This window comes from Oncorhynchus mykiss, chromosome 1 (genome assembly GCF_057628025.1).
Source record: "Oncorhynchus mykiss isolate SJ-2025 chromosome 1, ASM5762802v1, whole genome shotgun sequence".
Lineage (NCBI taxonomy): Eukaryota > Metazoa > Chordata > Actinopteri > Salmoniformes > Salmonidae > Oncorhynchus > Oncorhynchus mykiss.
This window is the reverse complement of record NC_143022.1, coordinates 8,468,046-8,534,013: the sequence shown is the minus strand read 5'-3', so window position 1 is coordinate 8,534,013 and position 65,968 is coordinate 8,468,046. Positions and strand designations below refer to the sequence as shown.

The 65,968-nt window shown below is 41.4% G+C and overlaps 4 protein-coding genes across 5 annotated transcripts; all 4 read right to left on the bottom strand.

The window, feature by feature from the left end:
- Positions 1-7,704: 7,704 nt before the first annotated feature.
- LOC110529566 (uncharacterized) lies at positions 7,705-25,178 on the bottom strand. The gene is made up of 17 exons (XM_090182498.1): positions 24,866-25,178; positions 24,632-24,676; positions 24,239-24,345; positions 21,415-21,584; positions 20,959-21,131; positions 20,512-20,722; positions 20,136-20,329; positions 19,567-19,823; positions 12,766-12,776; positions 12,031-12,200; positions 11,797-11,841; positions 11,392-11,498; positions 9,610-9,779; positions 9,136-9,308; positions 8,690-8,900; positions 8,305-8,508; positions 7,705-8,019 (listed from the first exon to the last, which is right to left on the bottom strand). Exons 1-17 carry the CDS (start codon positions 25,055-25,057, stop codon positions 7,727-7,729), a joined length of 2,733 nt encoding a protein of 910 aa, XP_090038624.1. The 5' UTR covers positions 25,058-25,178; the 3' UTR covers positions 7,705-7,726.
- A 2,496-nt stretch (positions 25,179-27,674) lies between these two features.
- LOC110529481 (receptor-transporting protein 2) lies at positions 27,675-31,075 on the bottom strand. The gene is made up of 2 exons (XM_021611716.3): positions 30,734-31,075; positions 27,675-29,546 (listed from the first exon to the last, which is right to left on the bottom strand). The coding sequence occupies exons 1-2, from the start codon at positions 30,886-30,888 to the stop codon at positions 29,198-29,200; spliced, it is 504 nt and encodes a 167-aa protein (XP_021467391.3). The 5' UTR covers positions 30,889-31,075; the 3' UTR covers positions 27,675-29,197.
- Positions 31,076-34,969: 3,894 nt separating this feature from the next.
- On the bottom strand, positions 34,970-36,919 carry LOC100135997 (VHSV-induced protein-5). Of its 2 annotated transcripts, NM_001124334.1 has the most exon segments (3): positions 34,970-35,616; positions 35,618-35,960; positions 36,421-36,647. In NM_001124334.1, coding segments are annotated over 3 exon segments (537 nt in total). In that variant the 5' UTR covers positions 36,570-36,647; the 3' UTR covers positions 34,970-35,571.
- Positions 36,920-55,678: 18,759 nt separating this feature from the next.
- LOC110529397 (uncharacterized) lies at positions 55,679-65,701 on the bottom strand. The gene is made up of 5 exons (XM_021611590.3): positions 65,444-65,701; positions 61,651-61,986; positions 61,130-61,294; positions 56,630-56,667; positions 55,679-56,411 (listed from the first exon to the last, which is right to left on the bottom strand). Exons 1-5 carry the CDS (start codon positions 65,502-65,504, stop codon positions 56,214-56,216), a joined length of 798 nt encoding a protein of 265 aa, XP_021467265.3. The 5' UTR covers positions 65,505-65,701; the 3' UTR covers positions 55,679-56,213.
- Between the last annotated feature and the right edge of the window lie 267 nt (positions 65,702-65,968).

The window sequence follows — 65,968 nt, the reverse complement described above, 5'->3', positions numbered from 1 at the left end:
GAATCCGCTGGTACCTCACCATCTATTGTCATCGATTTCTCCAGAGTCCTGGAAATAAGGCCTCATACACAGGGAATTAGACAACAGCCCCTTAAAACTAAAACAGTCACACAGGTGAATGTAGCCCATAATACAGTGATCATAGTATGTTTGGAAAATGGAAAAATATTATCAAACCAATTAGTCAGAGAAGTATCCACCCCAGAGTTTTCTGCCAAACCGTGAGCCAGGGTGGTCAAACCAGCTGAGGCTTCGGGCACTGATTCGTCCGGAGCTGTGTTATTTGGGATGTAAGCACAAACATTGTCCCGATAATCACGCATACTTCTCCCTTTTCAGCCAATAACACATCTAATGCAATTCTCTTCTGCATAGCCATCAGGCTGGTTGCTTCAGTATGTTCTGCAAAACCTTTAATAGCATCTCTGGTATAATTGTTAAAGCGCTGTTGATTATAATAAATATAATTCATCCAGTCCACATTCTTATTGAGAGTAGACCACCTGGAAATGCTTAACTCTAATCCTGCTAGGATTCTGATCTCTTGCTTTGAACTCATCTGGCACCCCCCATGGAACCCCAATGTTATCAATGTATACTTTGTCATCAAAAGACCCAGATGGAGTAGTTATTTTCTCCCGTTTGGCTAAAACTTCATGTCTTGGTGTTGAATGAGTGTGAAAGGCATTCCCAAATGTACAAGGGAGCATAATCCTGCCCAATCTGCCGGTAAAACCTCGCCCTGACATCATTTCCCAAGAGTACTGTACCGGGCCAAACGGTAATAATCTCCTCCGGTCACTGTAAAGGGAGGAACCTGTGGATATAAATCGTGCAAATCAATGCAACTGTCATTATCTGGCATTCCTGCTTTCGTGAACAGCTTTACCATACTGGCCTAACCTCCTCTACCCGGAACCGTACTAGGGTGTCGACCAAGAACTGGTCATATCCATCATACCACAACCCTAGATCCTCCTTCATTACTGTTTAAAGGGTTAGGCGTATCTTTATGCAATACATCCCACTCTCCGGATTACAATCAAAAACTCTCACCTTCACTATACTCCACCTCCTTCCATACTGGGTGAGTGGATTCATATAGCCCTCTCTCTCCAAATGAGCTATGACCTGTGTCCACGATCAATATGGGAACCTGCACCGATATATACCATAATGGCTCAGAGTCCTAGACTGCCATGTAGTTAGAGACCCCATTTGGTCTACATAAAACTCCATTGAGAGATCCTTCCCAACCTCTACTCTAACTTCCTGTCTGCCCAGATCTAGGGATCTCTTATGCTTGTTTTGGAACAAAATCCTCATCGTCTAAACCATGGGTCAAATTACCACTCTCCGCATACTCAAGTAGGACGTGCTGTATCAGAAATATGGCACCCACGATAAGACAGCTCAGACGAACAGCTTCCATGTGAAGCCCCACCCTCTCCCCGAGAACACATCACTTAGCAAGAGCCAGACACACCTTCACTTCTATGAACAAAAACAGGGGTGATAAGACAGGAAGGATTTACTTCATTCGAGAGATGGCCCACGGAATTCTGTTAATTCCAGTTCTCCTCTCGAACACTGTTTATTATTCGACAGTGTCATAGTGTCTTACCCTCCCGCCATGTGATATGAATCCGGGTAGCTCTTTCAGCTAGCTGTCACCAGGAGTCCTTGGTATGGTCCCCCCAACAAGCCTCGGGGACTGGATTGAGTGACTTCACCTGTAGTTCACCTGTAATGCATAAAATCCTGGACCTACAGGCTTGGTTAAAAAATTAACAAACAGTTTCTCATATGTTTTATCTGATTATATCTTTAACTTCTATGCCTATTTGTTAGCTACATTTTTTAAAGTTTTATTATTAGTTTATTATCCAATAGGCCACTAACTTACACCCCCCCCTTTTGATACCTGGCTCTGCCCAGGTAACAATCTTATATACCCTAAATAATGACTTAGGTAGGATTAGTAAATTATCCTTATTTTCTGACATAATCATGTATGTCCAATTCTCCCTTGGGCATCCATTCATCTCAATCCTGTATAAATTCTCTGTCAAGTGTCTTATCTAGTTTAAGAAGTCTCTGTGCTATTTATATATGTTCTTAAATATATATATTTACCGATTTAAACAGTAAGTCCTTTCTCTCCTATCTCTCAAAATGCCACTAAGCGTCTCACTGTTTGACTATCTAAAATAATTGATTTTAGAAAAAACATGTCTCTATAAGTGGCAATCTCTAAAGTCCTTACATTTCCTTAATCAATCTATCTTAATCCCAATCAATAATAATAATAATCCTAAATCATCACAGATGTCCTATAGTCCTGTTAAATGTAATACTATTTAAAAAACCTCATAATAGTTAAACAGAGCCAAAACAAATGCTAACCATATCAAAATCCTTCCTACACTTACAAGCTCTTTCCTTCAGGGATCCTCAGTATTCTATCTGACAATAACATGAATTTAATATGTGTTGCATAGTGTGGAATACCTTATCTACAGTAATTTATCACCCCTATTTATTCTCAATGATAAATATAATTATTTTCTGTTGTAATATCAAATCAATAATAGCAAATTCAAAAACTTCACAGCTAATATTGTAAAACAGAATCCTGAAACACTTTCTCTTCAGTGATTCAAATAATAATTCTAAACCCCAAACTAAAACTCCATTAGTATTAATTTACCTTAAAATTAGTAACCCAACTGACCACATATTCATTATACAAATGGCTCTCCCCTGAGGCTGATCAGACCCCAAAAGATAGCCATGATAAGGTCAATAGGTCATACCACCCCTTTATAGTCATGTTCCATACTACATTAGACATATTAAAGAACCCTTTATCCTTAAAATCAAAAAAATTAACTTGTGTAATTAAAACACATAAAATAAAAACTCATAAAGTTCCATATGTGAGCGTGCCTCTTTAAAATACCTTTGCACTAAAACAAATAGTCCTAACAAATGTTTTATGTGTATATATTTGCAAAACTTAATGAATAAACAACTTAATAATCTTCCAGGTCTTTTTCAATTTGGTCGTTTAGTCCCTCAATCTCACCCACTCTCCCCAAGATTATAATCCCAGGAAACATCTAAAAGTGAAACACCTAAACATCAATTTTCCCAGAAGAACACAAAACGCCTAACTAGCATTCACTATGCTACTTCGATTCAGAAACTCAAAAGTGAACTATAAACTAAACCTAATGATAATTCCCCTTTTTACCTCAAATCATTAATCATAAATTTTAAACAACGTCAAAATATATGTTTACTTAAATGAACATGCTATCCTTAGATACAATTAACCAGATTATCCAATGTACATTGTTCCACATAATGGAAACAGTGCTCAAATTCACTGGTGTTACATAAACAATCAAACCGGGAATCAATAACCATCAGAATCCATTATCACGATGTTTTACGATTCAGACATCCAGTCTCCCTTTCTCATAGCCTAATACAGTCCAAATAAACGCCACAAATCTATGATGCCCACCTAGCGAATCAGCTGCTAGTTTTTAGCATCTTTCCTGACTATCCTGACGACTCACAAACTACTTTTAAAACTGTATTTGGAAACTTCTGAAAAGTGACTCAAAACAATAATGCACACATTTTCCTTCTAAAAGACAAACAATTTCCGTGGCGACAAAAGGGCCTTGCGAGTGATGTCATCAACAAGCGCTCAACCTGGACCCAATCCGTAACTACTTTCAATGAATTGTAAATAATTGTTTGTTGTCTGCAGCAGTAGTACGTACGGGTTCATTAAACCAAACCTAATTTATCACATCTGTTCAAATCTTGAATTATAATTTACAACACCAACTAATATCTCTAAATTTGCTAATTTTATAAAAACATTTTAATGGGCATAAATCGTAATTATCTCTTCGTTATTATTTAGAATTCATTTTGATTTAAGTAACTGTCTCGTCTTTGACTTAGCATTTTAATTACGACTCTATTCCCAATACGTTATTCACTTGTCTAATTAAAACTCCTAATAATCCATATGTGAGTGTACCCCGTTAAGATATCTTGTCTCTGGGAACAGGGAAATCCCCTTCACCCAAACTTTTACTACAACAACGAAACCCACAACCCATTTTCTCTGTTTAAATTTGAGGAACGATGTTGTTCAACGTAAGACGACGCCGCAAATCTGCCTGCCTCTGTAAAATATATATTCCCTATTCAGATTGAGTTCAGCTTTAAATTCTAACAACAAAGTAAAACCAACCAAACTTCTCAACTTTCTATACCTTAACATTTAAACGTCCCATGTTCTGTGCTAAATTTATCGTATGTCAGTCGATTCATAAAAAGCTATAACATCCTGTTGGCACGAAATTGTATCGTATCTCTCCGTTATTCCCTACATTTAACTTTGGGTGACTTTCTCTTCTGTGATACATTTATTTAAATAGGACTCCCATCTCAATACATTATTCCAGCAGATCATTTTGGGCAAAATAGCGTATTACATCGAAATTGTCTCGCCATTATTTTTAATGACTTCTTTTTTCAATTCAATCTAAAACCACATATTAAACGTTCAGTTCATATCTTATACAAACACTAGCGACCGTATTTTTTCAGGCAAAACATACAAATAGATGAATTACAATCCATAATCAATTTTAGTCTATCGGTTTCAAAGCTGAAATACGAACCTTGGTGTCCCGCTATTAAAATGATTGAGTTTCCCCGCCAATAACTACATTATTATAATTGTCGGTAGTCGCAAAACTTTGACGCAGAGAATTCCCAGAAAATCATCCTAATTTAAAACCCTTCCTGACTATATTAGTAATATCAGCTTCTATTCAGGTTCTTTGTCTGAGTCAGATTTTGGATGCCTCCCTTCCATTCTCTTTGTTCTCCTATAACGGTAATCTCCCGTTAGTTCCGGCACTTCCTTTGAGGAATTTCTACCCATTCTTAATCCTTACCGTTACTATTAGCTATGGTATTTAATCACTTATCTATGCCTTTCTATATTTAATTTTACATTCTATGTGCGTGTATTTCTATGGATTTGCTATTTACTGTTACTTAGTTACTTTAATTGCTTTTCTGTCTGACTATGTGTGTGTCTCTTTAATGATAATCAGTATGTATTTCTCCTCTATGGAAATCTTATCAATAGCTTTGACTGTTGAATCAGATATTAGGTCTTACCTATACAACTATAAGCCAGGGGGTTGTAAATCCCTAGTTAATATCTTATTTTCCGGTTGTGTCAGAGGGCTTTTAAAGAACGCTAATAATCGTTATCTCACGCCACTATTTCTTATGCTTCCCTCTCGCATGGAACCTCTTGTCTATAGATTTGGCTTTTATCCCATTCCTTTAGATTTTGGTTCCCTCTCCTCCTTATTTTGATATTTCAGTACTATTTGTTGAATCGGAACGATGATCAATACTGCCACAATTCAAATGACCATTCCAGTTATCTTGAGCATTCCCTTCCACGCCTAGTATTTGTACAAGATCACCGTCCTATCCCCCAGCACCTATTTAATATCCTGTCTTAATCTCGGACGAATATGCCTCTCTTGATTAAGTTTAGTTTATTTACGGTAGTGCACGTTACCACAGGTTATTTTCGAACCTGCTCAGTGTATATCGGTTATACAAAACCCAGTGTATGATGGTCATACAAAACCCTGTGGGAATAGCAAAGCTCCCATTATTGATGAATTCTAAAATGTTTAGAACATCAATCAAAGAACTCAAATCCCCCCAGAATCGAGAATATAGGCTACTAACCTTGCCGCCGACTGGGAAAAGCATTTTTCGTTGGATCTAGTCACCGTCCCTTTCGTCTGGGGTGTATACCGGCCTGTTTTTCAACCTCAATTCAGAGGCCAGGTCTTAAATAACGGGACCAGACCCGCTCGTGCACGATTTTTCCAGCGTACGACCTCCAGATGGCAGAGACTGGTATTTTAGATCCCGGTTCGAAGGACCAATTGTTGCAGGAATTTAATTCCTCTGTTTTAATACCCAATTAAAATTAAACACTCTGTCAATTCATAAGAATTTGTAAGACCCTTATTTTATAGAAATGGACAGAGCCCGGTCTTAAAGTCAAATAGCAGCCTTTATTCACGAGAGTACTGAACACGATACAGGTTACCACAGGTTATAAACTGACAATGATATCATTAGTTCCAGTACCAACCCGTCTCTTCTCCCCACCGGGTACAAAGGCAGTATCTCAAGCCTTCCCACATCGTATCCCTACCAATTTATGATTCAACCATGTTCGTTTCAGCAAACACAGCTAATGAAGTGACTGAAACCCTTAACAAGGAGTTGTAGTCAGATTTGGAATGGGTGGCCAGTAACAAACTGGAAGTGAACATCTCTAAAACTAAGAACACTGTATTTGGTACAAATCGTTCCGTAAGTTCGAGACCTCAGCTGAATCTGGTAATGAAAGTGTGGCTGTTGAAAAACTTGAGGAGATTGAATTACTTGGTGTTACCTTCGATTGTAAACTGTCAGGGTCAAAACACAAAGATTCAATGGTTGTAAAGATGGGGAGAGGTCTGTCTGTAATAAAGAGATGCTCTGCTTTTTGACACCACACTCCAAACAGTCCTGCAGACTCTAGTTTTGTCTTGATTATTGCCCAATCATGTGGTCAAGTACTACAAAGAAAGACCTAGTTAAGCTGCAGCTGGGCCAGAACAGAGAGGCACGTCTTGCACTTCATTGTAATCAAAGAGCTAATATAAATGCTATTCATGCCAGTCTCTCTTGGCTGAGAGTTGAGGAGGGACTGACTGCATCACTTCTTCTTTTTAGAAGAAACTTTCACATGTTGTAAATTGCAAATGGTTTCCATAGTAAACTTACACAGCTCTGACACACACACTTACCCCACCAGACACGCCACCAGGGGTCTTTTCACAGTCCCCAAACCCAGAACAAAATCAAGAAAGTGAGCAAATTATATAGAGCCATTATTGCCTGAAACTCCCTTCCGTCTCATTTTGCTCAAATGAACAGCAAACCTGTTTTCAAAGTAAAGCAACACCTCTCGGCACAATGTCTCCCCGCATGTAGTTCTGTCCTTGAGCTGTTCTTGTCTTTTAATGTTCTGTATTATGTAATGTTGCATGTTTCGTGTTGGACCCCAGGAAGAGTAGCTGCTGTTTTTGTAACAGAAAATGGGGATCCCAATGAAATACAACAAAAAAACAACTTAGTGAAGGATGTGGTTTTTGGATTATACACTACTTTGCATGTCATTGATCCACCATCAACATTACAATTCAGAAAATATCTCAGATGACCCCAATGAATTGTTGTTTGTAATGAAACAGTTGTTTTCGTGAAAGCATGTTTATTTGTCAAAGAAAAATATATTTCCTCTAATATAGTAATATATAAGTCAACACACTTACTCAGTGAAGCCAGAATATCAAACAAACAATTGTTAAGTTATGCTAACTTTAAGGTAATTGTTTTTAAATGTAAACAGCAGTTGACAACATGGGAGACTCTTAAGTCTTGTACGCAGTGGTGTAGTGGAGGGTAAGCACTATTTCCACACATTTTGTATTTTACACAAACATTTAGCCACCGATCGTGGAAAAATGCGAAGAACATATCGAGAGCGTTACTTTATTCACAACGAATGGCGTTTCACCACCTAGTTTTTTTAACCAGTACATCACTGGTTGTACGAATTACTCCAGATGCTGAGGATGACGATGAAGCTGAAGGTGATGAAGATGCAGTAGATGCCAAACAGCAGCCGGTCTATGATGTAGCCCACCTGCATCCAGTCCTGGGAGATCTGGTTCCCGTCCACATGCTGGGCCACCTGGAGGCGGATGGACTGGAGCTCATTGCCCAGATTCCTCAGCTCCGCCAGGGCTGGATCGTCTGCCTCTGACCACATCTTACCTGGTTCTCCTGTTTGAACCTGTCTCTCCACCAACACTAGAGGGCAGACTTTCACATCTGTTTGTTCGAGACAAGAGGGAAGGAAGGGAGAAAGGTGAAATTATGAATGTACCTCCTAAAGACAGAAATTATTGACGTACGTGGGAAGTTTAATTCTGTCTAAGGTCGGACCTTGTAAAGTGTCTGGAAAAATGTATCAGAGTGATTCCTGCATTTATGTTACTGTTCAGGCCTGTGATTGAAGGCTTTTACTATATTGCATTGGGTTGGGACAAGACAAGGATCTGCTAACTGAATGAAAGTCTGTGTAATTGTAAATCCCTGGAGGATCAGACAGGGTACCTCTTGCAACTGGATTGAAGATGATCTTGTCCTCTCTGGATTTCTGAGGCAGCCAGACGAGGGTGCCCATGAAGCGCAGTACGAGCACTCGGACCCAGCCAGGCACTGGGTGGAAGTTACTGGAGCCGACCAGGAGGTTGGTGATGAGAATAGTCTCCAGCAGGCTGGCCACCATCAGAGCCAAGCAGATGGCGAAGAACACATCTGCATGTGCAGGAGGAGGGAGGTGAAGAGAGGAAATTCAGCAACTCTTAGGAGGACAAAGGAAGTGGACTTCAAAATGATACTTGACCCTAACCAGCTAATCCAATAACACAAAGTAAACATCTACATTTATAACTTACGAAAAATATGGTGTTCCCAGTACACATGTTTTCATACTCACTTATCAGTGGAATGGTGCTTCCTGTGACGGGCAGAAGGTCATTCACGATGAGCAGGAAGACGGAGTAGCCCAAAATTAGGGTCATCTTGAAGGAGGAGCGGTCCACGTTCTGGGGAGGCAGCAGGAAGCTGAAGAGATCCACAGTGATGAGAAAGCAGCTGGGGATCAGGAGGTTCACCACGTAGAGGGTGGCTCTGCGCCTCAGGACAATCTACAGTTTAGAGACACAATGGGGAATGAAAACCTTCAAGGGTGATCTGGCTTGGTGCAGTCGTTCCCATATCAGACAAGACAAAGCCATAATTATCTGGGTTAGCATCCTATGTGTGAAACAGGAAGTACTCTCTGAAACAAAAGTAATGCTAGAAATATAGAGAACTCAACATTCTGTGCTAGTAGAGCTAAATTACTGGCGTCTCAGAAATTGCAGTTCTTTGGGTTCTTACATAGAAGCAGAGCTCATCGTAGGGGTTGCTTTCTCCCTGATTGAATGTTGATAACTTGAACTTGCTGGATTTGATGTCCATCAGCTCCCACTCCCCTTCGGTGGACAACACGCTAATGGAGCGTTTCAGGATGTCCTCCACCTTCTTCCCTAAAATAATCCTTATGTCCGACACTGCAGGGGAGAAAAATGAATGGGACATACTGGGATGAATGGGTTGAACCTATATGGAAGCAGTACATGATCTGTACTGAGGGGATGGTAAACTTGGGCCTAACACCAAACAGATCCCTTGGTTGACACCGAGTCATTTATCAAAAACTTAAATGGACTCGATGGGCCACCCTGTTTCACACCTATCATTTCAGATCACAAGAGAGTCAGGATGTTTTTTTGGGAGAGAAAGAGCGATGGGTTTGACGTCTGACCCTTATGTTCAAGTAAGTCCTAAAGCATGGTTGCATTGACGTCTTACCGTGGTGGATGTAGGATCTGAAGGTGAAGGTGCAGTTCTGGACGTCAAAGGGGAAGGTGTAGATCTCCAGGTTACAGGAGCTAACCACTCTGACAGGGTTGGCGTCTCGCACTATACCAGTGTGCTTAATGTACACATAAGGGACGATGGGAGCTCTGTTTTCATCCATACTGTAAAACAGGGTGAAATAGGGGGACAATTTCAAACCATGGGCAGGATATAAATCATATGTTTTATATTTTTTAATTGTGACTGAAGCTGTCACTAGTGCAATAAAAAGGGACAGAATTAAAGTGTTTGTTAAGATGTCCGCTCTCCAGCAGAATTCTAATTAGCATAATACAAACATCCCTATCCAGATCTGTCTGTTTAAGATATGGATTTCTATAGCCTGTGTCTCAATCCACCACATCGGCCAATGACGGCCTTCTGCATCTGCGGTGGAAGGTTGCCGAGCTACAGTTGTGTTTGTCAGACCATTCGACATCCCGAAAATCTGTCTTTTCTCGAAAACGTCTGTCTGAGTCTAAACTAACTAAAATGACCACTCCATGGAAAGATGAGACTCTCACAAATACTATGGTGTTACCAACCTCGTGTCCGAAAGGTGAGACTCACAAACACATACATGTTTGTGGTTTTGCTCTAGGACAACCACAAGCCTCACAAGACTCATCTGAAGGGAGCATGGTAGCAGTTAAAATCAATTATGGAAGTACATGCAGTGCCACTCAAACGTTTGGACACACCTACTCAATCCATGTTTTTTCTATATTTTCACTATTTTCTACACTGTAAAATAATAGTGAAGACATTAAAACTATGAAATAATACAGATGGGAATCATGTAGTAACCAAAAACATCGTATATATTATTTTATATTTGAGATTCTTCAAAGTAGCCACCCTTTGCCTTGACGTCAGGTTGCACAAATTCGTTTACATCCCTGTTAGTGAGCATTTGTCCTTTGACAAGGTAATGCATCCACTTGACAGGTGTGGCATATCAAGAAGCTGATTGAGGAGCATGATTATTACGCAGGTGCACCTTATGCTGGGGAAAAGTTTTGAGGGAGTGTGCAATTTGCATTCTGACTGCAGGAATGTCCACCAGAGCTCTTGGCAGAGGATTTAATGTCAATTTCTCTACCATAAACTGCCTCCGACGTCATTTTAGAGAATTTGGCAGTACGTCCAACCGGCCTCACAAGCGCAGAAGCGCAGAAGTGTATGACGTTGTTTGGGCAAGCGGTTTGCTGTTGTCAACATCGTGAACATTGTAAACAGAGTTCCCCATGGAGGAGGTGGGGTTATGGTATGCTCAGGCATATGCTACGGACAACGAACACAATTTGATCAATTGTCAATTTGAATGCACAAAAGTACCGCAGGGCCCATCCTTAGGCCCATTTGTTATGTTTTTTTAAAGGTATCTGTAATCAATATATACATATCTGTATTCTCAATCATGTGAAATCCATAGATTAGGGTCTAATGAATTTCTTTCAATTGACTGATTTCCTCCTATGAACTGTAACTCAGTAAAATCGTTGAAATTGTTGCATGTCGCGTTTATATTTTTGTTCAGTGTATGTTGAAGTAGTTTTAGTGCCAAAAAAAGAGTTTAAATATTGGTCCAAAAAAATGATACATGTCCTGATCTTTCTTATAGCTCTCAGATATACGACAGACACTTTAAAACAAACTTCCTTATCAACATTTTTAGACTTTTGTTTTTCCATGTATCCATGTATCTATATACTATAGAGATGTTTAACTCACAATTCATTGATTACCACATCTGGTGACCAGAACCTTTCCCTGGGGAGAGAAATATTGGCAGAGCCGCATTGGACTGGGTCCCAGCTGAAAAATTCATTCTCCCATTCCTAAAACAACAAGTTAGCAACAATGCAATATGTTTGTAAGAAGTCTGTAGGCAGCATTCTAATTGATAATATGATGTTTAGGATTGTTTGACAGTCAAAGATAAAATATATATTTTAGTTTTAACCAAATATATATATATATATATATATATATATATCACTATTGCTATTCAGTACATATTGGTGAATGGATGTTGGGCCCTAACACATATGTAACACGAAGTAACGTGCTGTAGGAGAATCAGAAACCAAAGTGCAATAATGACTCCCATACACTGTGTACGTATATTAAGTTTACCTTCACCAGCCAAATGTAGGTGTTCAACAGTTGTGCTTTTTCTTCCTGAAAAGAAAATTAGTTTTCCTACAAAGTAAAGGCAATAGAGCCACATTTTACATACGTCTACGAAACAGGATGTGGAGGAACATTCAGAACTATATAGCACATGTCAAATACATTGATGGATTTAATGGTATGTCTCCTCAGGTGAACTAGTTGAAAGGGATACCATGCTGTCCTACTACTCCTTACCACACCCAGGATGCCGTAGAGAGTGAAGTACATGCTGATGTTGGTGGGGGTTGAGAGGTTCATGACAGGTCGTATGGAGTACAATGTCATGACGTTCTCCAGGGCGGCCAGAAGGGATATGGTGTTGGGGTTGGTGCAGTTCACCACTATCTTACATCTCAGGCATGGTGCTGGGAAAACAATGGTAACCATGCTGCTTTATATTGTGGTTTTGATATGGTCCTGTGTTCCTCAGTTGGTAAAACATGGCACTTGCAACGCCAGAGTTGTGGGTTCAATTCCCACGGGGGACCAGGATGAAAATGTATTCACTCTCTACTGTATGTTGTTCTGGATACGAGAATCTGGTAAATGAGGTCAAATATCTGATCATCTTCAGTGAAAAGTCTTTAATTTTGGGGTTCTTGCGTATTGTAGATATCATTATTAGAATCTTCTTAGAATGATGAAGACCTTGCTACTTTTTCATATGATAGTGAAATTAATTGACTGCAAACCCAGAAATAAATTATGTTATGAACTTGATTGCTAAAGTAACAGCTACCCCAAGCAATATCAAAAAGTAAACATAAAACTAAAGAATTTTTGAAAACAAACTATTATTCAAATATAATATTTTAAGTTTACTTAATTAAATTAGTTGACTTGACTTTTTATTTTCCCATGTCCAAGCTGTACCTACCCTGTACCATGATGCAGCACATGATGAACAGAACCTGGTGGGAACTGACCCACCATCGTTGAGACTGAAATAGTCATTTAAAAAATCACTGTTAGGTTCAAAGGTCAAACTGTATTTTAGAGATACGGTCCATTGTTTAGTGTATGTTTGATAATTAATACAATGTGTATAACACCATGAATTACAGTAATAATTCACAACCTAATTTACCACAAAAGAGACCTAACAAATGTTTTGACCAATTACAGTAAATGCATTGAAGCACAACACACAGACACACAACTTAAGTAACGTAAAACCCCCAATGTAACGAAAGGCATTAGAATGAAAGATATTTACCTCCATTTTGGAAAAATCCTTGGCTGCCATTAAGCAGCACGTTATTGCAAACTACTGTTGACTGTTTCAATCCTACAGTAGTTTGGCTGAAGAACTGTCTAGAGCAAAGCTTTGTTACCTCAATCCCATAACGATGGCATCTCTTCACCAGCTGGAACACATTTTATATATACAGACTAATTTGCATAGTTAACCACTTATGTTGATGTATTGTCATGGCATAACAAATCAAAAGTTATTAGTCACAGGCGCTGAATAAAACAGGTGTCTAGACCTTACAGTGAAATGCTTACTTGCAAGCACTTAACCAACAACGCAGTTTTAAGAAAAATACCTGACAAAAAAAAAGAATAGCGAGGCGATATACAGGGGGTATTGGTACAGAGTCAATGTGGAGGCTATATACAGGGTATTACGGTACAGAGTCAATGTGGAGGCTATATACAGGGGGTACTGGTACAGAGTCAATGTGGAGGCTATATACAGGGTGTTACGGTACAGAGTCAATGTGGAGGCTATATACAGGGTATTACGGTACAGAGTCAATGTGGAGGCTATATACAGGGTGTTACGGTACAGAGTCAATGTGGAGGCTATATACAGGGGGTACCGGTACAGAGTCAATGTGGAGGCTATATACAGGGGGTACCGGTACAGAGTCAATGTGGAGGCTATATACAGGGGGTACCGGTACAGAGTCAATGTGGAGGCTATATACAGGGGGTACCGGTACAGAGTCAATGTGGAGGCTATATACAGGGGTACCGGTACAGAGTCAATTTGGAGGCTATATACAGGCGGTACCCGTACAGAGTCAATGTGGAGGCTATATACAGGGGGTACTGGTACAGAGTCAATGTGGAGGCTATATACAGGCGATACCGGTACAGAGTCAATGTGGAGGCTATATACAGGGGGTACCGGTACAGAGTCAATGTGGAGGCTATATACAGGCGGTACCGGTACAGAGTCAATGTGGAGGCTATATACAGGGGGTACCGGTACAGAGTCAATGGGCACCGGTTAAGTTGAGGTAATTGAGGTTAATATGTACATGTACGTAGAGTTGTTATTATTAAAGTAACTATGCGAATAGTTAAGATAAGATAATAACAGAGAGTAGCAGCAGCGTAAATGAGGGGGGGGGGGGGGGTCAATGCAAATAGTTTGGGTAGCCATTTGATTAGATGTTCAGGAGTCTTATGGCTTGGGGGTAGAAGCTGTTTAGAAGCCTCTTTGACCTAGACTTGGCGCTCCGGTACCGCTTGCCGTGCGGTAGCAGAGAGAACAACATCTATGACTAGGGTGATTGGAGTCTTTGGTCATTTTTAGGGCCTTCCTCTGACACCGCCTGGTATAGAGGTCCTGGACGGCAGGAAGCTTGGCCCCCAGTGATGTACTGGACCGTACGAACTACCCTCTGTAGTGCCTTGCGGTCGGAAGTTGAGCAGTTGCCATACCGGGCAGTGATGCTCTCGATGGTGCAGCTGTAGAACATTTTGAGGATCCGAGGACCCATGCCAAATCTTTTCAGTCTCCAGATGGGGAATATATTTAGTTGTGCCCTCTTCATGACTGTCTTGGTGTGTTTGGACCATGTTAGTTTGTTGGTGATGTGGACACCAAGGAACTTGAAGCTCTCAACCTGCTCCACTACAGCCTCGTCGATGAGAATGGGGGCGTGCTCGGTCCTCTTTTTCTTGTAGTGCACAATCATCTCCTTAGTCTTGATCACTTTGAGGGAGAGGTTGTTATCCTGGCACCACACGGCCAGGTCTCTGACCTCCTCCCTATATGTCTCATTGTTGTCGGTGATCAGGCACATCACTGTTGTGTCATCAGCAAACTTAACGATGGTGTTGGAGTCATGCCTGGCCGTGCAGTAATGAGTGATAGGGAGTACAGGAGGGGCCTGAGCACGCACCCCTGAGGGGCCCCCGTGTTGAGGATCAGCGTGGCAGATGTGTTGTTCCCTACCCTTACCACCTGGGGGCAGCCCATCAGGAAGTCCAGTGCGGATGTTGCCTGTAATCCATGTTTTCTGGTTGGGGTATGTAGGTACAGTCACCGTCAGGACTACCTCATCGATGCAGTTATTGATGAAGCCAGCGACTGATGTGTTGTACTCCTTAATGCTATCGGAAGAATCCCGGAACATATTCCAATCTGTGCTAGAAAAACTGTCCTGTAGCTTAGCATCTGCTACATCTGACCACTTTTTTGTTGACAGAGTCATTGGTGCTTCCTGCTTTAATTTTTGCTTCTAAGCAGGAATCTGGAGGATAAAATAATGGTCAGATTTGCCAAATGGAGGGCGAGTGAGAGCTTTTTACTTGTCATAGTGCCAGCATCGGTTTGTGGTGGTAAATAGACAGGTCTGAAGAATATAGATGAAGTTGCTTTTGGGGAATCCTCAGAAAATCACAGCTCAAGACTATTTCAAGTTTCAACACAATTATCCTGACACAAAGATCTCTGATCCCTTATAAGTGACGCAAGGATTCAATTATATTCTTGATTGTACAATCAAACTAAAGTGTTGTAGAAATGTGGTAGAAATATGCCTAGCAACAGAGAAGACCATGAGTGAGATCCATAAACTTTGGGGCAAATGAGGTGGTCAGTAGAGCAGGTGAACTCTTGTGGTACAGAGCTACTTTACCTGCAGGGGGTTGGATACAAAACAGGCGTGAGCCACAGTAAATGGCTGTGGTTGAGGGTGAAGTTGCCCATAGAAGCTGATCCTGGGTCAGTGTATCATTTTCCACACTAATGGTTAAGGTTAGGATTGGGGGAGGGGAAGCTGATCCTACATCTGTACCTAGGGGACATTTCACCCCAGAGCTGTGGTGTACCAACCTATGCAACAAGTGCAACCAGTGGGCATCGGACGATAGTGTACCACAGCTCTGCAGACAATACATGTACTGGGCTATGGAAATGAGCTGGGGGGGTTCACCTCAGCACACAAAGGAACAGGTGTCCCAATGTCCCCCCATTCAGCTCTCCCACCCAAATCATTTGTTATATAACTTGTGTTCTTTTTTTATTATTATTATTATAATTATTATTCTTATTCTTTTTATTATTTATTCTTTATTTAACCAGGTAGGCCAGTTGAGAACAAGTTCTCATGTACAACTGTGACCTGGCCAAGATAAAGCAAAGCAGTTCGACACAAACACACAGTTACACATGGAGTAAAACAAACATATAGTCAATAATACAGTAGAAAAAGTCTATATACAGCATGTGCAAATGAGGTAAGATAAGGGAGGTATAAGGCAATAAATAGGCCATGGTGGTGAACTAATTACAATATAGCAATTAAACACTGGAATGGTAGATGTGCAGAAGATGAATGTGCAAGTAGAGCTACTGGGGTGCAAAGGAGCAAGATAAATAAATAAATACAGTATGGGGATGAGGTAGTTGGATTTTTGCAGATTGTTCCAGTCATTGGCAGCAGAGAACTGGAAGGAGAGGCGGCCAAAGGAAAATGTGGCTTTGTGGGTGACCAGTGAGATATACCTGCTGGAGGGCGTGCTACAGTGTGCTGAGATAAGGCCAGGCTTTACCTAGCAGAGACTTTTAGATGACCTGGAGCCAGTGGGTTTGGCGGGGAGTATGAAGTGAGGGCCAGCCAACGAGAGTGTATGTAATGTAATGTTTATTCTCTGTCCAGCGTCTGATACAATATATAGGCTGATCATTTAATTCTAGACGGGCGATATATGAGCCCTGGAATTAGTTCATGACCTAAGGAAAGATGGATGGAGAAAGAGAGCGATAGAGAGAGCGAGAGAGAGAGAGAGAGAGAGAGAGAGAGAGAGAGAGAGAGAGAGAGAGAGAGAGCCGGAGACCAATGGAAGAGGGAGATAACGAATGAAAGAAAGAAAGAAAGAGAGAAATAAATAATGAGAGATAAAGAGAGAAAGAAAGAGAGACGGTAGGAAAGAAAGGGTAAGAAGAGCACATGCACAGGATTAAATGCTTTAGTATCAATGGTACCTAATCAATAAGCAGTGCTGGAAAAAGTACTCATTTGTCATACTGAGTAAAAGTAAAGATTCCTTTATAGAATATGACTCAAGTAAAATGTGGTCACCAAGTAAAATACTACTTGAGTAAAAGTTTTTAAGTATTTGTTTTTAAATATACGTAAGTATCAAAAGAACATGGAATTGCTAAAATGTAAAAATATGAATCATTTCATATTCCTTATATTAAGCAAACCAGATGGCACAATTTTCTTGTTTTTATTTAGTTACGGATAGGCAGGGGCACAATCCAACACTCAGACCTAATTTACAAATGAAGCATTTGTGTTTAGTGAGTCCGCCAGATCAGATGCAGTAGGGATGACAGGGGATGTTTTCTTGATAAGTGTGTGAATTGGACCATTTTCCTGTCAAAATGTAGTTTTGGGTGTCAGGGAAAATGTATGAAGCAAAAAGCACATTATTTTCTTTAGGAATGTATTTAAGTAAAAGGGAAAGTTGGCAAAAATATAAATAGTCATATGTAGTACATATACCCCCAAAATACTCTTAGTAGTACTTTAAAGTATTTTTTACATAAGTACTTTACACCACTGTCAATAAGGCCAAAGTTTTTCATAAGGGACATTGGCAACCTCCAAAAATGACAAAACTTGTATCATGCAACATAATATACTATATTGTTGTACTATCAAGTTGGTAAAACCTCACCACTCAGGTAATGCTGCAGGCTTTGCATCTATTTGTCAAATGCATCATTCTCAGTAATATAATAACATTCAAGTTCTCTCAAAGTTGTCATTCGTGCTTGTAATAAGGTATTTTTAGAGGGACATCTTTACTTTAAAAAAACATTGACAGACAAACACCTTTCTGTTTATACTGAACAAAACATTATACCTTAAAACAAACCAGAAAGAACAAATGAAAAATCATTTTAAACAGGTTATTTTTATGCAAATTAGTTATGCAGAGCATCTAAACTGCAGTACCACTGTAGACATTGAGGAGATCTACAGTACCACTGTAGACATTGAGGAGATCTACAGTACCACTGTAGACATGGAGGAGATCTACAGTACCACTGTAGACAGGGAGGAGGAGATCTACAGTACCACTGTAGACAGGGAGGAGGAGATCTACAGTACCACTGTAGACAGGGAGGAGGAGATCTACAGTACCACTGTAGACAGGGAGGAGATGTACAGTACCACTGTGGACAGGGAGGAGATCTACAGTACCACTGTAGACAGGGAGGAGGAGATCTACAGTACCACTGTAGACATTGAGGAGATCTACAGTACCACTGTGGACAGGGAGGAGATCTACAGTACCACTGTAGACAGGGAGGAGATCTACAGTACCACTGTAGACATTGAGGAGATCTACATTACCACTATAGACATTGAGGAGATCTACAGTACCACTATAGACAGGGAGGAGGAGATCTACAGTACCACTGTAGACAGGGAGGAGGAGATCTACAGTACCACTATAGACAGGGAGGAGATCTACAGTACCACTGTAGACAGGGAGGAGGAGATCTACAGTACCACTGTAGACAGGGAGGAGATCTACAGTACCACTGTAGACAGGGAGGAGATCTACAGTACCACTGTGGACAGGGAGGAGGAGATCTACAGTACCACTGTAGACATTGAGGAGATCTACAGTACCACTATAGCCAGGGAGGAGGAGATCTACAGTACCACTATAGACAGGGAGGAGATCTACAGTACCACTATAGACAGGGAGGAGATCTACAGTACCACTGTAGACAGGGAGGAGATCTACAGTACCACTGTAGACAGGGAAACCCTTAACAAGGAGTTGTAGTCAGTTTTGGAATGGGTGGCCAGTAATAAACTGGAACGGAACATCTCTAAAACTAAGAGCATTGTATGGACCCCAGGAAGAGTAGCTGCTGCTTTTGTAACAGCTGATGGGGATCCTAAGAAAATAGGCCAAAATAACTTCCTGTATGTCGACACTCTAATCAAACAAGGATGTGGTTTTTGGATGATCCCCTACTTTGCATGTCATTGATCCGTGTCTTGCGTGACAGATCTTCATCTTCATCATCATTGATCCACCATCAACATTACAATTCAGAAAACATCTCAGATGACCCCAATGAATTGTTGTTTGTAATGAAACAGTGGTTTTCGTGAAAGCATGTTTATTTGTCAAAGAAAAATATATTTCCTCTAATATAGTAATATATAAGTCAACACACTTACTCAATGCAGCCAGAAGATCAAACAAACAATTGTTAAAGTTATGCTAATTTTAAGGTAATTGTTTTTAAATCTAAACAGCAGTTGACAACATGGGAGACTCTTAAGTCTTGTACGCAGTGGTGTAGTGGAGGGTAAGCACTATTTCCACACATTTTGTATTTTACACAAACATTTAGCCACCTATCGTGGAAAAATGCGAAGAACATATCAGGAGCATTTCTTTATTCACAGCGAATGGCGTTTAACCACCTATTTTTTTTAACCAGTACATCACTGTTTGTACGAATTACTCCAGATGCTGAGGATGACGATGAAGCTGAAGGTGATGAAGATGCAGTAGACGCCAAACAGCAGCCGGTCGAGGATGTAGCCCACCTGCATCCAGTCCTGGGAGATCTGGTTCCCGTCCACATGCTGGGCCACCTGGAGGCGGATGGACTGGAGCTCTTTGCCCAGCTTCCTCAGCTCCGCCAGGGCTGGATCGTCTGCCTCAGCCCACATCTTACCTGGTTCTCCTGTTTGAACCTGTCTCTCCACCGTCACTAGACGGCAGACTTTCACGTCTGTTTCTTAGAGACAAGAGGAAAGGAAGGGAGAAAGGAGAAATTATGAATATACCTCCTAAAGACAGAAATGATTGGTTGTCTAAGGTCGGACCTTAGACTAGTCAAGTGTCTGGAAAAATGTATCAGAGTGATTCCTGCATTTATGTTACTGTTCAGGCTTGTGATTGAAGGCTTTCACTATATTGCATTGGGTTGAACAAGACAAGGATCTGCTAACTGAATGAAAGTCTGTGTAATTGTAAATCCCTGGAGGATCAGACAGGGTACCTCTTGCAACTGGATTGAAGATGATCTTGTCCTCTCTGGATTTCTGAGGCAGCCAGACGAGGGTGCCCATGAAGCGCAGGATGAGCACTCGGACCCAGCCAGGCACTGGGTGGAAGTTACTGGAGCCGACCAGGAGGTTGGTGATGAGAATTGTCTCCAGCAGGCTGGCAACCATCAGAGCCAAGCAGATGGCGAAGAACACATCTGCATGTGCAGGAGGAGGGAGGTGAAGAGAGGAAAATATTCAGCCACTCTTAGGAGGACAAAGGAAGTGGACTTCAAAATGATACTTGACCCTAACTAGCTAATCCAATAACACAAAGTAAACATCTACATATAACTTACGAAAAATATGGTGTTTCCAGTACACATGTTTTCATACTCACTTATCAGTGGAATGGTGCTTCCTGTAACGGGCAGCAGGTTATTTATGATGAGTAGGAAGACTGAGTAGCCCAAAATAAGGGTCATCTTGAAGGAGGAGCGGTCCACGTTTTGGGGAGGCAGCAGGAAGCTGAAGAGATCCACAGTGATGAGGAAGCAGCTGGGGATCAGGAGGTTCACCACGTAGAGGGTGGCTCTGCGCCTCAGGATAATCTACAGTTTAGAGACACAATGGGGAATGAAAATCTTCAAGGGTGATCTGGCTTGGTGCAGTCGATTCCCATATCAGACAAGACAAAGCCATAATTATCTGGGTTAGCATCCTATGTGTGAAACAGGAACTAGTCTCTGAAACAAAAGTAACGCTAGAAATATAGAGAGCTCAACATTCAGTACTAGTAGAGCTATATTACTGGCGTCTGAGAAATTACAGTGCTTTGGGTTCGTACGTAAAAGCAGAGCTCATCATAGGGGTTGCTTTCTCCCTGATCAAATGATGATAACTTGAACTTGCTGGATTTGATGTCCATCAGCTCCCATTCCCCTTCAGTGGACAACACGCTAATGGAGCGTTTCAGGATGTCCTCCACCTTCTTCCCTAAAATAATCCTTATGTCCGACACTGCAGGGGAGAAAAATGAATGGGACATCCTGGGATGAATGGGTTGAACCTATATGGAAGCAGAACATGATCTGTACTGAGGGGATGGTAAACTTGGGCCTAACACCAAACAGATCCCTTGGTTGACACCGAGTTATTTATCAAAAACCTCAATGGGCCAAAATCTATCATTTCAGATCACAAGGGAGTCAGGATGTTTTTTTGGGAGAGAAGGAGCGATGGGTTTGGTGTCTGACCCTTATGTTCAAGTAAGTCCTAAAGCATGGTTACATTGACGTCTTACCGTGGTGGATGTAGGATCTGAAGGTGAAGGTGCAGTTCTGAACGTCAAAGGGGAAGGTGTAGATCTCCAGGTTACAGGAGCTAACCACTCTGACAGGGTTGGCGTCTCGCACTATACCAGTGTGCTTAATGTACACATAAGGGACGATGGGAGCTCTGTTTTCATCCATACTGTAAAACAGGGTGAAATAGGGGGACAATTTCAAACCATGGGCATGATATAAGTAATGTGTTTTAAAGTTCTAAACTGAATCAGTCACTTGTGCAATAAAAAGGGACAGAATTAAAGTGTTTGTTAAAACTTCTTATGGCTGCAGGGGCAGTATTGAGTAGCTTGGATGAAAGGTGCCCAGAGGTACCCAGAGTAAATGGCCTGCTCCTCATTCCCAGTTGCTAATATATGCATATTATTAGTAGTATTGGATAGAAAACACACACTGAAGTTTTTAAAACTGTTTGAATGATGTCTGTGAGTATAAGAGAACTCATATGACAGGCAAAAACCTGAGAAGAAATCCAAACAGGAAGTGAGAAATCTGAGGTTGGTCGATTTTCAACCCAGGCCCTATTGAATTCACAGTGGGATATTAATGAAGTTGCACTTCCCAAGGCTTCCACTAGATGTCAACCGTCTTTAGAAACTTGAATGAGGCTTCTACTGTGTTGTGGGGCTGAATGAGAGGGGAATGAGTCAGGTTACTGGCAGAGAGCCATTTCCTGGTCATGCGCATTTCACTTGATGTCGACCTGCATTCCATGGCTCCTCTACACACAAAGGAATTATTTTGAACTTTTTTGAAGATTTATGATAAAAACATCCTAAAGATTGATTGTATACTTAGTTTGAAATGTTTCTAAGACCTGTAATATAACTTTTTGAAGTTTTTGTCCGAAGTTATGTCTGACCTGCACAAGCGTTTGGATATGTGTACCTAACGCGCTAACAAGTAGCTACTTGGACATAAATAATGGACATTATCGAACAAATCAAGCATTTATTGTGGAACTGCGATTCCTGGGAGTGCATTCTGATGACGATCATCAAAGGTAAGGGAATATTTATAATGTAATTTCTGATTTCTGTTGACTCCAACATGGCGGAAAATTGTATTTGTTTTCTGAGCGCCGTACTCAGATTATAGCATGGTTTGCTTTTTCCGTAAAGTTTTTTTGAAATCTGACACAGCGGTTGCATTAAGGAGAGGTATATCTATATTTCCATGTCTAGCACTTTAATTTTCATCGACATTTATATTGAGTATTTCTGTAAAATTATGTCTCTCTGCAATGTCACCGGATGTTTTTGGGAACTAGTGAACGTAACGCGCCAATGTAAACTCAGATTTTTTTATATAAATATGAACTTTATCAAACAAAACATACATGTATTGTGTAACATGAAGTCCTATGAGTGTCATCTGATGAAGATCATCAAAGGTTAGTGATTCATTTTATCTCTATTTGTGCTTTTTGTGACTCCTCTCTTTGGCTGGAGTTTGTTTTCTTCTTTGGCTTGGTGGTGACCTAACATAATCGTTTGTGGTGCTTTCGCTGTAAAGCATATTTGAAATCGGACACTGTGGTGGAATTAACAACAAGATTACCTTTAAAACGGTATAAAATACATGTATGTTTGAGGAATTGTAATTATGAGAATTCTGTTGTTGTGAATTTGGCGCCCTGTACTTTCACTGGCTGTTGTCATATCGGTCCCGTTAACGCGATTGCAGCCCTAAGAAGTTTTTAAGATGTCTTCACCCTCGCTGAATTCTAATTAGCATAATAAAAACATCCCTATCAAAATATTTTTAAGCTGGAGATTTGTATGGCCTGTGTCTCAATCCACCACATCTGCCAATGACGGCCTTCTGCATCTGCGGTGGAAGGTGGCTGAGTAATAGTTGTGTTTGTCAGACCATTCGACATCCCGAAAATCGGTCTTCTCTCGAAAACGTCTGTAGAGCCCAAACAAACTAATAGGACTGTCACAAATACGATGGTGTTCTCCATTTTGCTCTACGACCCCCATAAATTCATGAGACTCGTTTGAAGTAGTTTCCGCCGATCTCCCAACTTCATTCCTAACTACACCTTGGAAATGTGTTTACATCCCTGTAAGTGAGCCTTTATCCTTTGACGAGGTAACCCATCCACCTGACAGGTGTGGCATATCAAGAAGCTGTTTAAAGAGCATGATTATTACACAGGTGCACCTTGTGCTGGGGACAATAAAAGACCACTCTAAAATGTGCAGTTTTGTCACACAAAACAATGCCACAGATGTCTCAAGTTTTGAGGGAGCATGCAATTGGCATGCTGACTGCAGGAATGTCCTGTGTTCATTTCTCTACCATAAGCTGCCTCCAACGTCATTTTAGAGAATTTGGCAGTACATCCGGCCACACAAGCGCAGTGTATGAAGTTGTGAGGGCTAGTGGTTTCCTGATGCCAACATTGTGAACAGAGTTCCCCATGGTGACGGTGGGGTTATGGTATGCCCAGGCATAAGCTACGGACAACGAACATAATTTAATTTGATCAATTGTCAATTTGAATGCACAAAAGTACCGCAACGACATCCTGAGATCCATTGTGAGGCCCATTTTTTAAATGATACATTGCCTGATCTTTCGTTTATCTCTCAGATATAGGACAGACACTTTAAAACAAACTTCCTTTTCATCATTTTTTGATTGTGTTTTTCCATGTATTAGCCTGTTATTCAATGTGTTTCTATGGGCTAATATCAGGAAGACCAAAGTCAATGTTTCATCAAAAAAATAAGTATATCGTATCTATATAGACTATAGAGATGTTTAACTCACAATTCATTGATTACCACATCTGGTGACCAGAACCTTTCCCTGGGGAGAGAAATATTGGCAGAGCCGCATTGGACTGGGTCCCAGCTGAAAAATTCATTCTCCCATTCCTAAAACAACACATTAGCAACAATACAATATGTTTGTAAGCAGCATTCACAATTATAATATGATGTTAGGATTGTAATACAGTCAAAGATTAAATGTATTTGTTTTTTTTTTAACCAAATATATATCACTATTGCTATCCAGTACATATTGGTGCCCTAACAAATATGAAGTAATGTGAAGTAACGTCCTTAACACAGGTGCTGTAGGAGAATCAGAAACCAAAGTGCACATTGATAATGACTCCCATACACTGTGTACGTATACTTGCAAAAATAATAAGTTTACCTTCACCAGCCAAATGTAGGTATACAACAGTTGTGCTTTTTCCTCCTGAAAAGAGAATTAGTTTTCCTACAAAGTAAAGGCAATAAAGACACATTTTACATACGTCTACGAAACAGGATGTGGAGGAACATTCAGAACTATATAGCACATGTCAAATACATTGATGGATTTAATGGTTTGTCTCCTCAGGTGAACTAGTTGAAAGGGATACCATGCTGTCCTACTACTCCTTACCACACCCAGGATGCCGTAGAGAGTGAAGTACATGCTGATGTTGGTGGGGGTTGAGAGGTTCATGACAGGTCGTATGGAGTACAATGTCATGACGTTCTCCAGGGCGGCCAGAAGGGATATGGTGTTGGGGTTGGTGCAGTTCACCACTATCTTACATCTCAGGCATGGCGCTGGGGAAACAATGGTAACCATGCTGCTTTAAATTGTGGTTTTGTTATGACCCTGTGTGGCCCAGTTGGTAAAACATGATGCTGCAATGCCAGAGTTGTTGGTTCAATTCCCACAGGGGACCTGTGGGAGGGTAGCCTAGTGGTTAGAGCGTTGGACTAGTAACCGGAAGGTTGCAAGTTCAAACCCCCGAATAGGCAGTTAACCCACTGTTCCTAGGCCGTCATTGGCCGTCATTGAAAATAAGAATTTGTTCTTAACTGACTTGCCTAGTTAAATTAAATAAATATATGTATTCACTCACTATGTTGCTCTGGATATGAGAATCTGGTAAATTAGGTCAAATATAAGAACATCTTCAGTGAAAAGTCTTTAATTTTACCAACTAATGGGGTTCCTGCCTACTGTAGATATCATTATTAGAATCTTGTTTGAATGATGAAGACCTTGGTACTTTTTCATATGATGGTGAAATGAATTGACTGCAAACCCACAAATAAATTATGTTAAGAACTTGATGGTTAAGGTATCAGATACCCCAAGTAATATCAAAAAGTGAACATAAAACTAAATAATAAATGAAAACAAACTATTACTCAAATATAATACTTTAAGTTTGCTTAAATTAGTTGACTTTACTCATTTTTTCCCGTGTCCAAGCTGTACCTACCCTGTACCATGATACAGCAGATGATGAACAGAACCTGGTGGGAACTGACCCACCATCGTTGAGACTGAAATAGCAATAAAAAAAAATCACTATTAGGTTCAAAGGTCAAACTGCATTTTAGATATACGGTCCATTGTTTAGTGTATGTTTGATAATTAACACAATTTGTATAACACCATGAATGACTTTATGAATTCAAACCTTAATTTACCTTAAATTAAATGTACCTCTCTCATTACTTGATAGACACCGATCAAATGTTTTGACCAATTACAGTAAATGCATTGAAGCACAACACACAGACACACAACTTAAGTAACGTAAAACCCCCAATTGTAACAAAAGGCATTAGAATGAAAGATATTTACCTCCATTTTGGAAAAATCCTTGGCTGTCATTAAGCAGCAAGCTACAAGTTCTTGACCGTTTCGATCCTCTGGCTGAAGAATTGTTCAGAGCAAAGCTTTGTTTCCTAACACCCATCGATAGCACCTCTTCACCAGCTGGAACAAATTGTATATATACAGACTAATTTGCATAGTTAAACACTTATGTTGATGTATTGTCATGTCATATCATAATTTGCTGTTGGAGAATCCACAGAAAATCTTACAGCTCCAGACTGTTTTCAAGTTTTAACACAGTTCTCCTGCAACAAAGATCTCTGATACGTTAGAAGTGACACGAGGATTCAATGATATTCTTGATTGTGCAATCAAACTAAAGTGTTGTAGAAATGTGGTAGAAATATGCCTAGCAACAGAGAAGACCATGAGTGAGATCCATAAACTTTGGGGCAAATGAGGTGGTCAGTAGAGCAGGTGAACTCTTGTGGTACAGAGCTACTTTACCTGCAGGGGGTTGGATACAAAACAGGCGTGAGCCACAGTAAATGGCTGTGGTGGAGGGTGAAGTTGCCCATAGAAGCTGATCCTGGGTCAGTGTATCATTTTCCACACTAATGGTTAAGGTTAGGATTGGCGGAGGGGAAGCTGATCCTACATCTGTACCTAGGGGACATTTCACCCCAGAGCTGTGGTGTACCAACCTACGCAACAAGTGCAACCAGTGGGCATCGGACGATAGTGTACCACAGCTCTGCAGACAATACACATACTGGGCTATGGAAATGAGCTGGGGGGGTTCACCTCAGCACACAAAGGAACAGGTGTCCCAATGTCCCCCCATTCAGCTCTCCCACCCAAATAATTAGTTATATAACTTATGAAATGTTATGAAATGGTAATGTTTATTCTATATCTCGTGTCTGATACAACATAGAGGCTGATAATTTAATTATAGATGGGCGGTAATATGAGTCCTGAAATTCGTTCATGACTAAATTAAGGAGACCTCTTTATTCGTAGATATCTGCAATCAAGTACTAATGTGTCTGTAAACATCAGCATCATGTTAAGACGAACATTCCAATAATTATGGGCCAAAATTCACCCTACTTATTGTGGGAGGGTTGTGGAAGGCTACCAGAAACGTTTGACCCAAGTTAAACTATTTAAAGGCAATGCTCCCAAATACTAATTGAGTGTATGTCCACTTCTGACCCACTGGGAATGTGACGAAGGAAATAAAAGCTGTAATAAATCATTCTCTCTAGTAATTATTCTGACATTTCACATTCTTAAAATAAAGTGATGATCCTAACTGACCTAAGACAGCGAATGTTTACTAGGATTAAATGTCAGGAATTGTGAACAACTGAGTTTAAAATGTATTTGGCTGAGGTGTGTGTAAACTTCCGACTTCAACTGTTTGATGTTTGCAATCAAGTATTACTGTCTCTGTAAACATCAGCATCGTGTTAAGATGAACATTCAAATAATTGTCGCTAGGAGTAGCTAAACGTGTGTGTATGGAGGAAACGGTACTAAAATACAGTTAATCCTTTTTAACTTCATCATCACGCTGCCAATAATACATTCGATTCACACAATGATTGGGAAGAAATGCAAATGAGTTCATAAAGCCATTTTATTTACATTGTCTTTGACAAAGGGGGGGGGGGGGGGGGGGTTGTGGCCAGTGCAGGCCTGTCACCGTTACCATAAAGGCTAAGTCATCATCATGAAAGAGGAAGAGGATATGTGGTGTATTTATTTTGGTTATGGGTAATAAACTTCCACGTAAGAATACAAAAGAGTGACATGTTGTGTCTTGTAGTAGTTCACGCCTAATATCACACCCCATCATCAACAAATGTCTTGTGCAATAAAAGTTGTTTCGCCTTCATTAGATTGGATTACAACTACAAATAGACACACTGTGGAGTAAGACAGGAAATACACAGACCCAACAGTATTGTTGGTGTACCAGCAGAATAATTCAATGACAGTAATAAAGCTTTGTGTCACGCTCGCTATCGTCAAACTCCCTGTCATAAATCAACCAAGGCGCAGTGTGCATGTAGTTCCACGTCTTTTAATGGAAGTGAAACAGAAACAACCAAGAAACAAACAGGTAAACAGAAAAAAGAAAAAAAAGACCGTGACACAACACGAGGTGCACACAAACACACAGGGAAAAAATAATTACCCACAAAACACAGGTGGGAAAAGGCTACCTAAGTATGGTTCTCAATCAGGGACAACGATTTACAGCTGCCTCTGATTGGGAACCATACCAGGTCAAACACATAGAAATAGAAAACATAGAAAAAACACATAGAATGCCCACCCCAACTCACGCCCTGACCAAACCAAAATAGAGACATAAAAAAGGAACTAAGGTCAGGACGTGACACATTGTTTGTACACACACTGGAACAGCTGCAAAATAAAGGCAATCCATTTCCTCTTCAAAGGAATCACAAGTAGAGGAACCTTCTCTACCTCTCTAACCCCACATAGCTGAGGAACCTTCTCTACCTCTCTAACCCCACATAGCTGAGGAAAATTCTCTACTTCTCTAACCTCACATAGCTGAGGAACCTTCTCTACTTCTCTAACCTCACATAGTAGAGGAACCTTCTCTACCTCTCTAATCTCACATAGTAGAGGAACCTTCTCTACCTCTCTAACCTCACATAGCTGAGGAACCTTCTCTACTTCTCTAACCTCACATAGTAGAGGAACCTTCTCTACCTCTCTAATCTCACATAGTAGAGGAACCTTCTCTACCTCTCTAACCTCACATAGCCGAGGAACCTTCTCTACTTCTCTGAACCTTCTCTACCTCTTTAATCTCACATAGTAGAGGAACCTTCTCTACCTCTCTAACCTCACATAGCTGAGGAACCTTCTCTACCTCTCTAATCTCACGTTGCTGAGGCTCTTATTCCACTTTCGTTGTGCCCTGTGCAGCCACACCTATCTTCCACCAGTTCCACCAGTGTCTCACTGCATTTATTTAATCAACAAATAGCTTTAGCAATTAGACATTAGGGTGTACCCAATGACCACTAGATATAGACAAGTAAAACAAAGAGAAATATTATAAAAAGTGTATTAGGGCGTATACCAGTCTATTTCTACCATATTCTACCGGGCTTTAAAACGCTTTGTGCAAAGGCCCATACTGCAGGCTTCGCAATGGGCACTCTCATGGGGGGGACCTTCATCGTCTTTGTCATCGAAATCACGTCTGTTTCTCTTGCCCAGGTTCTCGCGGTAGCACTTGACACGAATCTTCTCCATCAGTTTCTCCAGTAGGACTTCGAGTTTCTCCTCATCGAAACTGGCCTCCTCCATAAGAGCGCCGTCACATTGCCTGCATTCCTGACGCAAACATCGCACTTTCACCATTCCCTGCCCTGACGATAGATGCATGTGAAACACCACATTCACCCGGCCAGAGGACCAACTTCTGTTACACTTGGAGCACTTGAACCTTCATGTGGAAATTGGAGAAAAAAGTGGGAAGTGGGTTTCAGACACAAGCAGCTTTTAACAGAGCAATTGTTGAAATCCATTACGGTGCTGTTGTCATCAACTTGTGTTATACTTTGCGCAAGTATTCTTCGTAATTCAACCCCAGGCACAGTCTTTACCTGGTGTTGACTTACAAATAATTCAGTCTTTACCTGGTGTTGAATTACAAATAATTGCATTCAAACATACTTTTTGAGAGGGCTACATGAAAGCTAGAGAAATATACTGAACAATATACTGAAGAAAATTATGTAAAGTGTTGGTCCCTTGTTCCATGAGCTGAAGTAAAATATCCCCAAACTTTTCCATACGCACAAGCTTATTTCTCTCAAATTTTGTGCACAAATTTGTCTACATCCCTGTTAGTGAGCATTTCTCCTTTGCCAAGATAATCCATCAACCTGACAGGTGTGGCATATCAATAAGCTGATTAAAGAGCATGATCATTACACAGGTGCACTTTGTGCTGGGGACAATAAAAGACCACTCTAAAATGTGCAGTTTTGTCACACAACACAATGCCACAGATGTCTTAAGTTTTGAGGGAGCATGCAATTTGGAATGCTGACTGCAGGAATGTCCACCAGAGATGTTGCCAGAGCTCATTTAATTTCTCTACCATAAGCCGTCCCCAACATTGTTTTAGAGAATTTGGCAATACTTGCAACCGGCCTCACAACCGCAGACCGTGTGTAATCAAGCCAGCCCAGGACCTCCACATCCGGCTTCTTCACCTGCCGGATCGTCTGAGGGGGGGTGCTGAGGCTTATTTCTGTCTGTAATAAAGCCCTTTTGTGGGGAAAAACTCATTCTGATTGACTAATCAGCCCTAATCTATGGATTTCACATGACTGGGCAGGGGTGCAGCCATGCACCCAATTGACTGATTTCCTCATATGAACTGTAACTCCGTAAAATCATTGAAATTGTTGCTTTTATATTTTTGTTCAGCATACAGTTTAAATATATCTATCTACTATAGTTTAAAACATTTTACAGCATTTACCCTTTAAATTAATACTTCAATGTCAACTATCAGTCTAATGTATTTAATTTATCAGATACACACAATGACCTGTTTTTGGTTGTCTATGTTAGCACCTAACAGGTAACACACACAGTGCAACAATATCAAAGGACTCCTACCTTCCAAATGCCCCACTGATGTACTGATGCCAGCCAAATTGCACATTGTCTGCCTTAATGGACTCATCAAACTCGATACGCCAGCGGTCTCTCTTATTCCTCTTCAGATTATTGACCTTTGATTGAAAAATCCTAATCCATTCTCGGTTAGTCATTGCTCTTTTGGTGAAGTAGCCAAACCCTTTGACTTGTTGTTGTTATCCTTCTTCTTCACACACACTTATACTGTAGCTAAGAATGACCTGGCAGTTATGCAAATAGCTTTCTTAAAACTGTTGCCTTCAACAGGAATGCTATGGGGAAAGTGAAACTTAAGTGTGCTGTTAGGTTTCTATTTCAACTGATAGTCCTGGCCCAGCTATCACATTTGTTTCCTTAGAAGTTGTGGGAATGTACATGTTTTGTTTCCCATAGGTTCTGAGAACAAAGCCATACGTTTCCTGACCGGTACAACTCAACCTTATTGAAAGGTTCTGAGAACAAGAAGTATACATTTTTCCTGTTCTGGGAACCTTCATTTTTTAGATTGCAGCAAGGTTCTGAGAATGTTTTACTATGCTTCCCTGTGGGTTTAAAGGTTCTGAGAATGTTTTACTATGCTTCCCTGGGGGTTTAAAGGTTCTGAGAATGTTTTACTATGCTTCCCTGGGGGTTTAAAGGTTCTGAGAATGTTTTACTATGCTTCCCTGGGGGTTTAAAGGTTCTGAGAATGTTTTACTATGCTTCCCTGGGGGTTTAAAGGTTCTGAGAATGTTTTACTATGCTTCCCTGTGGGTTTAAAGGTTCTGATAATGTTTTACTATGCTTCCCTGGGGGTTTAAAGGTTCTGAGAATGTTTTACTATGTTTCCCTGGGGGTTTAAAGGTTCTGAGAATGTTTTACTACGCTTCCCTGGGGGTTTAAAGGATCTGATAATGTTTTACTCTGCTTCCCTGTGGGTTTAAAGGTTCTGAGAATGTTTTACTATGTTTCCCTGGGGGTTTAAAGGTTCTGAGAATGTTTTACTATGTTTCCCTGGGGGTTTAAAGGTTCTGAGAATGTTTTACTCTGCTTCCCTGGGGGTTTAAAGGTTCTGATAATGTTTTACTATGTTTCCCTGGGGCTTTAAAGGTTCTGAGAATGTTTTACTACGCTTCCCTGGGGGTTTAAAGGTTCTGAGAATGTTTTACTATGTTTCCCTGGGGGTTTAAAGGTTCTGAGAATGTTTTACTACGCTTCCCTGGGGGTTTAAAGGTTCTGAGAATGTTTTACTATGCTTCCCTGGGGGTTTAAAGGTTCTGAGAATGTTTGACTATGCTTCCCTGGGGGTTTAAAGGTTCTGAGAATGTTTTACTATGCTTCCCTGAGGGTTTAAAGGTTCTGAGAATGTTTTACTCTGCTTCCCTGGGGGTTTAAAGGTTCTGAGAATGTTTGACTATGCTTCCCTGGGGGTTTAAAGGTTCTGAGAATGTTTTACTATGTTTCCCTGGGGGTTTAAAGGTTCTGAGAATGTTTTACTCTGCTTCCCTGGGGGTTTAAAGGTTCTGAGAATGTTTTACTATGTTTCCCTGGGGGTTTAAAGGTTCTGAGAATGTTTTACTATGCTTCCCTGGGGGTTTAAAGGTTCTGAGAATGTTTTACTCTGCTTCCCTGGGGGGTTAAAGGTTCTGAGAATGTTTTACTACGCTTCCCTGGGGGTTTAAAGGTTCTGAGAATGTTTTACTCTGCTTCCCTGGGGGGTTAAAGGTTCTGAGAATGTTTTACTACGCTTCCCTGGGGGTTTAAAGGTTCTGAGAATGTTTTACTCTGCTTCCCTGGGGGGTTAAAGGTTCTGAGAATGTTTTACTACGCTTCCCTGGGGGTTTAAAGGTTCTGAGAATGTTTTACTATGTTTCCCTGGGGGTTTAAAGGTTCTGAGAATGTTTTACTATGCTTCCCTGGGGGTTTAAAGGTTCTGAGAATGTTTTACTATGCTTCCCTGGGGGGTTAAAGGTTCTGAGAATGGAAATGAAAGGTAATTTGAAGGTAATTACATTATGAGAACATGTTTCAATAACACTGCTTGCTAAAGTTAACTGTTTTGAACTCCAAACACAGATAGGACACATTATTTCTTTAGGCATTAATCATGCAAACACATTTTTTTCCTTGTGGCACAGTGTCAATGTGATATTCTGTTTTCTATCCATGGAATTAGTCCAATGCCCCATCAGGATTGAGCTAGTATGGCATGGTTTTTTTTTTACTCATACAGAGCTGTTCATTTTAGTCTATTCAAATAAACCCAATTTCAAAGGAAACAAGCACTCATTAAGATCAGGTATGGCCAATTAGTGGGTGCGGCCAACACACCTGGACACATTTAACGAGATAGATGCTAGAGTTTTTTTTATTGCTGGGAAAATAATGTTTTTAACTACATTTCTTACAAGGTTATTTGCATATTATTAATGTTTTCTTGTAGTTTTTATGGAAAGTTTTCTTATTGTTCTGAGAACATAACTTGAAATAGAACCATGAGGAAACCTGCAGAAAATATTATGCTGAAGTACTGAAATTCCCATATAAGAAACATATGGTTCTCAGAACATTATGTGCTAGCTGGGTATCCTGCGCCGTTCCCAGAATGTTGTGCGAAGGATGTACGCAAAATAATAGGACAACCATGCTCTCACCAAGCTCAAAGAGACAAATGGTTGTCAGAATGTAACCGCTGTTAATAATATTTTGTGAATTTCACCAGGTTCATATCTTAATATAGCATGTTAATTTGTTATTATGCATGCCTGAATGCTGGGGGAATAGGGGAGCGAGTATTTATGTCGTGCTCAAATAAATTTGATGCACTAGGAGAAGTAGGAACTCTTTTTCTGTCGTCTTCGGAAAAGTAAACATTGCTTTAAGTACAAAGTCATGCACACAGTGATTTGTTCATGAATAATGTTATATATTTAGAGTTGACTCATAAGTGGATTTGAAATGTAGATGTATATTTATTGTGTTAGTGTGTAGTGCTTGACTTGGAGTAAAATAGGTACCGGTGTCAGGGGCGTAGGCATCAGAGGAGGCTGGTGGGCGGCATGTCTGGAAACCACACGTTTGACTCCATTCCATTTATTTCATTCTAGCCATTACAATAGGCATGTCCTCATATAGCTTCTCTCACCAGCCTCCTCTGGTAGGCATGGGTGGGACTGTGGGGTCTTGGGCCCACTCACTGGGGAGCCAGGCCCTGACAGGCCCTGCCAGGCCCTGCCCAATCAGATTGAGCAAAAACGAAAAAAATAATACATACTCCTCAGGAAGACAGTTGACTGTCATTAGTGTATTCTTATGAAGGTTACACTTACATGCAGGACTACAATGTTTTACAGTTTATGCATTATTATAATAAATCACTTTGTCACGTGTTTTGAATCGAGCATCAATGACAAAAATTTAATTGTTTTTTCCTCAACAAAAAAAGCTTGATGTAAAGTAGGCTCGAACCCACAGTTAAAAAAAACACTATTGATTACATGTCTTTCCTCCAATGGAAAAGCCTATAAGACTGTGACATCAGAGAGGCGGACAAAGCAAGTTTCAAACAGGAAGCTCACCCCGCGAAGCACACAATAATATCAGTGACATCGTTTTTTTTTTCTGTTTTGATGTTAAGATGATTAAACTGTCATAACACACAGTGCCAAACTGTGATGTAAATGTTATGATGGATGTGTGCATACCTTGTACTTGTGCATTAAAATACATAAAAGTTGCCCATATTATGTTAAAATGTAATTCTGTCATTTTTGTTGTCTCATTTCACTAACCACGGCTAGCTGAAGTAGGACAGCATGGAGTAGCTAAAGTGGGACAGTCTTATAGGCTTTTCTAATGGAGGAAAGAGATCCGGTTTACATTAGAGACCCCCTGTACTTAGGTTAGGCAGGACTCTGCTTCTTGTCCTGTTCATGGTTTCTTCTAGTAATGTTATTAGTAATGCTTATAAATGCATCAACCACAAGCACCTTTTTTCCCACTCATGTTGTTGACTGTGAAAAATTTACAAATGTGGACAACCATTTTTTTTTTTAAATGACATAATTCAAATAGGCTAACGAAAGGTACCGGATCTCAGCTCCGCCTGGCTCTCATTTGGATCATAGGTACAGGGTCTCGGACTGGGTGGGACCTGGCCCAATTTAACCCCTGGTTGTACGTAGTCATTGTTCCTATCTGTTTTTCTGATGAAATAACTCGACAACAGTGAAATTCGATTTTTAAAGCAGTTTTATAGCAGGTCAGGACATTTGACTCAAAGTTATAAATCATATAAGGGTGTTTAACTCCCTGCTGATGCCATATGCAAAGTACACACACACACACACACACTGAACATTATAAAAATGTTGTCACGTTTTGCACACTAAGATCTGTGTAAAGTCCCACAAATATTTGTAATCCATGCAAATGTGCTTCTAAAGCAATGTTGCCTTGCTTGTATGCATTTGCATTGTAGACAGTCGTCTCTGCACCATCAAGGTCATCACCTGACACATGGGATATGATTTGTACACCTGTTGAGAAGTAATTCCTTCAACTCTTTTTAAAGTGTAAGAGATTATTGCAAAAGAATGCATATAATGGAAACTACTTTCTCAATCAACTATCAACTTTTGTATAAAAAAAAACAAGTACATTTCGTCTGGATGAAATGGTGGACAATTCAGTTAATGCCTTCTCCCCCCCCCCATCCATCCTTGATTCAGAGGATATCGTTTTCGCAGCTTCATCAGGAAATACAATTATCTTTACAGTATTATATCCAGTTCGACATCCAACTCTCCTCAAAATTGTTCATTGATTATACAATACATTTAGGAGTTAAACATTTCCCAGATGTTTCTATATTTTTCATTCTGTTTCTTTTGTGGTCACCTGTCTGCAGATGCCATGTTTACAGGCTTCACAATGGGCAGCCTCATGGGGTCCATCACTCCTCCCTTCCAAATGGAATGGGTTATTATTTTCGCCTGCGTCCTTATAGTAGCACTTGACGAGGATCTTCACAACAAGCTTCTCCAGCAGAACCTCAATGTTCTCTGTCTTAAAATGAGGCTCCTCCATTGTACTCTGTACACACTTCTTGCACTCCTGTCTGTAGCGTTTCACTTTAACCATCCCCTTGTCCTCCAACAGACGCATGTGAAACACCACCAGAACTCTTTTCGAAGGCCAGGTCCTCTTACACTTTGAGCACATGAACCTGCAGGGAGAGATAAGTGATACAGTTGAAGTCTGAAGTTTACATAAACCTTAGCCAAATACATTTAAACTCAGTTTTTAACAATTCCTGACATTTACAAATACTTATTTTCCACCATAATTTGCAAATAAATTCATTAAAAATCCTACACTGTGAGTTTCTGGATTTTTTTTCCTCGTTTGGTCTGTCGTAGTTGAAGTGTACCTATGATGAAAATTACAGGCCTCTCTCATCTTTCTAAGTGGGAGAACTTGCACAATTGGTGGCTGACTAAATACTTTTTTTGCCCCACTGTATAGTATATTTCACGTCTTGATTCTGAATGTAATCTATTAAGTCCCTATCCCATTGAATACAGTCATTTAACATTTAATCAGGTTTACTGTACATTTGTAAACACATTTCTATGTTCTGAATTGAATTGATATACGTCTATTTACACTTTATTCAAAGAGCCTACCTTGCAAATGCCCCACTGATGTACTGCTGCCAACCTCTCGCTGGGTGATCAGGAATGATGGCGCTATCAAATTCAATGCTCCAGGTGTCCTCTATGTCATGCTCCTCAATCGTGTTCTGGAGAATGCTGGCCCATTCCTGAAGATCCATTGCTTCTGAGCAGGGGAAGTAGCAGGTTTCCAAAACGGACAGTTTAGCTGTAGCTTTTCGAAACGTATGTCTGTCCGTGAGATTTTGTCTACTCACTGGGTTTTATATATGCTATCTACAATGACTGGGCTGTCCAGCTGATTGTTGATTGGCTCTGCATTTGGACAACTGACATCAATACCTCTGTTGCTAGAGATGCGAAAGGAAAAGAGAAATGAAACTGAAAGCTTGCTCTCTGTTTTCCGTTAAGTTTCGATTTGCAGCTGAAATTACTTCGTCATTATGACACGTCTCTACAAAGTCCAGCGCAATAATCCGGCATGTAGTATGTGTTAACGGCACTGCTCAACTACCAAATATGAATACTTCTGCCTGTATGTGCTATGGCGTAAACTTTCAATTTCCTTTCCCCAACATCTTACATGGACGATGGCAAGCTATCTGTATTGAGTATGATGGGAGACAGAGTGCTGGTTTCAAGCACAGGGCAGGTGTTTATTTAGAAAAGGACCACAGGAGGAGGCAGGTAGCAGGATCTAGGGACAGGCAGAAGGTCATACACTGGGAATCCAAAAAGGTAACAGTACAGCCAGGGAAAAGGCTAATAACGCGGTTCGGGAGATCAGGCTGGTTGACGACAGGACATCTGATAGGCAAAAGTACAGGCAGGGAATAGGCAAAATACTACGATACACGGGAGGACTAATATGGAAATAAACAGTACTCCGAATAGAATGTGTACAAAAAATTAACAATACCTCACAATGATGGGGTGCAATGAACTGAATTAAATAGTGTGTGTAAATGACATACAGGTGTGTGGACAGGTGATCAGAATTCAGGTGATTGGGATCTGGAGAGTGAGCTGCGTTCAGGGGATCAAATCAAAGTTTATTTGTCACGTGTGCTTACTTACAGGCTCTAACCAATAGTGCATAAAAGGTATTAGGTGAACAATAGGTAAGTAAAGAAATAAAACAACAGTAAAAAGACAGTGAAAAATATCAGTAGCGAGGCTATATACAGTAGTGAGGTTACATACAGACACCAGTTGGTCGGGCCAATTGAGGTAGTATGTACATGAATGTATAGTTAAAGTGACTATGCATATATGATAAACAGAGAGTAGCAGCAGCATAAAAGAGGGGTTGGAGGAGGCACACAATGCAAAAAGTCCGGGTAGCCATTTGATTACCTGTTCAGGAGTCTTATGGCTCGGGGGTAAAAACTGTTGAGAAGCCTTTTTGTCCTAGACTTGGCACTCCAGTACCGCTTGCCATGCAATTGTTAGGGCCTTCCTCTGACACCGCCTGGTGTAGAGGTCCTGGATGGCAGGCAGCTTAGCCCCAGTGAGGTACTGGGATGTACACACTACCCTCTGTAGTGCCTTGCGGTCGGAGGTCGAGCAATTGCCGTACCAACCATGCTCTCGATGTTGCAGCTGTAGAACCTTTTGAAGATCTCAGGACCCATGCCAAATCGTTTTAGTTTCCTGAGGGGGAATAGGCTTTGTAGTGCCCTCTTCACGACTGTTTTGGTGTGTTTGGACCATTCTAGTTTGTTGTTGATGAGGACACCAAGGAACTTGAAGCTCTCAACCTGCTCCACTACAGCCCCGTCGATGAGAATGGGGATGTGCTCGGTCCTCCTTTTCCTGTAGTCCACAATTGTCACGACTTCCGCCGAAGTCGACTCCCCTCCTTGTTCGGGCGGCGGTCGACGTCACCAGCCTTCTAGCCATCGCCGCTCCATTTTTCATTGTTCCATTTGTTTTGTCTTGTTCCCCGCACACCTGGTTTACATTCCCTAATCACACTGCATATATATATATATATTCCTCTGTTCCCCCCCATGTCTTTGTTTGGAATTGTTTTTTGTTTTGTGTTTGTTGTATCGCGCCAGTCTGGTTTTTCACCTTGGGCATCGCCTGTACCCTATTTGGGGAATTATTGGTGAACCTTATTGTTATATTATTGACGGTATTTTGCGCTTGTCACTTTTGATGGTTGGCTTGAGTTGTAGCTGTTTGCGCCCGTCTGTTTGTTTCCCTTGGCTAATAAAGTCGCCTGATCACCTATTCTCTGCTCTCCTGCACTTGACTGCAATGACCAGCAGCGAAAACCCTGACAGAATTCCACACCACCCATGGAGTCAGCAGGAGCAGGTACCCCGGTCAAAGGAGTTGAGGACCACGCCCGAGAACACTTGGCGATGCTGCAACATCATGGCGCCACGATGGATCGCGTTGTCCAGACCATGGGCCGCTGGGAGAGACAGCGGTCCATGGTATCCGGTCCCAGTGGGATGCGTCTCTCCCTTCCCAGGGAGTATGATGGGACGGCAGCACGGTGCCAGGGGTTACTGTTACAGCTGGACCTCTACCTGGCCAACGTTCACCCAGCTCCCTCGGGAAGAGAGAGGGTTTCCGCCCTCATCTCGTGCCTTTAGGGGAGAGCTCTGGAGTTGGCAAACGGCGTGCGGGGGGGAAGGAGATACGGCGTTGGACCACTTCGAGGAGTTCACCCGCCGCTTCCGCGCAGTCTTCGAACAGTTCTTCCACCTGAGGCAGGGGATGAGGAGCGTCCAGGAGTTCGCCCTGGAATTTCGGACCTTGGCCTCCAGAGCAGGATGGAACGACAGGGCCCTTATCGACCATTAAAGATGCAGCCTGGAGGATGTCCATCGGGAGTTGGCCTGCAGGGATGCCACCATCACCTTTGACCTACTGGTGGATCTGCCCATTCGGTTGGATAACCTGCTGGTCACCTGCCGACGTCCAGAGATGGCTCTGTTGGTTTCATCTTCCAGCACCGCCAATGGAGCTGGGAAGGGCTGCGCTTAGGGAGGCTGGAGGAGGGGCCTTCACGTGCACCATCTGTGGCCGCAGAGGGCACACTGCCGGTCGGTGCCGGGTTGGTCCCTGGGACTCGAGGCAGCAGAAGGGCTCTCTGGCGTCAACATAGGTGAGTCTGCACCACTCTCATCCAGAGTCCTCTGTTGTCCACCTGTTTGTTCATGTTTGTTTTCCTGAGTTTTCCCCGCATTCCCAGCATAAGGCGCTCGTCGATTCAGGCGCGGCTGGGAATTTTATCGACAGAGCGTTCGCCCTTAGTTTAAGGATCCCCATTGTTCCTGTGGTTAGACCCTTCCCGGTACATGCTCTGGATAGTCAACCATTAGGGTCCGGGTTAATTAGGGAAGCCACCATCTCCCTGGTCATGGTGACGCAGGAGGGTCATGAGGAGAGAATCAGTCTCTTCCTCATTGACTCTCCTGCGTTTCCCATGGTACTAGGCCTTTCCTGGTTAGCTCGTCATGACTCCACCATTTCATGGCAACAGAGGGCTCTCACGGGGTCGTCGCGAGAGTGCTCGAGGAGGTGTGAAGGGGTTTCCGTTGGTGCTGCCACGGTGGAAAGTCCAGACCCGTTTTGTGTTTACCCTGTCCTACAGACCAGGTTCCCAAAATGTTAAGGCAGACGCACTGTCCCGGCTGTATGACACAGAGGAGCGGCCCATGGATCAGACTCCCACACTCCCGGCCTCCTGCCTGGTAGTGCCGGTTGTGTGGGAGCTGGATGCGGACATTGAGTAGGCGTTACGTACAGAGCCCGCTCCCCTCCAGTGTCCTGTTGGGCGTCTGTACGTTCCGTTTGCTGTCCGTGACCAGTTGATCTATTGGGCCCACAAGGCACCCTCCTCTGGTCATCCGGGGATCGGCCGAATGGTGCGCTGTCTGAGTGGGAAGTACTGGTGGTCTACCTTGGCAATGGGCTTGAGGGTTTATGTTTCCTCCTGCTCGGTGTGCACCCAGTGCAAGGCTCCTAGACACCTGCCCAGAGGTAAGCTACATCCCTTACTCGTTCCACAACGGCCTTGGTCACACCTGTCTGTGGATTTTCTGACCGATCTTCCTCCCTCACAGGGAAACACCCCGATCCTGGTTGTTGTGGATCGCCTCTCTAAGTCCTGTCATCTCCTCCCTTTGCCCGGTCTACCTACGGCCCTACAGACTGCGGAGGCCTTGTTTACACACGTCTTCCGGCACTATGGGGTGCTTGAGGATATAGTGTCTGATCGAGGTGCCCAGTTCACTTCGAGAGTCTGGAGGGCGTTCATGGAACGTCTGGGGTCTCGATCAGCCTCACCTCAGGTTTTCACCCCAAGAGTAATGGGCAGGTGGAGAGAGTGAACCAGGATGTAGGCAGGTTTCTGCGATCTTATTGCCAGGACCGGCCGGGGGAGTGAGCAGCGTTCGTGCCCTGGGCCGAGATGGCGCAGAACTCGCTCTGCCACTCCTCCACTAACCTTTCCCCCTTTCAGTGCGTATTGGGGTACCAGCCGTTTCTGGCGTCGTGGCATCAGAGTCATTGTTAATGTTGTAAATTACTATTGTAGCTGGAAACTACATATATTTGCATGGAATATCTACATAGGCGTACAGAGGCCCATTATCAGCAACCATCACTCCTGTGTTCCAATGGCACGTTGTGTTAGCTAATCCAAGTTTATCATTTTAAATGGCTAATTGATCATTAGAAAACCATTTTGCAATTATGTTAGCACAGCTGAAAACTGTTGTCCCGATTAAAGAAGCAATAAAACTGGCCTTCTTTAGACTAGTTGAGTATCTGGAGCCTCAGCATCTGTGGGTTTGATTACAGGCTCAAAATGGCCTGAAACAAATAACTTTCTTCTGAAACTTGTCAGTCTATTCTTGTTCTGAGAAATGAAGGCTCTTCCATGCGAGAAATTGCCAAGAATCTGAAGATCTCATACAACGCTATGTACTAATCCCTTCACAGAACAGCACAAACTGGCTCTAACCAGAATAGAAAGAGGAGTGGGAGGCCCCGGTGCACAACTGAGCAAGAGGACAAGTACATTAGTGTCTAGTTTGAGAAACCGATGCCTCTCAAGTCCTCAACTGGCAGCTTCATTAAAAAGTAACCGCAAAACACCAGTCTCAACTTCAACAGTGAGGAGGCGACTCCGGTATGCTACACGTGAGCGCTCATATTTTTCAACATGTTTTACAAAAGGATAAATTTGGAGTTTAATAAACTTGGATTTTTCGGCAGGGACATATGCAGGATGCTACCCGCTACAACATGGCCTTCGCTCCAGATCAAAACTCGGGGGGTGCTCTACCAAACAAACAGGAGAGATCTGAGGACACCATCCAACCTGGCACTGGAGGAGTAGTGTTTTGTCTGATGCTATTTTGAAAGCCAAGAAGAAAAAAACATTAAAAAAAATAAAGACAAATAAAGTACATTACAATTATATATTTTACTTTATGGGGACTGAATGCTGAGTTAAGGCTGCCAGGCTTGCTAGGACAGACCAGATACAACTTCAATTACCCCAGAAAAGGTTTCTCTCCTCAATGTTATCCTCACAAATAATCCTGATAGGTATCAGTCTGGTGTTTTCTGTAATGACCTTAGTGATCACTTTTTTACAGTCTGGTGTTCGTAATGGCTGCTCAGTGAAACGACCTGTCCTGATTTGTCATAGACGCTTGCTAAAACACTTTAATGAGCAAGCCTTCCTTCATGACCTGGCCTCTGTAAAATGGTATATAATCAGCTTGATCCCCTCTGTCGAAGATACTTGGACCTTCTGTTTTGATATTTTCAGTGGTATTGTTAACAAACACACCCCCATAAAGAAAATTAGAATTTAAAACAGGTTCAGCCCCTGGTTCGACCGTGATCTTGCAGAGTTACTCCACCTCAAGAATTGCATTTGGCGAAAGGCTCGGCACACACATACTCAGGCTGACTTGCTCTTGTTCAGGCAAATGAGAAATAAGTGCACTCAGGCTATCCGGAAGTCCAAAGTTAGTTACTTTAAGGAGCAGTTCGCTCTCTGTGGGTCTAACCCCAAGAAGCTCTGGAAAATGGTTAAAGACCTGGAGAATAAACCCTCCTCCTCACAGCTGCCCATGTCCCTTAATGTTGATGATGGGGTTGTTAATGAGAAGAAGAACATGACTAATCACCACTTCATTAAGTCAGGATTCCTATTTGACTCAGCCATGCCTCATTGCCCGTCCAACATTTCCTAATCTCTCACCCCTTCTAAAGCGACTAGCCTTGATGCTGCTCCTTCCTTTTCCACCTGCCCCTCTACAAAGTTTCTCCCTGTAGACGGTCACTGAGTCCAAGGTGCTAAAGGAGCTCCTGAAACTTGACCCCAAAAAAAACATCTGGGTCAGATGGTTTAGAACAGGGGTGGGCAACTCCAGTCCTCGAGGGCCTGATTGGTGTCACACTTTTTCTCTTTTTTCTCCTACCCTAGCAAACACAGCTGATTAATCAAATTGCATTCTAAACTGAAGAACATGATTAGGTGATTATTGGAGTCAGGTGTGTTAGCTGGAGCTGGGGCTGGGGCACAACTGTGACACCAAACAGGCCCTTGAGGACTAGAACTGCCCATCCCTGGTTTAGACCCTTTCTTCTTTAAGGTTGCTGCCCCTATCATCGCCAAGCCTATATCCAACCTTTTTAACTTGTCTCTCCTTTCTGGGGAGGTTCCCATTGCTTGGAAGGCAGCCACAGTTGGTATTTTATTTAAAGGGGGAGATCAAGCTGATCCTAACTGTTATAGGCTTATTTCTATGTTACCCTGTTTATCAAAAGTGGTGGAAAAACTTGTAAATAATCAACTGACTGGCTATAGTATTCTCTCTGGTATGCAATCTGGTTTCTGCTCAGGTTATGGATGTGTCACTGCAACCTTAAAGGTCCTCAATTTCCCATTTTTCTAAGCAAAGTTGTGCTGCCATTTGTATTGACTTGGCCAAAGCTTTTGATACGGTAGACCTTTCCATTCGTGTGGGCCGGCTAAGGAGTATTAGTGTCTCTGAGGCGTCTTTGGCCTAGTGTGCTAACTACCTCTCTCAAAGAGTGCAGTGTCTAAAGTCAGAACATCTGTTGTCTCAGCCACTGCCTGTCACCAAAGGGAGTACCCCAAGGCTCCATCCTAGGCCCCACACTCTTCTCAATTTACATCAACAACATAGCTCAGTAGGTAGGAAGCTCTCTCATCCATTTATATGCAGATGATACTGTCTTATACTCAGCTGGCCCCTCCACTGATTGTGGGTTAAATGCTCTACAACAAAGCTTTCTTAGTGTCCAACAAGCTTTATTTACCCTTAACCTGGTTTTGAACACCTCCCAAAACAAAGGCCATGTGGTTTGGTAAGAAGAATGCCACTCTCCCCACAGATGTGATTACTACCTCTGAGGGTTTAGAGCTTGAGGTAGTCACCTCATACAAGTACTTGGGAGTGTGGATAGACAGTGCACTGTCCTTTTCTCAGCACATATCCAAGCTGTAGGCTAAGGTTAAAATTAGACTTGATTTCCTCTATCTTAATCGCTCCTCTTTCACCCCTGCTGCCAAACTAACCCTGATTCAGATGACCATCCTACCCATGCTAGATTAGGGAGATGCAATTTACAGACCGACAGGTAAGAGCGCTCTCGAACGGCTAGATGTTCTTTACCATTCGGCCATCAGATCTGCTACCAATGCTCCTTATGGGACACATCAATGCACTCTATGCTACTCTGTAAACTGGTCATCTCTGTTTACCAGTCTCATGACCCACTTTTTATTTTAATTTTTTATTTACCCTTTATTTAACCAGGTAGGCATAGCAGTGTGAACAGACAACAACACAGAGTTACACATGGAGTAAACAATAAACAAGTCAATAACACAGTAGAAAGAAAAAGAGAGTCTATATACATTGTGTGCAAAAGGCATGAGGAGGTAGGCGGATAATTACAATTTTGCAGATTAACACTGGAGTGATAAATGATCAGATGGTCATGTGCAGGTAGAGATACTGGTGTGCAAAAGAGCAGAAAAGTAAATAAATATAAACAGTATGGGGATGAGGTAGGTAAATTGGGTGGGGCCACTGGTTGATGCTTATTTGTAAAAACCCTCTTAGGTCTCACTCCCCCCTATCTGAGATATCTACTGCAGCCCTTGTTCTCCACATACAGTACAACACCCGTTCTGCCAGTCACATTCTGTTAAAGGTCCCCAAAGCACACACATCCCTGGGTCACTCGTCTTTGCAGTTTGCTGCAGCTAGCGACAGGAACAAGCTGCAACAAACTGTCACGTTCTGACCGTAGTTCTGCTATTTTATTATTTGTTTTAGTATGGTCAGGGCGTGAGTTGGGGTGGGCAGTCTATGTTTGTTTTTCTATGTTGTTTTTTTTCTGTTCGGCCTAGTATGGTTCTCAATCAGAGAAAAGTGTTGTTAGTTGTCTCTGATTGAGAATCATACTTAGGTAGCCTGGGTTTCACTTTTGGTTTGTGAGTGTTTGGGCCACACGGTACTGTTTCGGTTTTGAATATTCACGTTGTCATTTATTGTTTAGTGTTCTGAGTTTAATTAAAAATCATCATGAACACTTACCACGCTGCGCTTTGGTCCGATCCTTACTCCTCCTCAGACGAAGAGGAGAAAATCCGTTACACAAACACTCAAACTGGACAGTTTTATGCTGGGTTGTCATGTGTTGCTGCCTTGCTATATTGTTGTCTTAGGTCTCTCTTTATGTAGTGTTGTCTCTCTTGTAGTGATGTGTTTTTTGTCCTACACAGTATTTACTGTATATATTTGTATTTAAAAAATATCAAAAAATATCCCAGCCCAAATCCCCGCAGGAAGCATTTAGCCTTTTGGTAGGCCGTCATTGTAAATAAGAATGTGTTCTTAACGGACTTGCCTAAATAAATAAAGGTTAAAAATAAAATAATATAAAACAAGAACGAAACGGATGAAGACAGTCAGAGACAGAGTTGTCGATTTCCATTGTTACTTGTAATGTTAAAAAGAGACGAAAAAGACAATCCAATTTTTCTAAATTAGCTAGCTATCTAAGCTACTCACCATACTATCTAAGCTACTCACCATACTATTTGAGTCACCACTAGAATAGGTCATTTTATGTTTTTGAGTAGTAGGCCTATATTTCTTTGTTTAATCTAGTTAATCTAATTATTAATCTAAAAATAAAATCCTTATTATTTTGTCAGAAATGTAAGGTATTTTTACATGTTGAAATAAAGTTGACTAAAGTAGAAGCTCTTCTTTTGTTTGTAGGTATTTTCACTTGGTAATAACTAATTATATAGAAATTGCTTATCGGTAACTATAAAGTTACACTTCACTTTAAATGTGTAAATCCTGCGAAAATCTTTTCAGAAGCTGACAATTTATACTTTGTACTTACGCAGGTATTATACAGTTGAAGTCGAAAGTTTACATACACCTTAGCCAACTAAATTTAAACTCAGTTTTTCACAATTCCTCACATTAAATCCTAGTAAAAATTCCAAGTCTTAGGTCAGTTAGGATCACCACTTTATTTTAAGAATGTGACATGTCAGAAAAACAGAAGAGTACATTTATTTCAGCTTTTATTTCGTTCATCACATTCCCAGCGGGTCAGAAGTTTACATACACTCGATTAGTATTTGGTAGCAGGCCTCCTTGCTCGCACACGCTTAATCAGTTCTGCCCACAAATGTTCAATGGGATTGAGGTCAGGGCTTTGTGATGGCCACTCCAATACCTTGACTTTGTTGTCCTTAAGCCATTTTGCCTCAACTTTGGAAGTATGCTTGGGGTCATTGTCAATTTGGAAGAACCATTTGTGACCAAGCTTTAACTTCCTGACTGATGTCTTGAGATGTTGCTTCAATATATCCACATACTTTTCCTCCCTCATGAGGCCATCTAATTTGTGAAGTGCACCAGTCCCTCCTGCAGCAAAGCACCCCCACAACATGATGCTGCCACACCCGCGCTTCACGGTTGGGATGGTGTTCTTCGGCTTGCAAGCCTCCGCCCTTCACAAAGTACGATCTTTGTCCCCATGTGCAGTTGCAAACCATAGTCTGCCTTTTTTTATGGCCGTTTTGGAGCAGTGGCTTCTTCCTTGCTGAGCAGCCTTTCAGGTTATGTCAATATAGGACTCATTTTACTGTGGATATAGATACTTTTGTACCTGTTTCTTCCAGCATCTTCACAAGATTCTTTGCTGTTGTTCTGGGATTGATTTGCATTTTTCGCACCAAAGTGCGTTCATCTCTAGGAGACAGAACGCGTCTCCTTCCTGAGCAGTATGACGGCTGTGTGGTCCCATGGTGTTTATACTTGCGTACTATTGTTTGTACAGATGAACGTGGTACCAGATGAACGTGGTACCATGGAAATTGCTCCCAAGGATGAACCCGACTTATGGAGGTCTACAATTGATTTATTTTGATTTCCCCATGATGTCAAGCAAAGAGGCACTGAGTTTGAAGGTAGGCCTTGAAATACATCCACAGATACATCTCCAATTGACTCAAATGATGTCAATTAGCCTGTCAAAGCTTCTAAAGCCATGACATCATTTTCTGGAATTTTCTAAGCTGTTTAAAGGCACAGTCAACTTAATGTATGTAAACTTCTGGCCCACTGGAATTGTGATACAGTGAATTATAAGTGAAACAATCTGTCTGCAAACAATTGTTGGAAAAATTACTTGTGTCATGCACAAGTATATGTCCTATCCGACTTGCCAGATACAATAGTTTGATTAACAAGAAATGTGTGGATTGTTTGAAAAATGAGTTTTAATGACTCCAACCTAGGTGTATGTAAACTTCTGACTTCAGCTGTACATATATCTGTCTGTGGTATATTGGTGAGTGTATTTTCTCACTTGGATGGCGCTTTTCAGAAGCTGACGATTTAGATTGTCAGAATGGATCATGTACTTTCTAGGTACACAATCATTACAATAACGTAGCCCTCAAGATACACTTAATTTCAAGTAGATAAATCCCGTGTAACACCTAGTAATTACATTGTACTAATCAAATTGTTTTGGTCACATACACATGGTTAGCAGATGTTAATGCTTGTGCTTCTAGTTCCGACAGTGCAGTAATATCTAACAAGTAATTTCACAAATTCACAACGACTACCTTATACACACAAATGGAAAGGGATGAATAAGAATATGTCCATATAAATATATGGATGAGCGATGGCCGTGCGGCATAGGCAAGATGCATTTGATGTTACAGAATACAGTATATACATATGAGATGAGTGGGGCCTCTCCACTAGAGATTCTGGGTTCGAGTTCAGGCTCTGTCGTGACCAGGAGATCCATGGGGCGGTGCACAATTGGCCCAGCGTCGTCCGGGTTAGGGGAGGGTTTGTCAGGCAGGGATTTCATTATCCCATCGCTCACTAGCGATTCCTGTGTTGGGCTGGGTTCAGTGCACGGTCGCCTGGTGTACAGTGTTTCTTCCGACACGTTGGTGGGGCTGGCTTCTGGGTTAAGTGGGCATTGTGTTAAGAAGCAATGTGGCTTGGTTGGGTTGTGTTTCGGAGGATGCACGGCTCTTGACCTTCACCTAACCCTAGTCTGTTCGGAGTTTCTGCAATGAGACAAGACTGTAACTACCAATTGGGGAGAAAAAAGGGGTGAAAATACAAAATAATAAAAATAAACATATGAGATGAGTAATGTAGGATATGTAAACATTATTAAAGTGGTGTCAATTAAAGTGACTAGTGATATCTTTATTAAATCAATTTATTGAAGTTGCTAGAGATTTGAGTCTGTATGTTGGCAACAGCCTCTCTATGTTAGTGATGGCTGTTTAACAGTCTGATGGCCTTGAGATAGATGTTTTTCAGTCTCTCGGTCCCAGCTTTGATGCACCTGCACTGACCTCACATTCTGGATGTTAATGGGGTGAACAGGCAGTGGCTTGGGTGGTTGTTGTCCTTGATTATCTTTTTGGCCTTCCTGTGACATCGGGTGCTGTAGGTGTCCTGGAGGGCAGGTAGTTTTCCCCCGGTTATGCGTTGTGCAGACCACACAACCCTCTGGAGAGCCTTACGGTTGAGGCCGGTGCAGTTGCCATACCAGGCAGTGATACAGCCTGACAGGATACTCTCGATTGTGCATCTGTAAAAGTTTGTGAGTGTTTTAGATGACAAGTCGAATATCTTCAGCCACCTGAGGCGCCGCCTTCACCACGCTGTCTGTGTGGGTGGACAATTTCAGTCTATGGTGTGTACGCCAAGGAACTTAAAACTTTCTACCTTCTCCACTACTGTCCCGTCGATGTGGATAGGGGGGTGGGGGGTGCTCTGTCTGCTGTTTCCTGAAGTCCACGATCAGCTCCTTTGTTTTGTTGACGTTGAGTGAGAGGTTATTTCCTGACACCACACTCTGAGGTCCCTTACCTCCTCCCTGTAGGCCGTCTTGTGGTTGTTGGTAATCAAGCCTACCACCGTAGTGTTGTCTGCAAACTTGATGATTGAGTTGGAGGCATGCATGGCCACGCAGTCATGGGTGAACAGGGAGTACAGGAGAGGACTGAGAATGCACCCTTGTGGGGCCTCAGTGTTGAGGATCAGCGGGGTGGAGATGTTGTTTCCTATCTTCACCACCTGGGGGCGGCCCATCAGAAAGTCCAGGACCTAGTTGCCCAGGGTGGGGTCGAGACCCAGGGTCTCCAGTTTAATGACGAGTTTGAAGGGTACTATGCTGAGCTGTAGTCAATGAACAGCATTCTTACATAGGTATTCCTCTTGTTCAGATGGCATAGAGGCAGTGTGATGGTGATTGCATCGTCTGTGGACCTATTGGGGTGGTAAGCGAATTGGAGTGGGTCTAGGGTATCAGGTAGGGTAAAGGTGATATGATCCTTGACTAGTCTCTCAAAGCACTTCATGATGACAGAAGTGAGTGCTACATGGTGTTAGTCATTCAGTTCAGTTACCTTAGCTTTCCTGGGAACAGGAACAATGGTGGCCATCTTGAAGCATGTGGGGACAGCAGATTGGGATAGGGATTGATAGAATATGTCCGTAAATACACCAGCCAGCTGGTCTGCGCAAGCTCTGAGGACGCGGTCGTCTGGGCCGGCAGCCTTGCGAGGGTTAACGTGTTTAAATGTTCACGTCGGCCATGGAGAAGGAGAGCCTACAGTGTTTGGTAGAGGGCCGTGTGAGTGGCACTGTGTTGTCCTCAAAGCGAGCAAAGAAGTTGTTTAATTTGTCTGGGAGCAAGACGTCGATGTCCGAGACGGGGCTGTAACGCTTGTCATCCGGGGAAGGAGAGGAGGACCAAGGTGCAGCGTTGGAAGTGTTCATATTTTAAATATTTTATGAACACTGAAAACAAAACAATTAACAACCAACGAGCAGTCCTGTAAGGTGCAACACAACACTAAACAGAAAATAACCACCCACCAAAACACAATGGAAAACAGGCTACCTAAATATGGTTCTCAATCAGGGACAACGATTGACAGCTGCCTCTGATTGAGAACCATACCAGGCCAAACACAGAAATAGAAAATCATAGACAAACTAACATAGACAACCCACCCAACTCACGCCCTGACCATACTAAAACAAAAGACAAAACAAAGGAACTAAGGTCAGAATGTGACAGGGGCTGGTTTTCTTTTTTGTAATCCGTGATTGTCTGTAGAATCTGCCACATATGTCTTGCGTTTGAGCCATAGAATTGCGACTCTATTTTGTCTCTATATTGACGCTTTGCTTGTTTGATTGCCTTGCAGAGGGAATAACTACACTGTTTGTACTCAGTCATGTTTCCAGTCGCCTTGCCATGATTAAAAGCAGTGGTTCGCGCTTTCAATTTTGTGCTAATGCTGCCATCAATCCACGGTTTCTGGTTAGGGAAGGTGTTAATAGTCACAGTGGGTACAACATCTCCGATGCACTTGCTAATAAACTCGCTCACCGAGTCAGCGTATACGTCAATGTTATTGTCTGAGGCTACCCGGAACATATCCCAGTCCCAATCTTGAAGCGGGGAATCCGATTGGTCAGACCAGCGTTGGATAGACCTGAGCATGGGCGTTTCCTGTTTTAGTTTCTGCCTATAGGATGGATGCAACAAAATGGAGTCATGGTCAGATTTGCCGAAGGGATGGCGGGGGAGGGCTTTGTATGCATTGCGGTTGTTAGAGAAGCAATGGTCCAGAATGCTACCAGCTCGTGTCGCGCTTTCGATATGCTGATAGAATTTAGGAAGCCTTGATCTCAGATTAGCTTTGTTAAAATCCCAGCTACAATATATGCAGCCTCAGGATATATGGTTTCCAGTTTACATGGAGTCCAGTGAAGTTCTTTCAGGACCGTCGAGGTATCTGCTTGCGGGGGATATCCACGGCTGTGACTATAATCGAAGGAACTCTAGGTCAGGTGAAAAAAAGGACTTGAGTTCCTGTATGTTGTTCTGATTACACCATGAGTTGTTAATCATAAGGCATACACCCCACGCACTTCTTCTGTCGGCGCGATGCACGAAGAAACCAGGTGGCTGTACCGACTCTGACAACATATTCAGAGTGAGCCATGTTTCCGTGAAACAGAGAATGTTTCAATCTCTGATGTCTCTCTGGAAGGCATCTTGTGCACTAATTTCGTCCACCTTGTTATCTAGAGATTGGACATTGGCGAGTAATATGCTCGGAAGTGGTGGATGGTGTGCTCGCCTTCTAAGTCTGACCAGTAGGCCGCTTCGTCTGCCTCGAACTGTGGTGACGGCATTGTTTTGGGACGGCCTCTGGGATTGGATCCCATGTCCAGGGTGGAGGTCCGAACAAAGGATCCGCTTCGAGAAAGTCGTGTTCCTGGTCGTAAATGTTGGTAAATTGACTTCGCTTTTATATCCAATAGTTCTTTCCGGCTGTATGTATAAACACTTATGCTTTTCTGGGCTAACAATGTAAGAAATAATACATAAAAAACTAATTACTGCATAGTTTCGTAAGGACCTGAAGTGAGGCGACCATCTCTGTCGGCGCCATCTTGTCATCTGATATTACATGTACTCTGTAGTTTACAACACTCTGATCAACACATGATCAGACCATACTGAAATTACTAATGAAAAGTTTCCAACTTCACTATATCGCTCTGTGTTGTGTTGCTCTGCATTTTCTGGTGACGCCAATTGGAAATTCAGATGCTTTATGTTGATCTCAACTAGTTCTCAGCTCTGTAGTTATCAAGGTCAAGTTTGTATTAGGAAAATTAGACCTGCTTGCTAATACTAACAGTAATAGAGAAACATCTTGTGGTAAATGTGCTGACAACACAGCTATGGAGTGTGGCGTGGTTAGATTGTGGGCTGATGGGGCAACAGTTTTTTGTCAAAGAGATATGAGATCTTGTGCAGAGCCAGAGGTTAACGCTTCATCACACACCACAAGCTGTGAGCGACAAACACTTGGCCTCATGAAGGTGATGGAAATATAGAAACAAAAGGATGGGTGCTATTTACAGTGCCTTCGGAAAGCATTCACAACGCTTGACTTTTTTCACATTATGTTACGTTACAGCCTTATTCTAAAATGTATTCAATAAATAAAAATCAGCAATCTACACCCCATAAATGACAAAGCGTAAACAGGTTTGTAGAATTTTTGCAAATGTATATATATTTTTTTTACAGAAATACCTTATTTACATAACTATTCAGGCCCTTTGCTATGAGACTTGACATTGAGTTCAGGTGCATCCTGTTTCCATTGATCATCCTTGAGATGTTTCTACAACTTGATAGGAGTCCTCCTGTGGTAAATTCAATGGACTGGACATGATTTGGAAAGGCACATGCCAGTCTATATAAGGTCCCACAGTTGACAGTGCATGTCAGAGCAACCAAGCCATGAAGTCGAAGGAATTGAGCTCCAAGACAGGATATAGTTGAGGCACAGATCTGGGGAAGGGTGGCAAACATTTCTGCAGCATTGAACGTCCCCAAGAACACAGTGACCTCCATCATTCTTAAAGGGAAGAAGTTCGGAACCACCAAGACTCTTCGTAGAGCTGGCCGCCAGGCCAAACTGAGCAATCGGGGGAGAATGGCCTTGGTCAGGGAGGTGAGCAAGAACCTGATGGTCACTCTGACAGAGCTCTAGAGTTATTCTGTGGGGATGGGAGAACTTTCCAGAAGGCCAACCATCTCTGCAGCACTCCACCAATTAGGACTTTATGGTAGAGTGGCCAGACGGAAGTCACTCCAGTAAAAGGCACATGACAGCCCACTTGGAGTTTGCCAAAAGGCACCTAAAGACTCTCACACCATGAGATACATGATTCTCTGGTCTGATGAAACCAAGAATGAACTCTTTGGCCTGAATGCCAAGCTTCATGTCTGGAGGAAACCAGGCACCATCCCTACAGTGAAGCATGGTGGTGGAAGCATATTGCTGTGGGGATGTTTTTCAGCGGCAGGGACTGGGAGACTAGTCAGGATCGAGGGAAAGATGAACAGCGCAAAGTACAGAGAGATCCTTGATGAAAACCTGCTCCAGAGTGCTCAGGACCTCAGACTGGGGGCGAAGGTTCACCTTTCAACATGACACCGACCCTAAGCACACAGCCAAGACAACGCAGGAGTTGCTTCAGGACAAGTCTCTGAATGTCCTTGAGTGGCCCAGCCAGAGCCCGGACTTGAACCAGATCAAACATCTCTGGAGAGACCTGAAATAGCTGTGCAGCTATGCTCCCAATCCAACCTGACAGAGTTTGACAGGATCTGCCAAAAAATAATGGGAGAAACTGCCCAAATACAGGTGTGCCAAGCTTGCAGAGTCATACCCAAGAAGAATTGAGGCTGTAATCGCTGCCAAAGGCGCTTCAACAAAGTACTGAGTGAAGGGTCTGAATACTTTCCGAAGGCACTGTAGCTAGAGCCATTCTGCAATCTACTGCTAGTCTCCAGTGGTAATTTTACACAATGACATTGACCACACATTGTGTATGAAAGCAAGATACCCCCTTTCCACCCTCTCCTATCATCTTTGTGCGTGCTATTGTCCTTATTGCCCTTCTATCTGACTGGTAATATGCCGACATGATGTTATGTTAATGCCCCACCGGATTAAATAACCCCCATACTGTATAAATTAAATACTGAGATACAGTAAACATATCCTAAGCCTTGTCTGAGCCAGAATGGTTGGGACAGGATCTTATTTCCTGTTTATTTAGCGCAAGGTAGCTTGATGTACAAGTACACCTCATGGACAGGCTGCTAGTCCTGAGATAAGAGGAACTCACTTGATGAAGGCCACACACTCTAAAATTGAATGAATGTTAAAGAATTGTAGTTACCACCCATGACTGTATTTGCTAGTGACAACAAATTAGTTCTTACATGCACTCTGGGAAATATGCAAATAAGGCTTCACAATAAGGAGTGTGTTCATTTAACCCTGAAAGTGTGTACTCGTATAGACACTGGAACAGTGTTAAATTTAACACTCTCAGTGTTGATTTAACACTGGAGCATATGCTATGAGAAAGTGGCAATTTAATGCAAGCTTCACAAAAAAATACTAACATAGTATTTCACACCTTTCACATGCAGTTCTGTGTTGTTTTTTGTTAACCCTTACAACTTCATAACATACAGAAAATGTTCTCAGTAAGGTCTCAGAAGATGCTTCAGGCACCACCTTGTCGTTACACGCTTAGTTTTCCACCACAAAACACCAGAAAATGGACACAGAGAAGAACCAGCTCACCTGCTTTTACACTATGACTGTGTTTGTTTGTTTGTTTAGATTTTAAAAGAAAAAGGGAATAGTTTCACCATGATAAAAATGAGAGTTCAGTTCAACATTAAAATGAAGGACAGACAGTAAATGAATCACTAATCACATTAAATAAAGAAAATCTTCAGAAATGACTTTTGTCAAAGCAACAAAATAACTAGAGCTTCACAATGATGCTGAAAACTTGGAGACATTTTGGGGTTAAGGGGGTTAAAATCATGAGAATGAACAAAGATTTATGAAATGTGATTTGTGTTTAGTGCTATTAAAATACACTACCGTTCAAAAGTTTGGGGTCATTTAGAAATGTCCTTGTTTTTGAAAGAAAAGCACATTTTTGTCCATTAAAATAACATCAAATTGATCAGAAATACAGTGTAGACATTGTTAATGTTGTAAATGACTATTGTAGCTGGAAATTGATGTTTTTTTATGGAATATCTACATAGGAGTACAAAGGCCCATTATCAGCAACCATCACTCCTGTGTTCCAATGGCACGTTGTGTTAGCTAATCCACGTTTATCATTTTAAAAGGCTAATTGATCATTAGAAAACCCTTTGGAAATTATGTTAGCACAGCTGAAAACTGTTGTACTGATTAAAGAAGCTATAAAACTGGCCTTTTTAGACTAGTTGAGTATCTAGAGCATCAGCATTTGTGGGTTTGATTACAGGTTCAAAATGGTCAAAAACAAAGAAGTTTCTTCTGAAACTCGTCAGTCTATTCTTGTTCTGAGAAAAGAAGGCTATTCCATGCGAGAAATTGCCAAGAAACTGAAGATCTCGTGCAACGCTGTGTACTACTCCCTTCACAGAACAGCGCAAACTGGCCCTAACCAGAATAGAAAGAGGAGTGGGAGGCCCGGGTGCACAACTGAACAAGAGGACAAGAGTGTCTTGTTTGAGAAACTGACGCCTCACAAGTCCTCAACTGGCAGCTTCATTAAATAGTACCCGCAAAACACCAGTCTCAACATCAACAGTGAAGAGGCAACTACGGGATGCTGGCCTTCTAGGCAGAGTTGCAAAGAAAAAGCCATATCTCAAACTGGCCAATAAAAAAAAAAGATTAAGACGGGCAAAAGAACACAGACACTGGACAGAGTAACTCTGCACAAACGTTGCCTAATAGCAATTGCCAGTGATACATTAAAATGAAAATCCTCCAAATCCTCCATGCTTCGAGGCTTCCGCTAGACCGATCGTGTCAAGATTACAGCACTTGATGCACTGCATTTGTCTGGAAACATTAGAAACTGTTACATGAGAGCCATTGAAAGTCTAAAAACAACATCCGTGAAAGAGCTCGTTTAGATCAGAATGTAATCCGCGTGATATGATCACCTATTATACAAAATAATTTATTTGAAACTTGATTTTCCCAGTATACATGTATATGTCAATCATTGTGAATTTGAAACCATTGAGGGATGAAAAAAAAAACAAACGTGTGTCAAGTAAACTCCATTTAATGAGAACTTAGTTGGATTGCAGAGGACCATGCTAATTCTTTTGTAAAATCCCCCCAGATACTTCTGGTAATCCGAATAGTGTCAGAGTAAACAAACAACATGACACTCTGTGAGAAAAAAAATACCCTATTAAAGGTGTATTTATCTGTGCAAACCCTTCCGGAAATTTTTACACACAATTAATGTTCCATGACTTTATGAAAAAAAAAAAAAAAAAAACATGTTAAAATTACATTCGTGTTACAGTCAAATGGGTTATTGTATCTACAACTTATTTTTTTTTTTTGTTATTTTTTTTTTTTGTATTTCCAGTAGGGTACAGTCACGCATAGCCACAGGGAGGGTGTTTTTATTAATTTATTAATACACTAAGTATTTCCATTCTTACGGTATCTATCACCTCAGAGTGACACATCAACCGCAGCATCATTCTCTCAGCACCTGTTCCATATGTTGATGGCATTCAGTTCAAATCAGGCAACGCTGTTTGTATTTAATAGAGTTTCAGATGACTCACTATCTCCCGTATGACACCCTTTGTTGTGGGGGAAAGGTGATTGCAGCATATTCCACTGTCTCTGCAGACCTTACCACTCCTCCCTCCCTCTCCCCCCCATGCCTGTTTGCCTCTTCTCCATTGGGTCTACTGTTGAAGTCCAGCACACCGTATTCTACAGAATACACAGACATGGAGGTGGACGCCTCTCCTGACCCCTGAAAATGTATACAGTATGCATTTTATAAAACAGAACCTTTGCAATTTATTGAATTTGATCTAATAAATCTGTCAAAATACAAACATTGAGGCATTATTTTTTTAAACTTTGTATTAGGAATTTGTCTTATGGTTGTTGCTAAGCAAATGTGTCAAAATTGTAACAAACCAAAGAATGACCAGGACTCTGAGAGACACCAATAGAGTGTGATCTTACCTGTTGCTTGGCCTTGAGGTTCTCTTGCTGGTCCCTTTCTGGACACAAGATACAGATTTTACTATGTGTTAATCATAGACAAAGACAAATTATCCTGCATTTTGTCACTTAAACTCCTCTGGGCACATTGACTTCACAATACAAAAAAGGTTCTCAGCACCTTCCATAGACTTACAAAGTAATTATGTCAACTTCCGGAGGACGTCCTCCAGCCTATCAGAGCTCTTGCAGTATGAACTGAAGTGTTGTCCACCAAATCAAAGGATCAGATAATGAATCTAGTACTGAAAGCATAAGCTACAGCTAGCTAGCACTGCAGTGTATAAGATGTGGTGAGTAGTTGACTCAAACATAAAGAAAGCCAATAGTTTAACAGTTTTGAACAAATACATTAAGTACATTAAGTACATTAAATACATGAAGTACATTAAATACATGAAGGAGTTGAAAGAGAGAAATGGAGAGAGAGAGAGAGTGTAATTTCTTTCCACTTTCAGCCTACTAAAACACCCTGCACAAACAGAAGTATGCTATGTTAGCTAGCTGGCTACACAACACTGGAAGTCAAGTTAAGCTTTTGGTATAACTCATGTATTGCAGCTGGTGTAACTGCTTACTGACTGTACATTACTGCATGATTGTAGCGGGTTTACTAACAAGTTAGTTATATTAGCTATGCTGACTATGACATTACTTTAGCTAATATGGTGACAATGTAGGCTGTGTGTAGCGGTTTAACTTGGAAAGGTTTTTTCGCCTGGTCACATACAGCTGATGTGTTGTGCATTGAAGTCCACAAGCGAAGGGAAGAGGTGAGAGAAGGAGAGCGCATAGGACGTGGCTTCCATGAAAGTGAACTGTGTTTACGCGTGATCAGGGGTGTATTCATTCATCAGATTCTGTTGAAAAACGTTTCTTAAACAGAAGCAAATGGAGCAAAACAGGTCTAAACATACCTGAATTTATCCAATAGAAACTATTGTTTGCAACTGTTGGACTAATGATTACACCATATATCAGCTACATGCAGGAAAGTCTGTCACTGTCTGTCACATCAAATTTGTCTCTCGAACCTGTGTGCACTTACGTTGTAAACTTTAATTTATAGCCTAGGTTGTAGCAACCTCATGATGGGGCATCGGGAAAATTAGAGTATAGCCTAAATCTATCAATGTTACATTAGAACTGGGTGAATGGAATTTGAGTGAGAGTCATCTGATATGCTGAAATAGAAATAAGGCCAATGTTCAAGAAGAAAAACAAAAAACAAACATCCTTCCTCGTCTTAAACGGCACCTACCACCACGGATACAAGATGGTATAAGATCATGGCCTATGGTATTAGGGGTTGAAGTTGGGAACAGTTATTCTATTCATATCCAAGGATTCTAGTAGTCCAGATGATCTTTGCAGTGTTGTGCTGCTTGTATCTGCATACAACCTGAGTCAGTGACACCTCAAAGTCAGATGAAGTCGCTGAATGGAAAGATAAACTTTTCTACTGGTACATTGTAGTGCTTGAGAAGGCATTTGTTCAAGGAGGTACAAAACATGACATGTGGGGGGATACCAAAAAAAACACATCAAAGAAACACGATGCTCTGTTTTGAAGTGGGTCAGGAGAAAAGCAAACGAGAGTTTGAGACAGCATTTGTGAAAACAAACAGTTTGCAATCTCTGTGCTAATTTGAATTCTCTGTGTAGGTGGTTATTTCCTCTGGTTAAAGGAGGCTCGTATCAAAGTGCGTGAGTCATGCATGTGAAACTGCAACAGTGGCTCATTCGAAGGAATGTATTTCATCTCACTAACAAGGTTTCCATCCAGCATTTTCATGCAAGTAAAAGTGTCTGATAAAGAATGGCCTGGTGGAAAGAGCAAATTTGTCAGTTTTGCAAATGTCGACGTATGATGGGATCTTTTTGTGTCTGTAAAATTAATTATGCAAAAAATGGCAGTAGAAACGCCATTATGCACAAATGTTGATATAATAAGCATTATATTGAAGTAAACTTGGAGTCACACAATGATATGTTGTGTGGTCCTCCCACTACCAGTGCGATCATTTAGCTATTACATTTTGAAATGTAGTACACCATTAGATATAACTAAATCTATGGCATTTTGACATTACTACTATACAAAACGATCTCCATACACTACTTCCATTCATTTGGATGGGTTACCTTCAGACGATTCCCATGAAACGTATGGAGGTCGTAGAGCAAAAATAAAGAACACCATCATTTTTGTGAGAGTCTCCCCTTTCCGCAGAGTGGTCAAATTAGTTTGTAGCTCAGACGCTACAGATGTTTTTGTGAGAAGACAGATTTTTTAGGATGTGGTCTGACAAACACCACTGTAGCTCGGTCACCTTCCACTGCAGATGTGGAGATGCAGCCCCATGCAAAAAAAAAAACCGTATCTCTAGTACTGATGGATTTTGATGGGGATTTTTTGTTTCATTATTATAATCTCCCCAATTTCGATCTTGTCTCATCGCTGCAATGTCCCAATGGGCTCGGGAGGCAAAGGTGAAGTCACAAGTCTTCTGAAACATGACCCGCCAAACCACGCTCCTTAACACCCGCCGCAGGAAACATTATTCAACTGATGACTGGGGTCAGCCAGCAGGTACCCAGCCCGCCACAAGGAGTCACTAGAGCACGATGAGCCCTCCCCTAACCCGGATGATGCTGGGCCAATTGTGCGCTGCCCTATGGGACTCCCGATCACAGCCAGTTGTGATACAGCCCGGGATCGAACCCGGGTCTGTAGTGACACCTCTAGCACTGTGATGCATTGCCTTAGACCGCTGCGCCATTCGGGAGGCCCTACGGGGATTTTCTTTAATTATGTTACTTAGATTGAAGCACGGGTGCAGTAAAAGACTTCTTAAGGATTAGGCTACAGATGAAATAAATTATCATGAACTTCACAGGGTGGTGAAAGTGCACAATGATGAGGTTGATGCTCCTTTCAACTAAATATTGAGGGTCTTCAATTGTTATTCTGGTGACGTGAGGATCGATACTTGGCTTCCGTTTGACAAATAAAAATAATCCCGCTCGTTGGTCCACAATAATCAATTTTTATAATGAGGCATTTGTTTTTACAAAAGCATCAGTAGAGTTGAAAATACGACGGAAACCCATTTAACTTGTATTTTTGATTTGAGACATGGGAATTTAATTGAAAAGTTATTTTTATGTGCACTACATCATCATGCACAGCCTAATCGCTCGTGGACAGATTCTCGTGGATAGATGAAACAGTGAGAATCTGTCAAGGCACAAGTAGAATTATGTGATTACAAGCAGCAGTAGTTCCTGGTTTTGACTACACTGATTATTTGGACGAATCAGGATTGGGCGAAGGCGGTTCTTAAACTTGTGTGGTGATTTTCAAGCCTGTGTGCAGACGATAAACGGTTTTCACTAGATTTCACAGCCACAAAGTCAAAATTGTCTATATCGTAAAAATTCCTGAAAACGAAAATGTCCTTTTTGGCCATGATAAAAAATGGTGAAATTAGCGGAAGGGATAGGTTTTGCAGAGAGTTTCCATTTGCGAGGGAGGAGTCTTCACTTTCTTCCTTTGCACAAAGGTAATCACAATTGTTAACAGCATTTCCCCTAGAAGTAAAACAGGAAATTACAAACTTCCGCAAGATCATTTTATTTTTGGTTAAACTGATTACGCACAGTGTTTTATCTGCAAAAAGTCAATTGGATGGAAACACATCTCTGATGGGAAAATGCGCATTTTTTATTGCAGATTTTAGAATATTTGCATTTCAAATCTATCACCAATTGGATGGAAACCGAATTACTGATGCTCCACCCCCCCCCCCCACCCCCCCCAAAAACGCTATTGATTTCAGCTCCCTTAAGAATTACTCCATTTGTCAGTTTGATCAAGTGTGGCCGAGGTGAAATGGCTAGCTAGTTAGCGGTGGTGCTATAGTGTTTCAGTCGGTGACGTCACTCGCTCTGAGACCTAGAAGTAGTTGTTCCCCTTGCTCTGCAAGGTCAGCGGCTTTTGTGGCACGATGGGTAACGATGCTTCGTGAGTGACTGTGGTTGATGTGTGCAGAGGGTCCCTGTTTCGAGCCCAGATTGGGGCGAGGAGAGGGACGGAAGCTATACTGTTACACAAGCAAAATTATTTGACTGATTTAAGACTGTAAAGCTATGTTTCAGATAATAAAGACATACAGTATCTTTGGTCCAGGTGTTGACATTAAGGGCAGAAAGAAAGAAGTGGATGGACAAGAACCAAGGCCTTAATCTAACTGGATTGCAAAGAATTACAACTACAAGAGATACTATGGTATCAGTGGAGGCTGCTGAGGGAAACCATGTGTTTGATGTTGTCGATACCTTTTCACAAATACCTTTCCGCTCCAGCATTACCACATGCCCTTCCTCCCTGATTAAGGTGCCACCAACCTCCTGCTTATGGTATGTATGGTTAGGGATAATGATAGGTCCCTTCAATACCTGGGCTCCTTTTGTAGGTCCAGCAGAACCAACCAAGCAGTCCGATTAACAGAGCTATGATGGACACCCCCAAAACAGCAAAGATGATCAGGACATAGACATTGTTGGCGTTTCCACGGTCGCTGATAGCATCATCTGCGGCGTTAGAGGTGAATGATGGGGATTCTGGAATAGAAATGGCTCCTTAGGTGAAACTAGATGAGACAGTAAATTAAGGTAAAGCAGAGTAGGGTCATGCTGTCTAGAACATCAATCTTCAAGGAACACAATTTTTTACCAAAGGCTTTAAAAGGTCCATAGTTAGCTCATTTAAAATGGTTGCTTGGGTTGGTTTTGAATTTTTAACAGATAGTACTTGTAAAAAAGTTGTACATTTAGCTGGGTTCAATACAGGCTGGACGGACACTGCTTTAAGATGAATAAAAAACATCATGTGACGTATCATGAAAACCCTTATGCTTGACATTGACTTAGAATAGTTATAGACATTATACTGTGAAGAGAGCGATCTTATAGCCTACCTGCGGTGTTACCATTCGATTGAAGGATAAGCGACACCTCATTGCTTTTTAGCATGGGAGGATCTCTATTGATTTGGAACAACATGATCCAATACGTTCCGTTGTCAACTGATGTCAGATTTTGGATGAAGAAAGAGGCCTCTTTATTCTCAGAGAAGCAGAGGTGGCTTTGTAAGCAACAGCTGTGCACATCATGATTACATTCAGCGATCTTTTTACTATTTTTGTAAAGACCAATTGACCGATTACTAAATACTTTGGACATGTTCTGAAGTGAGAAGCGGATGGTGACCCCATGACCTATGATTCCCACCATTTTCTCTGCCCAGTTGTGTCCTGAAAAAGAGAGAGGAAGTTGTCAACAAGTTAGGACATGACCTGATGATTTAGGTACACAAGATGTTTATTTTCTTCTCTTTTTTCTATAACTTCTATCTCCACCTGATTGCATAACACTAACTGTAAGTTGCTCTGGATAAGAGTGTCTGCTAAATGACTGAAATATGAATTATATTAATAATATTAAATATAAATGTAAAACTATATTGTAAATGAATATTGTAATGGACCTTTAACATCTTTTCCTTTTAATTAAAAAAAAAAACTATGTTCCATATTACTAATTTTACATGTATATTTAATATTATTAATATAATTCATATTTTAGTCATTTAGCAGACACTCTTATCCAGAGCAACTTACAGTTAGTGCATTCGTCTTAAGATAGCTAGTTGAGACAACCACATATCACAGTCGTAGTAAGTACATTTCTCCTTTAATTAAGAAGTTAATCAGCAAAGTCAGTGCTAGTAGGAAAAGAGAAGTGCCATATACTTCAACAAATGCACACAGTGTTGTGTATATTTTCATCACTGTGCATACAGTATTGTTTATATTTCCTGTATATTTATCTTATCCCAGGAACCCAGTTACCAGTTTTCATTGACTAGAGATATGATCCACAAATATTCCTTGGACAAAAATGTCTTCATTGGGATATAGAAAAAATAAACCAAGCAATATTAAAAAAAACATTTTATGATCAAAGTGGAATAAAAATATTACAAAAATTAGAATGCCTTTTAGAAGGTATGAGAGTGCCTTCAGAAAGTATTCATACCCCTTGACTTATTCCACATTCTGTTGTGTTACAGCCTGAATTCAAAATTGATTGAATTTTTTTTCTCTCTCTCAACCATACCCTGAAATGACAAAGTAAAAACATGCTTTTAGAAATATCTACTTTATGTAAGTATTCACACCCTTGAGTCAATCCATGTTAAAATCCCATTTGGCAGCGATTACAGCTGTGGTCTGTCTGGGTAAGTCTCTAAAAGCTTTGCACAACTGGAACTTTCAATGTCATCTTGGTAAGCAACTCCAGTGTAGATTTGGCTTTGTGTTGTAGCTTATTGTCCTGCTGAAAGGTGAATTTGTCTCCCAGCGCAAACCAGATGCATGTTTTAGAATATTTGTGTTCTGTAAAAGCTTCCTTTTTACTCTGTCATTTAGGTTAGTATTGTGGAGTAACTACAATGTTGTTGATCCGTCCTCAGTTTTCTCCTTTCACAACCATTAAAAACTCTGTAACTGTCACCATTGACCTCATGGTGAAATCCCTGAGCAGTTTCCATCCTCTCTGGCAACTGAGTAAGAAAGGATGCCTGTATCTTTGTAGTGACTGGGTGTATTGATACACCATCCAAAGTGTCATTCATAATTTCATCATGATCAAAGGAATATTTGTAAAAAGGCACTTTAGTAATACTGCAAAACATGTGCCAAAGCAATTCACTTTTTTTGTCCTGAATACAAAGTGTTATGTTTACGGCACATCCAATACATCACATTACTGAGTACCACTCGCCCTATTTTCAAGTATAGAGGGGGCTGCCTCATGTTATGTGTATGCTTGTAATCGTTAAGGGGAATTTTTCAGGATAAATAGGGGAACAGAGTGGAGCTAAGCACAGGCAAAATCCTAGAGGAAAACCTGGTTCAGTCTGCGTTTCAACAGACACTGGGAGACGAATTCACCTTTCAGCAGGACAATAACCTTAAACACAAGGCCAAATCTACACTGGAGTTGCTTACCAAGAAGACAGTGAATGTTCCTGAGTGGCCTAGTTTCAGTTTTGAATTAAATCTGCTTAAAAATCTATGGCAAGACATTAAAATGGTTGTCTAGCAATGATCAACAACCAATTTGACAGAGCTTGAAGAATCTTGAAAATAATAATGGGAAATGTTGCAGAATCCAGGTGTGTAAAGCTCTTAGAGACTTGCCCAGAAGGACTCACAGCTGTAATCACTGCCAAATGTGCTTCAACAAAGTAGTGACTAACATTTATTAACCCAGGGGGTTAAATACTTGCATTAGAGAGTATTTTGTGTAGATCGTTGACAACAAAAAGACAATTAAATACATTTTATCCCACTTTGTAACACAACAAAATGTGGAAACAGTCAAGGTGTAAATACTTTTGGAAGGCACTGTAATTGTATGTGTGGGCTACAGAGATGAGGTAGTCATTTGAAAGTCATGTTAAACACTGTAATTGTATGTGTGGGCTACAGAGATGAGGTAGTCATTTGAAAGTCACGTTAAACACTGTAATTGTATGTGTGGGCTACAGAGATGAGGTAGTCATTTGAAAGTCATGTTAAACACTGTAATTGTATGTGTGGGCTACAGAGATGATGTAGTCATTTGAAAGTCATGTTAAACACTGTAATTGTATGTGTGGGCTACAGAGATGAGGTAGTCATTTGAAAGTCACGTTAAACACTGTAATTGTATGTGTGGGCTACAGAGATGAGGTAGTCATTTGAAAGTCATGTTAAACACTGTAATTGTATGTGTGGGCTACAGAGATGAGGTAGTCATTTGAAAGTCATGTTAAACACTGTAATTGTATGTGAGTCCAAGCAACTTGTTAGGCACATTTTTACTCCTAAATTTATTTAGGCTTGCCATAACAAAAGGGGTTGAATACTTATTGACTAAAGACATTTCAGCTTTTCATTTTTAATTAATTTGTAAAAATGTCTAAAAATATAGATCCACGGGTATTGTGTGTAGGCCAGTGACACAAATGTAATCCAATTTTAAATTCAGGCTGTAACACAACAAAACGTGGAAAAAGTCCAGGGGTCTGAATACTTTCTGAAGGCTCTGTATATAGGCCTACTCTACCCCAATTCAAATAAATGCTATGGAAAACATGTCACTTTGTCACATCATCCACAAGCAAAAAGTCACAAACACATTGGGATGAATTATACAGCCCATTTCGCCACCTTGGCCTATTTATTGCCTTAATTCCCTTATCTTACCTCATTTGCACACACTGCATATATACTTTTTTTCTCTATTGTATTATTGACTGTATGTTTTGTTTATTCCATGTGTAACTCTGTGTTGTTGTTTGTGTCGAACTGCTTTTCTTTATCTTGGCCAGGTCGCAGTTGTAAATGAGAACTTGTTCTCAACTAGCCTACCTGGTTAAATAAAGGTGAAATAAAAAAAAATGAAATAAAAGTACAATCTTGGTTGTTCAGAGACATACCATACATACTCTGTGCTACTGAGTATCACCACCTCTGACCTGTGACTTCGATGATAAAGAGTTGGGTTACTAAAGTTCCTTTTCCCATAGTTTAAGTCATAACTTTTACAGTTCAGGAATGTTTTAATAAATAATAATCCTTCAATATTTGATCCGAACATACACAGTCACTGCCATTCTAGTAGGCTACATCTACAGTACATAGACGGAGGAAGATGGCCTACCGTTGAACAGCACGATGAGGACAACCAGTAAGAGAGGCTTTGGGCTAGAGTAGTAGAACATGATATACACGAGGACTGGATCAGAAGAATGGAGCTTCTATCTTTGGCCTAAATGATGTGTCTTCCCCGTCTGCCTCCACTCGTCTAACGCCTGATCTGTTTCTTCCTACCCTCACACTTGAGCTCATAGTAAAGAGAGAAATGCTGACAGGAACTAGCCTGAACCCATATGTATGTGGAACTACAAGCACCTCCTGTGAACAAAGGCTTCAAAGGGGTTCTGGGACTTGTGGTGCAGACTTGTGAGTGTCTCAAGCGTGCCAATAAAAGCCAGAATAATGTGTCAGTTAAAGAGCTACTTTTAAAGGTGAACTATGTCAGACATTGTCATACCTCACAACTGTTTTGGAACCAAAGCAAAGCTGGGTCCATGCCACAGCACCTGTGAGCCACTCAAATTGTAAGAAATAAAGAATGAAATTATTCCAAGACACTTCCGATGTATAAAAATGTATGGCAAGATAA

Coding starts and splice junctions, on each gene's coding strand:
- LOC110529566 (XM_090182498.1), bottom strand. CDS start 25,057: ATGGTTACCATTGTTTCCCCAGCGCCATGCCTGAGATGTAAGATAGTG. Junction 8,901..9,135: donor ACGATGAGCTCTGCTTCTAT/GTAAGAACCCAA, acceptor TCTAAACTGTAG/ATTGTCCTGAGGCGCAGAGC. Junction 8,509..8,689: donor AAGCACCATTCCACTGATAA/GTGAGTATGAAA, acceptor CTGCACATGCAG/ATGTGTTCTTCGCCATCTGC.
- LOC110529481 (XM_021611716.3), bottom strand. CDS start 30,888: ATGACTAACCGAGAATGGATTAGGATTTTTCAATCAAAGGTCAATAAT. Junction 29,547..30,733: donor ATCAGTGGGGCATTTGGAAG/GTAGGAGTCCTT, acceptor TTCCACATGAAG/GTTCAAGTGCTCCAAGTGTA.
- LOC100135997 (XM_036975274.2), bottom strand. CDS start 36,569: ATGGATCTTCAGGAATGGGCCAGCATTCTCCAGAACACGATTGAGGAG. Junction 35,961..36,420: donor ATCAGTGGGGCATTTGCAAG/GTAGGCTCTTTG, acceptor CTCTCCCTGCAG/GTTCATGTGCTCAAAGTGTA.
- LOC110529397 (XM_021611590.3), bottom strand. CDS start 65,504: ATGTTCTACTACTCTAGCCCAAAGCCTCTCTTACTGGTTGTCCTCATC. Junction 61,987..65,443: donor CCTCATCGTGCTGTTCAACG/GTAGGCCATCTT, acceptor TCTCTTTTTCAG/GACACAACTGGGCAGAGAAA. Junction 56,412..56,629: donor ACCTCAAGGCCAAGCAACAG/GTAAGATCACAC, acceptor ATACATTTTCAG/GGGTCAGGAGAGGCGTCCAC.